This window comes from Pollicipes pollicipes, unplaced genomic scaffold (genome assembly GCF_011947565.3).
Source record: "Pollicipes pollicipes isolate AB1234 unplaced genomic scaffold, Ppol_2.1 Scaffold_3087;HRSCAF=3621_pilon_pilon_pilon, whole genome shotgun sequence".
In the NCBI taxonomy this organism is placed as follows: Eukaryota; Metazoa; Arthropoda; class Thecostraca; order Pollicipedomorpha; family Pollicipedidae; genus Pollicipes; species Pollicipes pollicipes.
This window is the reverse complement of record NW_023596225.1, coordinates 45,832,292-45,901,921: the sequence shown is the minus strand read 5'-3', so window position 1 is coordinate 45,901,921 and position 69,630 is coordinate 45,832,292. Positions and strand designations below refer to the sequence as shown.

General features: G+C 59.3%; 4 protein-coding genes across 6 annotated transcripts in view; 2 read left to right on the top strand and 2 right to left on the bottom strand.

Moving 5' to 3' along the window:
- Positions 1 to 11,956, top strand: part of LOC119090255 (protein naked cuticle homolog 2) — a 17,946-nt gene extending 5,990 nt beyond the window's left edge. The window contains exons 2-9 of the mRNA XM_037213040.1: positions 965 to 1,101; positions 4,277 to 4,429; positions 9,041 to 9,232; positions 9,273 to 9,499; positions 9,868 to 10,032; positions 11,311 to 11,335; positions 11,675 to 11,760; positions 11,875 to 11,956. Of these exons, the coding sequence (XP_037068935.1) occupies positions 965 to 1,101; positions 4,277 to 4,429; positions 9,041 to 9,232; positions 9,273 to 9,499; positions 9,868 to 10,032; positions 11,311 to 11,335; positions 11,675 to 11,760; positions 11,875 to 11,956 (1,067 nt within the window). The remainder of the gene's footprint in view (positions 1 to 964; positions 1,102 to 4,276; positions 4,430 to 9,040; positions 9,233 to 9,272; positions 9,500 to 9,867; positions 10,033 to 11,310; positions 11,336 to 11,674; positions 11,761 to 11,874) is intronic.
- Positions 11,957 to 15,753: 3,797 nt separating this feature from the next.
- LOC119090580 (TGF-beta receptor type-1) lies at positions 15,754 to 47,195 on the bottom strand. Of its 2 annotated transcripts, none has more exons than XM_037213410.1 (10): positions 46,548 to 47,195; positions 43,632 to 43,755; positions 42,280 to 42,431; positions 33,669 to 33,844; positions 30,639 to 30,908; positions 28,715 to 28,823; positions 20,471 to 20,638; positions 19,717 to 19,886; positions 19,159 to 19,395; positions 15,754 to 16,616 (listed from the first exon to the last, which is right to left on the bottom strand). In XM_037213410.1, the coding sequence occupies exons 1-10, from the start codon at positions 46,630 to 46,632 to the stop codon at positions 16,485 to 16,487; spliced, it is 1,623 nt and encodes a 540-aa protein (XP_037069305.1). In that variant the 5' UTR covers positions 46,633 to 47,195; the 3' UTR covers positions 15,754 to 16,484. The 2 variants fall into 2 exon arrangements, with proteins under 2 accessions (XP_037069305.1, XP_037069304.1); XM_037213409.1 differs by lacking the exon at positions 42,280 to 42,431 and adding an exon at positions 41,889 to 42,043.
- A 702-nt stretch (positions 47,196 to 47,897) lies between these two features.
- On the top strand, positions 47,898 to 57,203 carry simj (transcriptional repressor p66-beta simjang). Of its 2 annotated transcripts, none has more exons than XM_037212118.1 (2): positions 47,898 to 48,050; positions 54,129 to 57,203. In XM_037212118.1, the coding sequence occupies exon 2, from the start codon at positions 54,260 to 54,262 to the stop codon at positions 56,165 to 56,167; it is 1,908 nt and encodes a 635-aa protein (XP_037068013.1). In that variant the 5' UTR covers positions 47,898 to 48,050; positions 54,129 to 54,259; the 3' UTR covers positions 56,168 to 57,203. The 2 variants fall into 2 exon arrangements, with proteins under 2 accessions (XP_037068013.1, XP_037068012.1); XM_037212117.1 differs by having other exon boundaries at positions 47,898 to 48,186.
- Positions 57,204 to 57,563: 360 nt separating this feature from the next.
- Positions 57,564 to 65,101, bottom strand: LOC119090254 (homeotic protein spalt-major; the record flags this gene model as incomplete). The annotated part of the gene is made up of 7 exons (XM_037213039.1): positions 57,564 to 58,999; positions 59,499 to 59,603; positions 59,978 to 60,134; positions 61,825 to 61,961; positions 62,308 to 62,410; positions 62,612 to 63,883; positions 63,986 to 65,101. Coding segments are annotated over 7 exons (2,898 nt in total), but the record flags the coding sequence as incomplete, so codon positions are not given.
- Positions 65,102 to 69,630: the final 4,529 nt, after the last annotated feature.

The window sequence follows — 69,630 nt, the reverse complement described above, 5'->3', positions numbered from 1 at the left end:
TCCCTTTGTGCGACTGGTGTATTGCGCCATAGCTCAGCCGACCAAGGATACCACGGACGTGATCGCTAGTCCACCGGAGCGGCAGCCTCTGAGGGCTCTGCTCGTACGGCGCCTGCGGACTCCAATTATCTCCATTAGGTTCCCATGTCCGATGGCCAGCGACTTCCCACCCGGGCCAGTTCCGCCTCCCTGACAGCCCAGGGACTCCCCATCACGGCCACATTTCAGCCTCTGGCGTCTCCCGACCCCTATCGCGGCCGCTGTCGTCCCTCCGCGGCGCCAGTCCCGGCTTTCCGGCCGATCCGGCCGCGCCGGCACTAGTCCGCATTCGGCCAAGTTTTTACGGCACGAGATCGGCCGGCGAGGCCTCGCCGCGTGCACGCCGCACGTGACGCCTGCACGGCGGCGCCGCCGGCCGGCGGACGGCCGCCGACCCGGCCGATCGCCGGCCACCGGCGGCGGCGGCTGTGGTCGCCGCAGCGGTACCTGCCGGCGGGTTCTGACCGGCCTGTCGGTGACACGGTGGCCCAGGGACCACATACGGTGCAACGTAGACGGCGTGGGCCGAGGGAAGGGTCGCAGCGTCCCACGCTGTCTCCGCGACCGACGGTGTCGGCGGCTGCTGTTCAAAGGGAGCGGCGCCGGCATTGATCCTTCTGTCGCCTGGCTCAGTGTCGCCCACCATCCGGCATGATATAACCGTGAGATAACCGTAACGGGACGATTCTCCACACTCGGCTCGCCTATGCACTGTATTGAAATTGGGTGCGGTGCGTCATCCTGGCACGGCCGCAGCCCCCCCCCCCCCTGCTCACACGGCTGAGACCGGACCTTCGCCGAGCCCAGCCGCTTGGCGGAGTGCCGCTAAGCTGTTGGGCTTGCCGGCCGCAGCCTGGGATTTGCGCCGGCGGGCGAGCGGCGGGCCTGGCCGCGGTCGGGTGTGAACAGCTGCGGCGTGTTGCAGGCTTCGTCTCGGAGAGCGACTGCGCCCACTCGGCGCTGGCGGGCGGCTCCCGGCGCTCCTCCTACTGCTGCCGCGGCCACCCCTGCGCCAGCTCGACCGACGAAACGCGACTTTACGAATCCGACGATGACGAGGCGGTGAGTATGGTGAGCGGCGCGGCAGAAGCGTGGTGACCTATGGATGGCTTGCGGGCCCTCTCCCGCCCTCTCCCTGTCGGCAGAGGGCACGTGTCCAGCGAAGTCGTGTGGCGGAGCCGAAGGCTTCTGTTGATCATCGCTCCACTATCATAACTTCTCGAACCTGTCATGCTATCTGTCGAATCAATATCTCAAGCTTATCATAAACGTCTTTGTTGTTTGATCGAACATAAAACTGGTTCTTTTGATCTCTGTTTGTGAGTCTGTTCTGGGTCAGCGACGCTTCATACGGGCTTTGTTGTTGTTCTCGGCCATGTGACGTCAGCAGGTTTAACTCGCGCCAGGTGTCAAGGCTAAGAGGCTCCTTGTCAAGAAACACCCGATTCAAACATGGCGGAGAATGAATGAATGGACTGGGCCCATTGATCCTCTGGTGAATCAGCAAGACTGGTGCGCGATGTCCAAGGTCTCTTTCAGTTGCGAAAATATCGACTTTGTTTGTTTTTACTGCATTCATTGATAGATGGACCTGTCATATGGGTGGGCTCCGATCATGCAAGCCGGGCGACTTGGCTGGAAAACCAAAGCAGCCGCCGGTCAGATCTTACACGGAATCCGGCTCTCAGATGTATGTTAGCGCGACTGAAATCCGGTTCCGCTCGTTCGGTACTCCGACTCAAATGACGTAGTCTGATTCCAGTCGCCATGGCTGCTGCCCGACGCATAGCGCTGCCTCCGACTGCGCCACTTATACCCGCGCCACCTTTCGCCGCACCCGTGCGTCCGGCCATCACTACACCGCGATACGCCCAGATTAGAACTCAAACAATGAGCTTGTGACGTAACACTTTCTTGACCGCGTGGATCAAAGCGGCCGCCGACGACCGGCGCACCGCTTCAAAAGCCGACACCGGCGGCAAAAAGTGGCCGGGCCGATGATTCAAAATGGCGGACGTTGCGTTTTTGTGCCTGCCGGCCTGAACCAGTACTTGTTTCGCCGTCCGCGCAGCCAGGCCGCCGGCGCGGGCAGGTGGTGTTCATTAGCTGAACGCGGCGGGGAAGCGGACGGCGCCGCTTTTTGTCAAACAGGTCCTGTCGCATCTTTTTGTCATCAGCGAAACGTCCGCAGCACTTCCCGGGAGACGGTCAGGCGGAGTTGTCAACACCGCCGGAGATCTGCTCGCTGTCAGGCCACTCAGTCTTATTTCGAGAGTTCCCGTGCGGCATGCTGCTGAGTAAGACGCCGGTCCAGCTTACTGTCTTAAACCTGCGAAGACTGCCGCCGCCGCCCTTGCGCACGGGGTAGCAGCCGGAGCTCGGGCCCCCAGCGTTGGACCGAGCGTCACCTCCTCCCTAGCCGCGCGAGCCTTCCCCCGCGCCCGCCCCGGCCGGGCACGTCTGGAACCCATCGGGCCGCCGCCTCAGATCCGACCGGTCGCCAGGAGAGCGCTGGCCCGGCGGCCACACAATAGAGAGCGGGACGGCCGGCGCCGGCCGCGCGCTCTCTCCCCGCTGACGTCAGGCGGCGGCCGCACGCGGCGGCGCCCGGCGCGTCGCTGTTTACTCCGGCGCCGCCATCAGCTGGGCAGGGGAGCGGCGGCCTCACTTCCTGTCGCCCGCTTTGTTGTCGCCGCCGCCAGGGGCCGGTGTAGGCGGCGGCGGTGTGCGGACGGACCGCCGCCCGTCGTCAACCCACTGCCACCGCCGACCAACCGGAGGGTCAGGGTGGCGGCCACCAACTCACAGTTCGGTGGGCACACAGCCGCCCCGCCAGCCGCCGCCGGCGCCGTCCGCGTCCTGCGCAGGCCCCTGCCGGCGGCCGGTGCGTAAGAATGCGCGGCGCGAGCGGCGCCGCGCGGCCGCCGCTCCGCCAGGAATGCCGGTCGTAATGCCGGCTGTAAACGCAGCCATTGCGTCCCGCCGACGGCCGAGTGCGCCGAGAATTACAGGCCGGCTCGGGCCGCGACGCAGCCCGGGGAGGCGCGCCCGGCCTCGTAAATCCGGTCGGCTGCGGCGCCTTTGTTCACGCACTCTCAATGAATAACGAGCCGCGCTGGTCGGAGTGGGTGCGGCGCGTTTGTAGCGCCGCGCCGCTTCAGCCGTCGTCGCTATCTGCGATCTGCACGTCTGGCGGTGCCGGGCTGCGGCGGCCGGCGCCGGGCGCGGCGGCGGCCTCGGCTGCTGGCCTTGCCGTCGCCCCAGATGTCTGGCGGCTGGTGCGCGGCCGGCCGACGTCGGCCGAGCTTCCGCGGCCAGCCCCCGCCCCCAATTAGCGGCAATTTGCGCAGTGGCGACTCACAAAAGGCGCAGCGCCTGTTTTTGCTGTGCATCGTGCTGCGAGCGTGCGTCCGCCCGGCTGCGGGTGCCACGAGCAGGAGGAACGATCACGGACCCGGTCCCGCTCCCTGGGGCCGCGATCCCAGGTCCCGGTCCGCCTGGGACGGCGGACCGGGACCTGGGACGGCAGCGGGACCCACCGGTTGTGGGCAGCAGCCGCCCGCAGTCGGCCGCAGCGGTGTTTACCGGCCGTCACTGCGGCGGCTCCCCCGGGGCGCCTCCCCCGCTCCGGCGTTCAGTGCCGCACCCCGGGGACCCACCGCCGACACACTCGCTCACGCCCGGCCGCGCAGTGATGCCCGGGCCCCGAGGGACCCTCGTGCGCCGCGCGCACCCTCGCCCGGGCCGCTGCAGGAGCGGTCGCTGAGCCGCCGGGCCGGCCCGGGTCGGGTTTTTCTCACGAGGCGCCGGCCGCGGCGGGCGGGCTGCTGACACGGCCGCCGTCTGGTCCGCAATCCAGCGCCGGTCGCGGCCTCGTCACATCCAGGCCGCCGGCCACCGCCGCCCCGAATAAATGCATACGCCAGTGGCGTTTCACCGACGGCGGCTTCCGTATTTAGGCGCGGTTTCGACCCCGGGCGATGGCGCGCCGGTTGGCTTACATGCAACAGCGGCGGCGCGCCGTACGGCGGGCGTGATGGTCGATTTCGCCGAAGCGGAGTGTTTAGCGGCGAACGCCGCGGTATCAGCTGACCCTGGACTCAAGCGCCGCTCACTGCAGAAGTTTGTGAGGCTGGGGCGTCGCTCGCGACAGCCGGCGGCGGCACGGCTGCGGCGGCGCCCAGCCGTGTCTGGGGCGGCGCCGCCAACCAGCCTGACGCTTCGTGTCTGCCGGCAGGACGCGTGCAGCGTGGCCTCGGGTGACACGCCTCGCCGCGGCGACCCTCCGGCGACCCCGCCGGGCCCGGCCAGCCCCGGCCGCGCCCCGCCCAGGGACGAGTTCAACTTCACCCTGTACGACTTCGACGGTCACGGCAAGGTCACAAAAGACGTGAGTAACGGCGGACAGGCCCGGCTCCTCGGCTGTGTTCACCGCGCTTAGCGAGCAGAATATCAATGTGCATGTCCCCTAATGCTGCTGCTGAGTGGTGTGTCTCAGGTCGTTATTTGTAGGGCTGGGATCTCTAGCGCACCGTCCGCAGCCGATGCAACGCTTCTCGACATCTCCATGCGCTCGTGCACGCCTGTATGCATTTTGCGTCGTAATGAATCAGCGCAAGCCATGAATGGATGAACGGTTGAGCGAATGAATGACTGCACGAATGAATGACGTTCAATATCATGCCGTCGGTACACTGTAATGACGACTGCTTCTGCGCGCGGACGCTGGTCCGGGTCACCAGCAGTGCGCGGGCGTGAGCTGTAGGCGGCGCCCGCGAGACGTCGCGGAGGTCACCGGGGCGTGTCCTGGGCGGCATCCGCGCGATCCTGGCGGCGCGGGGAGGCAGGCTCGCAGCGCGGCACGCGTGGGAAGGGTTTGGGCGTCCGCCGAACGGCCGAGGTCAGCGTCCGCGCTGGTGTTCGGCGGTGCCGCCGCTGGGTTGGGCGGCGGAGCCCGCGGGGCGCCGGCGGCAGCGTCCGGGTCCGGGTAGCCAGCGTGCGGCGGCGTCACGGAGCTGGCCCAGAAGCGAACCCCCAGCTCGCCCGCCATTCATTGCAGCGGAGTGCAGGCTGTGGTTTGCGATTCACTGAAGCGTCTCGAACTGCAGTCATGTGCACGTGCCGTTGGCGGGCGTCCAAGCCTCGGCGATGGACCGGCTGATCGGCTCAGTGCGCGGTCTGGCACGGGCCTCTCTCACGACCCTGCCCGCGGGGCACTCGAGCGACCAGCCGGCGCGCCCGGCGCCATTGGCCTTGTCGGTTGGGCGGCGGCGTGGCCATCGCCGCACGAGCGTCCCTCCCCTCCCGTCTGCCGCCCCCCAGCGGCCTTCCCCGCAGCCCGGCGGGTGGAATGCCGCAGCCGGGTTATGCGTGACGGGGCTGCGCTTTTACCGCGGCTGTAATTAATGGTGGGAGCCTCTGAACGACCTGCACGTACGAGGCTTCCTGCACTGAAGCCGCGCTGCGGTCTTGCGAGTCATTGCGTCCATGCCGAAACAATGCGGAGTATGCAGCGGACAGATTGTTGTGAGCCTGCGCTCATTTCTCTTGGGCATGCCTGTCGGAACCGCAGCGAAGTTGATCACCGAAGGGATGGATCAGGAACGCTGCGACAGGCGAGTCTGCCTTGGTCGCGTCGGTGCCCCATTATTTTCCTGCCGGGTCATGGCAGGAATCCCTTTCATCGTGCCGGCCGTACCATGGCCCAGATACCTCGTCCATGCATGGCGCTGCCTCTGCAGTCTGCGGCGCGGCTCGACCGGCGCCGGCTCCGGTCCCTCGGTCCAGCCCACCCACACGCTTTGTCACCCGGCAGTCTCTGCCCCCCCCCCCCGCGGCTCAGATTGGCGTCGTCCGGCCGGCGGCGGCGCCTCTGATGTGGCTGACAAAGGTCAGAGGGTGCGCGATCCCCGGCCGGCGGCGCGGACCCGCTTTTGCGCATCAGAAGCGCTTGGACGAGCGTAGCGGACGCCGGCCGCGGCGCAGCGCGACTGTCTCAAGTTCCCGGAGTCGGCGAGCGCGTTCGTCGGTACCCCGAAACTTGGAGCCGAACCGCAACGAAAGATAACGAGATGCCGGCCCGCGAGCGGTTAGCACTTTTTCTACGGAACGACAGTCAGTCGCAAGAGGTCTCGAACGGACTGGTTCTGTGCGGCCGATGTTTTTCGGGCCCATGCGTGCAGGGACTTGACGAGGCGCGATATTTGCGAGCCAGCTCGCCGGCTGGCGGGTGTTTGTACAGCCGCCGCTGTCAGGTCGGCGCGAACGGACGGCGCTGATGAGTATTGCGGGAGGTCGGGCGGCCGGACGGAGCCACACTGGCCGGAGGGGTGCTGAAAAAACGGTCTGTTTCGTCACTGGGGAGCACTGAACGACTCAGGACGAATCTGCTCCATTCATTTTGCAGGCTGCTCAACGTAGCACGCTCATTTGTCACTTCTTAAAAAGAGTTATCCTGAATCTCTTGAATGGATGGATTTCTAGGATCGGAGCTCCCGCTGAGCAGCGCTGTTTCGCAAACCCTGACCCTGTCCGTCCGGTCAGGAAATTCCACGTCAACGGCAGAATTTAGTGGCAAAAGCCTAATGTGCCTCAATGTTGGGCACGGTCCGCCCTGCTGTGTGACGTCACATGACCTTTAGGGCGGCCGCTGCCAACGACTGCAGGTCATTTCACTCAAGGGCAAATGGTGAGCCCTTAAAGTGACTCGAACAAACGACGCCACGGGTGGGCGGATCGGAAGGTAGACGCTCCAGCTAGCTGAGCTATCGGTACGAACAAACCCGTTGGAAGACGACGTCATTCCAAACCGCGGAGTCAGCATTTCCACTGTTTAGTTTAAAGGAAGTGTTCCACATTTGTATGGGGTTTTAGACTGAAATAGCCATCTTGAAGATCATTCGGTGCAGTTGACAGCTCTGCCCTTCTTTAGACCTAAGCCCATCTAGTTTCTGAGCCCGCGAAGATGTGCACACTGGGTCGGGGAGACTATTTCAAGGTCAATCAAGCATCCATGACGTCATAATAATGACATTCCAATCCTGCGATTCCTTTTGCCATGCAACGATCCAGGCCAAGACAAATGTAATTGTTGAGCCGTTCGTATCTAGCGTACGTGAGCACGATTTCCAGATATAATGAGTGTCAACTGGATGTCATTCAATGTTGTGCAAGGCACGATAACGTGATCAAACAATGACGCATGAAGGAGCATTTTTACTAAATAGAGGAATTGTGTCGCGCAAGCGGTCCTTTTCACTTTAAAGTATGCCAATAGGTATATGCCAGCTTATTTCGTCATATTCGATGCTTGCTTCAGTATCTTCAAATGTGGAATATTTCGTTTAAACTTCCTCCCACACAGCCGCACGGCTCCAGCTCATTCTCTCAGACCGCAGGACCCGTGCGTGCGTGAGCGCCGCCTCTCGTGTGGTTCGTGTCTGACGCAAGGCGGCGCCGGGTGTCGTACACAGGCGGCTATCGGCCCGACCAGCGGCGCTATCGCCGCCCCTCGCACGAGGCGTGTTAGTAGAGACGCGCCCGCGAAGGTGTAGGCCGGCGGAAAGGAGCCCACGGCTCCCACCACGACTGGGCCGCTGGGCGGAGCAAGCGCCTGAGCTCCCGCCACGGCTGGACCGCTGGGCGGAGCGCCTGAGCTCCCACCACGGCTGGACCGCTGGGCGCAGCGCCGGAGCTCCGGCTTCCCCGCGCCTGTCAGAGGAGTCAATGTCCGTGTCGGAGATAAACGTTGAGCCCGACACGGGCGCAGTCGCGCGGAAACGTTCGCTGAAGCTGCTTTCCCGAATCGCGTGATTGCAGCCTTGTTAGCGCGGCTCAGCGGTGTTTTTTGGCGGCTCCGTTCGAGCCGTTGGCTATTATGGGGCGCTCGCCGCGGAGAGCCGTCTCTCTGCACCGGCTGGACGGCCGGGACGGCCGGGATGACCAGACCGGACGGTCTGGTCATCGCCCAGGGCATCTGGCCTGGCGTCCCTTACGCGGGGAGGACGAGGGAAGGACCCTGACCATTATCGGGGGAGAATACAGACAAGCTGGGCTGGCAGGGCTGCCCGGAAGAGCGGCTTTCATTGTCGGTGTGATGAGATTCGGTCAATTTTAGCGGAAGCTGGTGTGTCCACTGCCATCCGTGACGCATAAAGTTTCCACTCACGCTGACCGCTGTCCAGCAACGCGCTCCGCGTCGTCGACCTCGTCAGCATGCTGCCGGGTCAGCTGCTTCCGGCCCGGCCTGCGTGCTGTATCTCAGATCTCGACACAGAGGGAGGGGCGGGGCGGCCAGCGTGGGACCTCCGCGCTGTCCTGCCATGGGCCGCGTCCCCTCGCCAGCTGCCCGGCGCCGCGGCTTTGTCGCTCCAACGGCGGACGGTCGGGGGCCGCTCTAGGTTGAAGAAATCCGCAGGAACTCTATGACACCTAGCCTGCAATATTAATGCGACTTAATTACGGGTTAGCCACAAGCGAGGCTCCCGGTTGTTTTCTTCGCGTGCACGTCCTTGTCCAGACGTGTTTCGGCAGCGTTTGAAGCAGCCATGCGGTGTGCTCGTGTCGTTATCTTTGCGTCTTGTACATGCCGCATCGCAACGCGGTCTTTTTCTCTCTCCCGGTCGTTACATAATGCATGCTCTGTTGCATGCACCAACGGCGAGTACATGAAACTGAGGAGATCTCGGCCGATTTTGTCTGACGTCAGCTGGCGCCGTGCTGCGAGCGAGCGGCCTCTCACGTAGATGGCTCTGGCGTGCCTGATCTCGTGCCTTTCCGGCTTCAGCGGGATGTGGGAGCCAGACGGCCTGTCAAGGGGCCGCCACTGGACCATGCCGCCGCCGATGGCGATGGTTCTCCCCGCTTCAGACAACACTAGCACGCCATCGCAAGCCCCAGTGTTCCGCTTCCCGCGGCACGACGTGAATCGCCGTCAATCGTCGTCAATCGCCGTCAATCGTCTCCGGCCTCGTTCTCACCGGAGCCTCCCTTCCGCCCGCAGGACATTGCCGGCCTGGTGAAGGCCATCTACGAGGTGGTCGGGTCGTCGGTGCACGTGCCGCCCAGCGGCAGCAAGACCATCAACGTCAAGCTAACGGTGACGCCGGAGCAGCGGCGCCTGAGCGCCTATGGCCGCGTCGGCCGCCGCCGCGGCGCCGCGCGACCTCAGTATCACGATCCGGAGCGGGGCGGGGTCCGAGCCGGCCGCCGCCGCCGCCGCCGCCCGCTGCAAGGACGACCTTGACCTGAAGGCGCGCCTGGAGGCGCGTCGGCCGCGCTTCAACTCGATGCGCGGCCAGCAGCCGGCCGGCTGGCGCGGCAGGTCCCCGGGCGCCCCAGCCGACGACGAGCCGCAGCGCGGGCGGCGCGAGTTCGCCGTCGACCCCGTCCGCCGCCGCCAGCTGGTCGAGATGCTCCAGCACAGCATGGAGAAGAACAACCTCAAGTTCAACAATCTGAAGTGAGTATACGCGGCAGGAGAGGGTGGAGAGGGGGGGGGGGAAGGTCGCTCCGTCTGCTCAGGAGACGACAAGGTTGTGTAGCTGGTCGGTCATGAAGCGCTTCACGCAGGCTGCAGCGCCGCGCGCCGACTTATTGCTAACTGAATTCACAGGACCCACTCCGATATGCCGCAAGTAGTGCCCACCATCTGTATCGCGTACCCCAGGATGTAGTGCCCACCAGCTGTAACGCCTACCCCCAGGACGTAGTGCCCACCAGCTGTACCGCCTACCCCCAGGACGTAGTGCCCACCAGCCGTACCCCTACCCCCAGGACGTAGTGCCCACCAGCTGTACCGCCTACCCCCCAGGACGTAGTGCCCACCAGCTGTACCGCCTACCCCCAGGACGTAGTGCCCACCAGCTGTACCGCCTACCCCCAGGACGTAGTGCCCACCAGCTGTACCGCCTACCCCCAGGACGTAGTGCCCACCAGCTGTACCGCCTACCCCCAGGACATAGTGCCCACCAGCTGTACCCCTATCCCCAGGACGTAGTGCCCACCAGCTGTACCGCCTACCCCCAGGACGTAGTGCCCACCAGCTGTACCCCTATCCCCAGGACGTAGTGCCCATCAGCTGTGCCCCTATCCCCAGGACGTAGTGCCCACCAGCTGTACCGCCTACTCCCAGGACGTAATGCCCACCAACCGTCCCGCTTACCCCCGGACGGTTTTTTGTTGAACGGGTTCTGGAAACATGCCGTTTGCGGCCGGGCCGCATCGAATCACCTGCCGTTAAACTGGTCTGTTTATTAGGCGGCGCGCTCTGCCGGCGCTTTCTCCCGGGGAGGCCGGAATCCGCAGTATGCCTCCCCGCTGTAAACACGGCAGCGCGCCGGCCGGCGCGCGGTCCCCGGCCGGCGCGGCCCCCTCCCCTCCCGTCCCCATCGCTCCCCTCCCCTCCCCGCGGCTGCGGACGGACCGCCCGCCGTCAGCTACAGTCGAATGCCGCCTTTTGTTAACCCCTTTGATGGTGGCCGCCCGCTGCGCGGCAAGCTGTCCGCCCAGGGCCGGCCGGCGCCAGCAGGGGCGCACTCAGGCGGCGCGCGGGGGAGGAGGGCGGGCTCCAGCGGCGCCCCGGGGCGCGGGCGACCGGCGGCCCGCTGGCAGGGACTGGGACGTGACGGCCGCCGACAGGCTTTGCTTCGCGGCGCGGCGTCTGGCGTGACCCACAAATGCCTGGCGCCGCCGCTGCCGCCCATCTGATAGGGGGCGACCAGGGATGGCGCCGTCCGAGCGGCCCTCCGAAATCTGTGTGAGGTCCGCTTTATGGCCGCCTTGTTTTATAATTCCGGGGTCGACGCCGTTTTGATGTGGCCTCCACGGCCGGCACTTTCCTCTCTGGCGGCGGGCGGGGGTCTGGCGGACGGGTGGCGTCTCGGCGCCTGGTGCCGGCGTCAGACGCGCCGCTGACGGACAGGGAAGCGCGCAGGATTTCCGGCGGGCGACGCTGAAGGGAACCGGGGCGCCGTCTTCTTCGGCGGCGGCGGCGCCAGATAACAAGCGGGGGAGACGGGGCCGGCTGTTGATGGTCCGTGGGGGTTTCACCTGGGGTTCACCAGTTGATGTGCCGGCGAACGAGTCAACGCACGCGGTCTGCGCCTTTCCTGTCCGTGCCTTGGACTAAAAAGTAGCGGCGGGACTGTCAGCCTCAGGGAATCCCATAGCGCCACTGTCACCGGCGCTGCGACTCCAACGCCTCTCCGCCTGGGCCGATCCTCCAACTGTGGGCCTGACTCCGCCTCTAACCACACCTTCCCGCCGTTGCAGGCGGCACAACTCGGACCGGGAACAGGTGCGTCACCGCCACGGCGGCCGCGAGGAGGCGGCGCGGCCCGGCCGGCCGCGCGCCGACCCGGCCGAGGCGCACTACTGCACCGTCGGCGAGCTGCACTGCCCGGCCGCCGCAGCGGCCGACGCCGCCTGCAGCCGCTGCGTGCGCGAGCGCTGGGCGCGCCGGCACGCCGGCTGCCGCGCGCGCCGCTGCCAGCCGCCGGCGCCGGCGCAGCAGGGCGGCTACGAGGACGACTACGAGCTGCTGGCGCGCTGCGCCGAGTTCGCGCTGCGCGGCGCGCAGCAGGAGGGGCGGCCGCGGCCGGTGCGGCCGCGCACCGCCGGCTCGCCGCACCACCAGCTAAAGCACCGCAACCGCGAGCGCGACCACTGCCGCGCCATGCAGCAGGTGCTGAGCTGGCTGGAGCGCGAGCACCCGGCGCCGGAGCCGGCCGGCGGCGAGGAGTGCGGCTGCGAGCCGGCGCCGGCGCCCCAGCAGGCGCCGCCGCAGCAGCCGCCGCCACCACCGCCGCCACCGCCTCCGCCGCCGCCGCGGCCCAGCCAGAAGGTGGAGCACCACCACATGCACGAGCACGTGCACCACCACTACCACCACTTCCCGAAGGATGCCGTCATCTTGTGAGGCCGGCTCGGCCGGGGCCGTGCGCCGGCGCGGCCGCTGCGAACGGACCGACGGCGCGCTCGGACACGAGCCGCTCCCCGCGGCCGGCCGCGCCGCCGCCCGCCATTCTTGCCCGACGGATGCGTGTGTTGATGTTCAGTACAAGTGACTCGATCAAACGCCGGGGACGCGCCGCGGCCGGGCGCACGACGCCGAGCGAGCCGTCTCGCCAGCACCCCTCCCCCGTCTCGCCCCTCCGGTTCGGCAGGTGTTCAGTACAAAGTTCTGCGAGTGTTTTCTCGACTCGGCCTCCAGTCGTGCCCCGATGCTGGGCGCGCTCCGCTTCAGCGCGGGCCGGCCGCGGGCTAGCGACTCTCTTTCTACCTCTTGCCTTGCTCAGACCTGCCGACCTACGTGTGTTTAACTCGTGTAAATAGCGCCAGTGATGAGAGAACGAGTCGTTGCCGGCCCGCCGCCTCACTCCATAATAGGCGATTTCGGGAGGCTCACTTCTGTTAGCCATAGTGGATTCCGTGATTGGTATTATTTATGATATATTTCCATTAATGAGTTAGTTATCTCTATGATGTTTAATGTATACTGTAATGAGGAAATAGATGCGGAACTTGACATAGTCCTAAACTGTTTGTCGCGGCGCCCGAGTGGAGAGATGATAAGGAGTCGTTATGAGGCCCGTGTTTACAAAATGGCGGACTCAGCATTTACAAGGTGCAGTAAAGGCCTGCAAAGTGCAGGGCTGCGTATCTGGACCATAAATCGTGGACTGTTTGCCAGAGCGGTCTTGGAGTGACCCAGTTCGTATTTCAGGTAGACGTTTTTGCCGCGCTGCAGACGAGAAAACATCACAGTCACGGCACTTACATAGTGAACGACGTTCGCGAAATTTTTGAAGGCAATTGTCACAGTATGTTACGCGACACACCGCGAACAGTGTGCTCTGATATGGCATGACGACGCTTTCTAGCAGTCGTTGGAACTCTTCGGGCAGTTTTCAGTGCCTTGAAAGTGCAGTGTTTGCGCCATAGTAAAGGCAATGAATGGGCAATACACCTGTGGCGCCCCCTATTCAAAGCCTGCAGCCATCTGGGGGCAGGTGGTGCACGAGGACACCGCGGTGACGCGGACCCTCACCTTGCAATAACGTTCGACACACCGTTGACAGTCTCCGACTTTTCAAGCATACATATCTTGTATAATTAACCCCAGGCATGCAAAATAGCTCCAGTGAGCCAAAAGCATCGACGCTCGCTAATCCGACCAAAAAGGTGTATAACCGCATCAGCGCTTACGCTTGAAAAAAAGTAAAAAAAGCCCACGGACCGGCAATGGCCGGGCCGACGAGCCCGACAGATTACAGAGCATGTGGAACGCACTGCAGATGCCTGCAGCTGCCAAGAAGGCTCGCACCATAAGACAAGGCGATCGCGTGGTGAGACAGGAACAAGCGTAGAATCAGAGAATAAACCCAATGTAAGGGTGGGCATCTGCTTTCGGTCAAAACCCGATGATAATCTGCTCCACGGCCGGGGTCTGATCTATTCACGGTTGACGGTTGCGGTGCGGTCTGATCTATTACGTACATTCAATTGAAATGTCGCCGTACCAAAATGACCGTTAACAGCTACGACGACACTCGCCTAGCCAGTCTGCCTACGCACTAAAGCGCCCAATGAACATTTTCATAGAAGACAACCACAATCATGGAACCGCGGCACACAAACCAGCCTCCAGAGACAGCCTGATCTCGAGCAATGGGGGGCAAAGGCACCCACGCCATGTACGTCACTGGCTTCCATGGCCTACTTGGCTCGACCCGCTGGGTCATTAGTCCGTGGCGCTGCACTACCGCAACCCCTCACGGCTGGGTCATCAGTCAGCTTCCACACTACCACACTCCCTCACGGCTCAGTCATCAGTCAGCTACCACACTACCGCACTCCCTCACGGCTGAGTCATCAGTCAGTTACCGCACTACCGCACTCCTTCACGGCTCAGTCATCAGTCAGCTTCCACATTACCACACTCCCTCACTGCTGAGTCATCAGTCAGCTTCCACACTACCACACTCCCTCACGGCTCAGTCATCAGTCAGCTGCCACACTACCGCACTCACTCACGGCTCAGTCATCAGTCAGCTACAACACTACCACACTCCTTCACGACTGAGTCATCAGTCAGTTACCACACTCACTTACGACGAAGTCGTCGGTCAGCTACCACACTACCGCACTCCTTTACGGCTTAGTCATCAGTCAGCTACCACACTACCGCACTCCCTCATGGCTGAGTCATCAGTCAGTTACCACACTACCGCACTCCTTCACGGTCCCAATCATCAGTCAGCTACCACACTGCCACACTCCCTCAAGGTTGAGTCATCAATCAGCTACCACACTACCGCACCCCCTCACGGCTCAGTCATCAGTCAGCTACCACACTCCCTCACGGCTGAGTCATCAGTTAGCTACCACACTACCACACTCCCTCACGGCTGAGTCATCAGTCAGCTACCACACTACCACACTCCCTCACGGCTTAGTCATCAGTCAGCTACCACACTACCGCACCCCCTCACGGCTTAGTCATCAGTCAGCTACCACACTCCCTCACGGCTGAGTCATTAGTCAACTACCACACTACCGCACCCCCTCACGGCTGAGTCATCAGTCAGCTACCACACCAGCACACTCCGCCACGGCGCAGTCATCAGTCAGCTACCACACTACCGCACTCACTCACGGCTTGGTCATCAGTCAGCTACCACACTACCGCACTCCCTCACGGCTTAGTCATCAGTCAGCTACCACACCAGCACACTCCGCCACGGCGCAGTCATCAGTCAGCTACCACACCAGCACACTCCGCCACGGCGCCACACACAGAGGGGGCGTCAGGGCGTCCAAGCAGTCATCACCCGACAAAAACACGCGTTGATGCCTGGAAAGACGCGCCTTGGCCGATGCCTGCTCTCGGTGCGGTCGGCCGAAGCAGCGGCGTTGCTCGGCCCACTCACCCCCACCCATCCACACAGGTGCGGTCGGCCGGAAGCAGCGGCGTCGCCCGACCTACCCACCCCCCACCCATCCACACAGGAACGGTCGGCCGGAGCAGCGGCGTCGCCCGACCGACCCACCCTCACCCATCCACAGAGGTGCGGTCGGCCGGAGCAGCGGCGTCGCCCGACCCACTCACCCTCACCCATCCACACACGTCACGTAGGAAATAGGGTGTATTGTAACAAGTACATAGCTGAGGAGACTGGGCGTGGCGAGGCCGACGTGCTACTCCGGAGCACGTCGGCGCCGCCGGCCGCCGCAGCTGCTACACGAGGACAGGCTACCCGGTACAGAGGGCGCGACAGCACCGTCGTCGACAGGCGGCGCTACACACGAGAAGCGCACACGCACACGCACATGGAAAACGCGGCGCCGGTACCTGAGTTTCATTCACGCGATGCCGAGCGCAGCCACCGGCGCCGCCTGGCGCGCCCGGGGCTAATATCAGAGAGGCGGGAGAGCGAGGGCGCGGCCGGTCGACGCCGGCGCGTGCGAGGAGAGGACAGACGGTGGCGCGGCGTTACGCTACACAGCCAGGCGCCGCCAGCCGAGCGGCACGAGACACCGCGCGCGGCCCGGCGGCGTCTACCGGCCCGTCGCGCGCCATCACATTTCAAAGGAGCCTGAGAGGCCGAACGGCGGATCGGCCGCCGGACGCCGGCCGGGGCGGGCCGGACTCTGGACCGGAGCCGGCCACCGGGCGGCTCGGGTCGCCCAGCAGGCCCGCGGCGTCCCCCTCCCCTCCCGTGCCAGCGGTCGTCGCCCCGGCTCCGGCTGCCGAGCCGCCGCCGACGGCCTGCCGGCCGGCTCCGTACTGACCGTGGCCACCCGATCACACGCTTGGTCCGCTCGGCGGCGGCGGCACAGCCGGCCGTCGACGGGTTCAGAACCCGCCCGTCCGGCGTCCGATCGTCCGCCGCCGGCTGACATTAGGGAGGCGGCGCACCTCCGCACGCAGCCCGCGTCATCACGCGCCGGCGCCGGCGCCGGTCCCTCGGCCCGCTAGCGCCGTCAGCTGCCATCACCACAGCAGCTGCAGTAATATACACACGCGCGCCGGCGTCCGTCCACGTGCCGACTACAGCGCGCCGGCGGCGGCGGCGGGGCGTCGTCACAGTCCGAGCGCCGCCACCCGGCCGTCTCGCCGGCGGTGTCTAGTGGCGCACGCCAGCACGCGAGCCCACGTCCGGCTCTCCGGTGGCCGGCGGCGGGCCCGGACACGGCCCAGCCCGACCGTCACGGCGGCGGCGGTGGCGGCAGACCGCCTGTCGTCTCCGCTCATCAGATGACCGGCCGCATCCCGGCGGCACGCACAGCCACGTGCCGACCTCTGCAGGGCGAGCCGCTCGGCGCCAGCTGACGCCGCGGCGGCGCTGGCCCGCCACAGATCACAGCTCCGACAGTCCGAGCGGGCTGTCCACAGTCTGCACACGGGACCGGCAGCCGGCCGGCCGGAGCGACGGCGGGCCGCTCTACAGCACAGCTTTGATGTCGTCCGAGGCGCAGTTGCTGCCCAGCGTCTTCTTGATGCGCAGCACGGTGAGGCGGGCGGCCGAGCTGTGATACCAGCACTCCTTCATCACCCGCGACATGACGCGCAGGGCCTGCCGGCGGGACGGCCAGTTACCCACCAGCTGGGGTGCAAGCCACACACTTGGCGTCTGGGTCGGGACGCCCAATGGCATGGCATTACACGTGCGGTGCGTTGCTACCTCACGGCGGCGCCAGCCCGGCTGTCTGTGGAGCAGGGATCGTTACCGGCCGGCGGCTATGTCATGTGTGGGTCACGCGGTTCATCCCTCTCGCGATGGCGGCGGGCAGCGTCTGGCAGTCTCTTCTGTTACTCGGTGCTGACGCACGATCCGTTGGAAGCGGCCAAGATGCGCGACAGGCATCAGGCGCGCAACCCCGAACCCGAGCACTCGGCACGGCGCCGAAATCGCCTGAGCACGAGGTTCCGCCACGCAGACCAGTGTCCGTCAAGTCACTAAAGGAGGCCCCAGTCAGCCGGAAATAAAATCCGTTCCTGGATGGAGAAACAGCTGCAGACGAATCCAAAACAGCGAACCTGAAATAGTCCCGAAAATGTGTCGCCTTCCTTCCTTTCCAACATACTGCACCCGGCGACTCTAATACTCGACACATGAACTTTATTCCCAAACCTGTCTATTTTTCTCCTAAACTGGCGTTTCTGTGCCAGTTTCAGGTGCGCATCCCTATCAGTCTTTGCTGCACAGGCCACAAGGCGACGCTCGTCAAGTCGCCACCTCACATCCTCCAACAGCTAAGATTTTTGGCAGCATCGTCTGTCATTTACAAACTGCGTGCTCCTGTTACGAAGCGTGTCCGAGTTCCCGTAGCACTCGGCCTTGACCTTCCTGCTCACGCCCCAGACTGACCGGCTACGGGCGGTGTATTCGGCTCAAAACTACCCAGCCAGCCGGTGTAGCAATTACTGTTATCTCCCAGGTCCAAGGACGGTGTGCTCCTCCAAATAGCTGCAGAATAACCGGCCCTACAAGATACCGTTGCCACGACCTTAGCATTGCTGAAGACCAGACGTCACCATTGTCAAACATGCTGTGATCGTCTGGGATGCACACCTCTTCTCCCTTCCCTGGGCACAGTTCCCTACGCTTCGCCTTCAGCCGAGCCCAACAAGCCACTACGCTGCCAGAGACTGTATGCAGCCTGACCAGCGGGGCGGTGGGACTGTTTCGTACCCGCCAGTCACGCGGCCCAACAGTGCGACCCGGTCCAGCAGCCCCACCGTAAAAGGCCAAGGCGGTGCAGTCGGGTTTTTGAGCGCGCGTCGACACCGAGGCCACTTCACGCCCACTAAAAGGTCAAGGGTCACTGCAATCTCTCTCGTGCTAACATGTTTAAGACTTGAGAGGCGATGGCTACAGGGAACGCAGGGCACATTATGACAAAAGATAACAATGAAGTGTGGTACACGTCACATTTAAGCTTGCCAACCCGACATGGATGAGAAAGCTGTCAGAACCCACACGTTACAGACGTGCGAAAGTTATCATTATGATGCTCTTAGAACACTGTTCTTGGGTCCCGGGATAACACGATCAATTTGACGCCGGCGGGCCACTACAGCCGAATACATCGGTTAGGCCATGCAGTTGAAATACCTATATCTCCGAAGGGAATCAGCGATTAAAATAGCTAAGTCTCCACAAATCTCCTTGGAACAAGCAAACCTAACTTCCAAACGGCAGCTGTTGTGCCTACAGTCCCAGCTATAAAACACTACGATATGTCAGAACTGGAATGTCACTACACCAAATACCGATAAATGACGGTTAAGCACTGATAACTCCATTATTTACCAGTGAACTATACCCAGATTTCCCCATAATAATTCGAAAAACTTACAAACACGCTGTAGACAGATTTTCTCAAATAATTTGAAAACAAATCCGACCTTACAGTTTTCGATGGAGGCGATTGATGGATTAATGATCGTTCATATTCCATGCATGTTCCAGCCGCCTTCAAATAAACGTGTGAAAAGCTTGCCTACGTTATTAGATTTGCGTCAACAACAATCACAAGCAAATCCATCACGAGGCCCGGGACAAAGCAAGCCAGAGCATCTCATGCCTCCTTGGCACCAGACGATTTCTGTCAATGATAGAGATCGACGACTTAATGACAGGGGAGCACCTCAGCTCGGAGCTATGCCACTGGTTGGGAATAAACGGCCGCCTCACCTCGGAGCTCTGTCACTGGTTGGGGATGGAGGGCCGGCTCACCTCGAAGCTGTCACTGGTCGGGGATGGAGGACCGGCTCACTTCGGAGCTCTGTCACTGGTTGGGGATGGAGGGCCGCCTCACCTAGGAGCTCTGCCACTGGTTGGGGATGGAGGGCCGCCTCACCTCAAAGCTCTGTCACTGGTTTGGGATGGAAGGCCGCCTCACCTCGGAACTCCGCCACTGGTTGGGGACGGAGAGCCGCCTCACCTCGGAGCTCTGCCACTGGTTGAGGATGGAGGGGCGGCTCACCTCGAAGCTGTCACTGGTTGGGGATGGAGGACCGGCTCGCTTCGGAGCTCTGTCACTGGTTGGGGATGTAGGGGGGACGCCTAACCTAGAACTCTGTCACTGGTTGGGGACGGAGAGCCGCCTCACCTCGGAGCTCTGCCACTGGTTGGGGATGGAGGGCCGCTGGCGGTCGACGCAGACGACGCGTCTCATCTCCTCGAGGCTGGGGTCGGCCGGCACCAGGTCGTGGTAGGGCGGCACGTACTCGCAGGCGCCGCCGGCCGTACAGCGGCGCGCTATCTCCCAGAGCACCAGGCCCAGAGCGTACACGTCGGCGCGCTTGAACGACTCGAACTGGTGCGTGTTGATGCTCTCGTCCAGCACCTGACGAGCAGAGGTCGGGTGAGGTGCGGGTCATAGCAAGGCGGGGAGCACGGCCCGAGGCGGGGGAGCCACCGGCACCTCGTGTTAACACGGCGGCGTCGTAAAACGAGCGGGCGCAACTGACACACGGCGGGAAAAACACAGGCGATACATCTACTTAAACCAGTCTGACCACCTAAAACTATAAAATCACTCCAGCTCTACAAACAGCGACAGCGCGTACTTCACCTCCTCACCGCCCGTCCCACCCTCGACACCGGCAGCACGCCGCTCGCCCCCCCCCCCCCCCCCCCCCGCCACCGCCACAGCCGGCCCACTGACCTCGGGCGCCATGTAGCGCTTGGTGCCGACCCTGCTGTTGGGCGCGATGTCCACCGAGTCGTCGGGCATGTGGCGCACGGCCAGCCCCAGGTCGGCGATGGCACACGTGCCGTTCGAGCGCACCAGGATGTTCTTCGACTTGAGGTCACGGTGCGCGATGGCCGGCTTGCCTGCACGAGACGAGCTGACGTCAGGCGGTGCGGCCCGCAGGGTCCTTCCAGCTGGCTCAGGGCACAGTCGGACGAAACGGACACCATCCGAGCATGGGTTCACACCGCTGTCACACACTCCCAATGGTCAGCAGTAAACAGCAGTAACCACAGTCGATGATTCCTGTGGCCACGGCAGGCCAGCACAGTGACGACTTCGCCACCTGGATGGCGGCAGCCTAACTACGACGGGTACGATGTAGGGACTGACGCAAAGATGGCGCCACTGCATGGCGTAGGTGGCGCCATCCAAAGGCAAAAAAGCCTCATCTGCCCGTTCGAGGCACACAGCTGCTCAAGTCACGCGCGGGGGCCGAGGGGCCGCCTCAACTCGGAGCTCCGTCACTGGGAGATGGTTGGAGATGGCGGGGAGCCACACCACTCCCCCTCCTCCCCGTGGGTCACACACCCTGCATGCGGACGATCCCCCAAACGGCGCTCCTCGCCATCCACACCCGCGCTCGGCGCCGCCGGTCTCCGCGGCGAGCGTCCCGACGTCGGCAGAGCGCCGCCCGGCCCGCCGCCGCGCGGGCGCGCCCACCTACCCTGCGTGCCGACGATCTCCATGTGCAGGTGGGCCAGGCCGGTGACGATGGAGACGGCCAGCCGGTACATGCCGCGCACGTCCACTGTACTCCGCTGCAGGTAGTCAAACAGGCTGCCGTGCCGGTGGTAGTCGGTGATGAGCCACAGCTGCGTCCACGTGCCGTTGTCTGCGGCACACGCGGTGAGCACGGTGAGCACGGCCGGCCGACCAACCAGCACGACCCGGTGGGGCCGGCCGTGTACAGCACGTCTCAAGCAGGCTGTCGCGTTTCCGACACGTTGCGAACGCCGCTGTTACTAAGACGTGCCCGGTGTTGATGTCCATTGATTCAAACATGTATCGGTGCTCCCAAGAACTGCTAGCAGTTTCCACCAGTGGATGGGGCATCTCCGATGGTACGATTATACTGTGATGAGTCCGTGACACGAGTAGCCTGTCCGAATAGTGTCAGCCATCTCACGGCATGTCATGACAAGTGCTTCTTCCCTATGCATCCGGATGTCCTATAGCGGCAGGCAACACGCGGAATCAGACCAACCACGACTTGCAACGCGGACCCTTGAGCGCCTGCACCAGGCGCATCGAATCGAGTTAGCTCAACACAACAACGTCTCCAGACTTGCAGACGGGTTGAAAATGTTCCGCTACAGCAGGTCTGATGGCTACCCAAGAGGAAGATCGCCCCAGTGCAGTCCAAGCGCTTTGGTAACGACATTTGACTAAACATCGACGGGTCACACATAAAAAACTGGCACATCAGCACCAGGGAGCATCCGGACGCAAGAAACACTTGGACAAGTTACCAGGAAGACGAGCCGGCGCCGAGGCCATCCGTTCAGCGCCATGGACAATGATCGGACCGGGACGGGACAGGGAAGCAGCCGCTCGACATTCAACCGACCGGCTCAGCGGCACAGGGTGGCGAGTTCGCGCCGCGGTGTACGCCCTGTTTCGGTTCGCTTCGCTGCACGCGGCGTGGCGCGGCGTGTCACGCGACTATCAGCATCGTCACGGAGTATCGTCACGGAGTGAGCGGAGCACGTTCATCGCAAGCCGTTCACAAAGTGCGCTGATGAGGACGAGAACGAGTTTATCGCGAGCTGCTGATGAGGACGAGGACGCTTCTCGGAGTTCCGGACAACCGCACCGCGCTCGGCCTGCCCAGCTCCACGCCGACCAGCAGGCAGCCTCTCGAGCCACCCAACCGAGCCCCACCGCTCCCCGGAGCCGCCAACAGACCAGGCCGTGTCCCTCCGACGTGTCACGCAGGATAAATACTAACGACCAACATTTAAGCCGTTTTTAATTTCTGGCCCGCAAGAACCTGCAGGTTCGCACGGGCCAAAAATGCTAAATATCAATTTTCTGCAGCATGCAACAATATGTCACGGTTGGGTCACGAGCCGAACTTGGTGGGCTTTCAAGAGTCAAAAATTGAAGCGTGCAAAATGATGTATTTTGCCTTTCCTAGTTTTAAAATCACCCCAAAACCAGAGTGCTGCCAAACACAAATAATCAACAATCATGATGCAAAAATATTTTAACTCTTTAAAGCAGAAGCACCAGTGACAGAAAACCCATGGTAGACACCACACGCCAGTAAAACCAGGTTGCACACATTGCACAGCTTTAAGCAAACATCTCAGGGGAAAAATTCAAGAATAAACAAACTTCAAGACTATACCCTGATGTCATTGAGCAGCAGTTAAGTGGGTTTTTAGTATAAATACAGCTACACACTGCACTTGACTGTTATTGCGAGGGCGTGGTGACCTCAACCTTTCTTGGCTTACATGAAGACCATGCCTCACAACTTACAATGAATATCCATGATTCATGAAATACATGGGAAACTGTGACTCTTTCACTGTCTAGCTTCACTCACTTTTCAATGTAGCCAGCAGTCGCTGTCGTATCAAATGTGCAGCAGTTGTCGAAATGGAAAAAAGTGGTGGGCGTGGAGTCTTGTCTATCTATGAAGAAGATGCAGCTTGCGACCACGATTTTAGGGCACTTACACAATACGATTCTCCCCAACTACGACTGCTACGGTTTTTGGACAATTTTTTCACGACGGCTTTTGTCCTCTCTGCGTTCACTTATTTTCCAACGTTTGTATCCGTATGCGGTTGTGTGAAAAGAAATATATATCGCCGTGTGCCGTACATGAGGCATTCGATACTGATAGTGAGCTGCCGCCCGCAGGCTTTGTAAACCTGTGCAATAGTTCCTGGTTATCATATTGCGACTTTTTCATATACATTTTTCTGCAGCATGCAACATAACGTCACGGTTTTTGATGGCATTGCTGAATACCAATTATGTCGCTGGAGGGGCAAATATTCGTGGACAAAATAGTACTGCTTTGCTCGCTTTCAAGCCGCGTCAGGCGGCACAATGAAGGCTGCGGGCCGGGACGTGGATAGTGGAGAGAACTATGGACCATTCCCAAGGCACCATGTGGCTTTCGTGTGGTGTCGTTGCATGATGCGTCCGCTGAACGACAGACAACGCCGCGCAGGGGATGGTTCCGGTTCTTCAATGATAAGAATGACATTGTGGCAATCATGGCGCAGTTACATGATGATTGAGCTTATGCACCTCGCCATGAGCTGACACTTCCCGCGACTTGAAACATCCGGCATTTCTTGCCTTGTCAGTGCAAAGCTATCAGCTGATGCCTGTAATTTTACACGCAATGGCCTGTGATCTATTGACATGAGGTAGATGGATGAAAACTTTGGGGCATTTTGATGAAGGGTCAATTTAATTTCTGCTCTCTTCCTTCTCATCTGTAGTTAAATCCTGCCATCACAGTGTTTGAGATCTGCTTAAGTGTGTCATAAATTCCGTTATACAGGGGTACTTTGATCGCTGCTCTCTGAGCAACATCAGTGGTGTAGGCCAGACAATGCCATGCATGAGATGACACATGCCATTCTATGCACACTTAAAAGTATAGGTTTAAGATTAAGGCGAATTGATGAAATGCATATTGCAATAAATTAGTTATTCTTCATGGCGGATCAGCATGGTAGAATAGCGGGCTTCTCGCGGGCTGGATCACTGGCTGGGCGGGCGGGCTGGACTGACATTTTGGAAACAGCTGTGTCTCTAAAAGATACCCTCACTCGCAGCCGGACCGGACTCCATCCCCCTCCCCATGACATGAGCACTGAACGGCTCCTTGACCGGTCCGGCAGGGTCGGGCCGGGCCGCGTCTCCCCTCCACGCTTTACGAGCGGGCCCCGGCCGGGCCCCATCCCATGAGCGCGCCACAAACATGGGCCCGAGCTGCAGCTGCGCCGCTGTGACGAGCGCCCTCCCCTCCTCCTCTCTCTGTCCGAGGCCGGACCGAGCCGCCCGCCTGCCGGAAGGCTAGGGGCCCCGGTCAGTGCCGGCACGCCGTGCCGTGTTTACAGGCCGCTGCAGCAGCTGCAGCGCCGCCGCGCCGCGCCGGCATAAACCGGCCGCCAGTAAACAACGGGAAGGGTCGAACGAGCCCGCGGACCGAGTTCGCCGCAGGCCAGCGGCGGCGGCAGGCCATAACAAACCTGGCGCGCGGAGCCCGACCGCACGCGACGCCGCCGGCCGGGCCGTGTTGCCGGGGCGCCAGCCGGCCCAGCGGCCGGCCGCATGCCGGCCCGCCGGGGGCGGGGCGCAGACTTCTGACAGGCGCCGCCGGTCACGCCGAGGCTTCGTGTCGAGACGGAAGGCGGGCGGGCGCCAGACCGCGGCGGCGGCGGCGCCGCGATCGATCGGCATCGGTGCACGCCGGCCCGGCTCCGGCTGGAGCAGGCGGCCCCAGCCGGGCCCGGCCGGCGGCGGTGAGAGGCGCCGCCGGCCCGGCAGCCGAGCGGCCGCGCCGCGCCGCGCCACCCCGCCGGCGCGACGGTGGCAGCGGGGCGGCGGCGGGCCTGTCCGGACCAGCCTCGGGTCGGAGGGCCGGTGTCTGACACACGCGGTGCTCGGCCGCCGCCGCGCGCAACACCCGACCGCATGGCAACGCGCCGCCGGCCGACAGCTGACTGAGCCCAGCAATCTGGGTCGGCCGGCAACTGACTGGGCTCGGCCAGTAGGGCCCACCTCAGGTCAGGGACGAGCGACGCGGCACCGGGCCAGGCGGGGGAGGGGCAGACATGGAGCGGGGCCGTGGCAGCCGTTCGGGCGGCGCGCATTTGTCAGTCAGCGCTCACAGCTGGTCATACCGTCGTGCCACCTTGGCTACCCAGGCTGCCATATGCGTAAGTTATGACAAGCGGTGCTGGATTTATTCGGGATGACACCGATCTGTCAAAACAGTCGGTGCATTGGTACATCCGTCCGACTTGCAAAGACAACCTCGTGGTCAGGGCAATAATCTCCACATCAGCAGCGTGGTTATTATGATATAGGGCACTAGAGCTGGTAAGCTTTTTAAGGCAAGCTGGGACACTTCTTTTCATAGACACAAGCAACGAAAATCGATATCTTCTCAACGGCGCTTCCCACACGCCAATGGGTCGCACCAAGTTTGACATCGCCCCATGCAATGCTATGGGAAACGATCATTTCCAGCACAACCGAAAGCGGCCACGGACGCGGCGTTGGTCGGCGCAATGCCCCTCGAGTGCTCGCCCATACGGGAAAGCCTGACAGCAGCCCAGCCTGCTTCACGAAAGGCTCCTCGGCCAATTGCGGTCCGGAGCCTTGAAAGACAGCCAATCAGAAAGCTTACGAATCCCCGAATTAATCCCGACTCAATCTGGGGATGGCATCCAAAGGGCGCCTCCCACTCCGAACAGGGGCTCCTCCTTCGAGGTTTGGCGCATGTGCGGCAATCAACAGCTGTGACTTTTGACGCCAGCTGGGAGAATGGTATTCCCAGGCCATGTCTTGGGCAGGACGCGCCGGCGGGATCGCGGACTTAGTTTTGTGAGAAATCAACGGTTTGACACCAATAAACAAAGCGACGCGTGCGTTTTCAAACTTTTGTCTCGTGCAACGCAAGTCATGACTCAATGGTTAAAGGTAGGCAAGGTGCGAATACCCTAACCCTGCCTACGAACTCCGCAAGCTCACGAACACCCCATGCAGTTCCCAATGAATAGCACGCGCCCTAGCGGTTCCCAACCGGTATCAATTGCGAACTTCGCCCCGCCTAGTTCTCACATAGGTGTATCGCAGTCACTTGTGGTCAGGCGTTTGCGGGGCCCGCCCTGCGCTGGCGGTCAGCACCCCACGCAGCCGGCGCTGCCGCCCTTCCCGCCGAACGCCGGCTGCACGGACTCGAGCCCGACGCCCGCCACAATCGGCCGCTGCAAGCGTGACTGTCGGCCGGCGAGCACCGCTCCCGGAACCGGCGGCGCCCGGTGCCGCCGGGCAGACCGGGCCGGGCGCCGCAGCTCACTGTCGGCCCGGCGCCGTTCATCTCCAGTGTCAGCGCAATCAATACGACTGCACCGTCCACGACAAGCCGGGCCGGCCGGCCGGACGGACGGACGGCCCGGGGCCGGACCGGACCCGTGCGAGCCGACCGCCGTCTCGGCGGCGGGACGCTGGCCGCCACCGCGCCGGGACCGCGGGCTGACTGCTGACGCCGACCCGAGTCTGGAGCATGGAGTCTGGAGTCTAGTCTGGGGTCTGGAGACTCGAGTCCGGCACCATACCGGGGCCGCCGGACTGACTGCTGATACCGAACGAGTCTGGAGTCTGGAGACTAGAGCCCGGCACCATACCGGGGCCGCCGGCTGACTGCTGATACCGACCGAGTCTGGAGTCTGGAGTCAGGAGACTCGAGTCCGGCCGCTGCGGTGCGACGCCCCGCGCGGCGGCGCGATGACGACAGCGCGGCGTCCGCGGCCCAGACGATACGCTATCGGCGCCGTGTCCAAACCCCTCCCCTCGGCCTTTCACCACCACCCACGAGAACAGTGACGGAGCGCGCTCACCGACGCCCGCCAGCCGGTCGCCCCCTGCTCACGGCCGCAGACAACGCAGACGCCGCCGCAGTTTATGCAAACGTGCAGGACGCACATGCTACCACTACTTTAGTGTCTGCCGAGGGTACACCAAATGCTGCACACTAGCGACTTTCAAAAATGGAGATGGATAAGGTGATGGTTTAGATTAGGTGATTAGATTAGGAAATGACAAGTAAAGGGTTATTCCCGCTCCTATGTCATGTTATGAACAATCGTGAATATTTCCGATCGCTATCTGCAAAACCCATGACACCCAAGTCTTTTCAATAAAGCCGTCTTCACGCCGTTTACCGCATAAGTCTCTTTTGTGACAGCAATGCATACCACTAAGCAGGGCGCAAATATTACTGCTTTACTGTAACTGAGCTTGCGGCTGGAACGGTCTTCTGGCAGCAATAATTAGCGGTTCTGCGTGTGTACGCGCGAGTGCGTGTGCGTCCGCTTACTACGCGCGCGCGTGTATGCCCGTGTGTTTAAATCAAGGCCGCGCAGTTGGGAAGGCAGGGATTCCTCCCGTCCATATCCTGTGAGGTCTTCATAGTTTGCTTCAGAAACATAGGAACATAATTCCTGCACTACAAGGCCAGGGATAAAACCTCAAATGCTCAGGGGAGGTGCGCATTCAAGATCTCGAGATTGGAAAGCTCGGGGTCATAGCCTGATGGTGACGACCAATTCTCTACTCGTTTTTCATTTGATCAGTTTAACATCCAAGACCAATGCCTAAAACGGTTCAGAGAAGTCCACTTGCTTACTTCTTGCAATAAGCTGCAGCTGCAACGATCCCGCCCCGACCACAAGGAGATCGAACTGCACCCGATGACAGGTGGACCTGCAGCTCATCGGCCACCTGTCAGATTTAACCGGCACTCAACCGCATACCCAGCAAGGAGAGCTTCTAAACGGCTTTGCTTCAGAGAAGCGCGATCGCAGCTTTAATAAACACGGCGTCCATATCCACAACGTTGTACGCCGCCGTGTATCTGAGATGATGCACGTCGTGGTGTATGCCGTACACCTTCGCGGATATGATTGCCAGACGCTCGTTATAACCACCAGCACACCTTTGAAAAGGGCAACGGTTCGTAAGTGCTTCCTGCTGGGTGAAACCTGAGCCCCGGTCACATTTGACGGGCGGCGGAGGAGCCTCAGTTCCGACTCGGGCCGAGTGCGCACCGTTCCCTTGGTAGTGGGAACATAATGGTGGCAGCTGCAGCCCGTTGCAAGTGGTAGACAAGGAAATTTGCGAGACAGCGCCACAGACATTGGTCTTGGAGCGGTTGCAATGGAAGGCCCGCGACAAGGACAGTTAAAATGTGTACTTGTTTATCACGAACTCATCGTCATCAGTTTTTTCGTCCCTTGGATGCTGAAAAGGCCCTTTCCCTGCATATCTGAAGTTTTTTTTACCACCTTATATTGTGAGAGATCTGCTGCCGTAGATGTCAAACAAGCCATGAAGACATGCTATGGCATGGCCCTGAGGGGGTCCAACTTTGAAAGTGCAAGAGAATGGTGACACAGGATCCTTATCTAGACCCACAGACACACATACACGCACGCACTTACACCCAAGAACGCACGGATGAGCACAAACGCCATACACACCAATAAGCACTGTCGTCGGACCGCTCCAAACGTAACATGTGTAACAAGGAAGAAGTAGTGTTAGTTTCCTGTCCCGCCTTGGTTTCAAATGAGACTTTAACGCCATTTAGGGTGAAGATGGTTTCCTTGAAGCGGTCGACGCTTCAAGGAGTTTCGAGACACTAACACGAAATATTTACTATTCTTCTCCAAATAAAGTAACGGGAAAGTCCTTGGCTGGCCGTCTTCTAAATAGCTTTTTTAAACCACCCATGTAGCACAGCAGCGTTCCAAAACTCATCCAGTGGGTGTGCAGGACTGCAAATATAAATTTACGCCACCTGACTTCTACTCTCCCACGATCTCCTCACGCACATTTCGGTGGCTGCTGATGCCTTGCCCACTGACCCCCAACCAGCTGGCCTGTCCGGCCGATTCGCCAGGCCCGATGCCCCTAAATGCTGGGCTGGCGGCCGTGTGGCTGGATGCCGATCATGAACGAGGGGAGGAGCAACAGGCGGTGATCACAGAGCCCGGGGTGCGATAACATGAGCCACTGTCTCCATCCCTACCACCCGAGTGGCCGAATATCGCCACACTGCTGCAGCGCTGCACGTGTGTTGCCTCAGACGGGACGCTGCAGACGCTTTGGGCGCCGCTGCCGCAGCCGTGGCGTGCGGTGGCCGACTCACCCTTGTTGTCGGCGGCGATGAATCCCAGAATATTCTCGTGTCGGAGCATCACGGTCTGGTAGATCTCCACCTCGCGGAACCACGAGCGCTCGTCGCGCGTCGAGAATATCTGCCGGCGGCGGGGCGGGGGTCACACCACGCGACGGCGGCACGGGGCGCTCAGACACATATGCCAGGCCGGGGCCGACACTGGGGGAGAGGGGGGGGGGGGGGGCAGATGGCGCGTCAACCACCAGATGGGCCTAGGTAGTGCTAAAGCAGCAGCTCTGAGGCCCGCCGACACTACAACGTAAAACGTCGCATTGCGCCACCACCGCAACATCGCCAACACCGTAAAATGGATGCGTGTCCCAGCACTGGCTCACGCGATGTACCGGACCTTTGCACGCCATCAACATTTCAGCCGAGCCCGACAGCGCCATCCGTGACAAGCGCCTTTCGCAAGCATGGAAACATGGTCGCCTTGTCACGTGCCAGCACTCGATACGTGTCCGCCGCCGTGTCTGCAGTCCTCGAAGGCAAACAAACGATACACTGCAGACAGATCATGACACGGCAGCGGGGGCATAATTCCGAGGAAGTCGGCCGCCCTCGCGCTGGCCGCATCCCGTTCCCATTGATCACGGTCAGCAGACTACAACAACGCAGTTATGGGACGCACCGGCCGCATCGCCGCCCGGATCTGAGGCCACAGAACATCTCGTGCCGGGTGAATTGCACGAGGCGGGCATGGCCGGCCCCATCACGTACACGGCCTTACAGATCACGCCACTCCCATGACCTTTCGCAAAGCAGCCGCGATCGCCATATATGACCACTGGCCGATGGTATGTACGGAGGCGGGAGTGGAGGGAAGGGAACGCCGGTCACAAGCCTGCTAACTATAACTTAGAACGCCGTTAGAATCGCACAGCCGGTGAGCGGTTAGAATCGACTTGGCCAATGCGTCAGCATCACCCCGTATCGCCGTCCCGGGAACCAGCGTCGCTGGGATGATGCAACCCTCCGGAGCGCTACCGCGTGGCAGAGCACCCGTCGCAACACGACCCAAAAGATACCGTCCCGTCCCCCCAGAAGCCAGCAGAGCCGCCTCGCGACCGGCTCGCGACGACGACAGACGCCCGACGTCTCAATGCGCCCTGCCGCCGGCTGTCAGTTCCCTGAGCGGAGCCGGCGACCGGCCGGCCGCGACGGCTCCGTCCGCCTCCGGTTGCAGTGGCCACCGTTGGCCGGCCGCGCCGCTGACCGAGCCGCCGCGCCACGTCCGACCAACAGGTGGCGACCGAGCGGCGCCGGCCGCGCCGGGCTGACGTCACCGGCGCGGCACAGGGGACGGCGGCCCGAGGGGCGGGCACCGCGCCGCCCCGCACGCCCGGTCAGGGCCGGGCACTGGCGCCGAGAGCTGTGCAGCCGGCCAGGGCTGGCCGCCGACGGCCTCAACACCGCGGCCAGGCGTCACGGCTGCACGACACAATCAGTGACGATCAGCGACAACAGTCGCCAGCAACAAGCTTTAAAAACGCTCCTGGCAACCGTGCCTGAGGCGGTTCTGCCCGCAATACCAGAGATCCAACGGCAACTCGCCATCTACCCGGCTGCGTGCCCGATTACAGAATAAGTTCGGAAAGAACGGCCGCCACAACGCAAACGCCGCGCCGCGTCGCACCGACACCGTCGCGCAACGGCGCAATCCACAAATAAATCCGCCTCTTCCGCGGCGCGCAAAGTACACGCGAATCGCCGGGCCGTCTCATAAACCACCGACACAGTCCCGGCCGCCTTATCGATGGGACCGCGGCCGGCCGCCGCCGACTTCGATCGACATCTGCAGGTCGGCGCCCCCGCCGCCGCCGCCGCCGTCCCGGCGCGGCTGCCGGCGGCGGGGCGGAGAGCGCCGCGCGCCCGACGCCGGGTGTCGCCTCACCTTGACGGCCACGTCCTCGCCGTGCCAGCGGCCGCGCCACACGTCGCCGTAGCGTCCCTTGCCGACGCTCTGGTCGAGCGTCACCTGGCGCGCCACCGAGCGCTGCACGAGCAGCGGCAGGCCCGAGCCCGAGCCGGACGTGCTCGCCTCCATCAGCGTCTTGAGGTTGGCGCCGGTGCCGCCCAGCTGGCCGCACTCGGACGCCTCCAGCAGCCGCTCGCCGATGTCGTCGAACGGCGGCCGCTTGGAACGCTTCTTGCGCGTGCAGCACTGCCGGAGGGAGGCCGGGGGTCACGCGGCGGCCGACTGGCGGAGCCCAACGGCCAGCTGAGAGACGCGAGCCGACAGGTGACCACTGACGTCACCGGGCCCGTCCCGCCGGCCCACCTGCCGACGGGACGGCTTTGTGGCGTCACACCGACAGGCTGCAGGTCACTGGCACGGCTGCGGTCACAGCACAGCCGCAGCAAGCGCCGTCGCCTCAGCCAGACTCAGGGAGAGCCGATCCACCAGCAAACGAAGCGTGTTCATACAGACCTCACCCTCCCCTACATCCTGCACGGGAAGAGAGAGAGAGAGAGAGAAGAGGAGGGAGTAGAGAAGAGAGAGACGCGAGGAGACAGAGTAGAGAGAGAGAGAGGCCTCAGCCGAGAGAGAGAGAGAGAGAGAGAGAATAGCGAGAAGAGAGAGAGGAGAGAGAGTGTGAGAGAGAGAGAGAGATGAGAAGAGAGAGAGAGAGAGAGAGATACGAGAGAGAGAGCGACGAGAGAGAGAGGAGAGAGAGAGAGAGAGAGAGAGAGAGAGAGAGAGGAGAGAGAGAGAGAGAGAGAGAGAGAGAGAGAGAGAGAGAGAGAGAGAGAGCGAGCAGCGCAGCAGGTGACACTGAGTCGCCGCGGTCAGCGCACCCGGCCGGCTCCCACCCAGTCCGAGCCGACAAGGAACACACAAGAGCAGCGGACAGCAGACAGGGAGCCGAGCGTACCCCTGAGTCACACCGCTGGAGCTGCCGCGCTCAGCTGCTTACCAGCGAGGCAGCATCGGAGACCAGCTCACCCCTGGGTCACTCACAGACGTGAACAAAGAGACAGACAGGGAAGACAGACCGCAAACACTCCGAGCGCGGCGCACGCTTCGGCTCGTACAGTCACCAGGGGGAGGGGGCCTCACTGCCGAGAGGGCAGCTCCTTCCCCAGCAGGCGGGGACGGCCGTTGGCGGTGCACCGGGACGGCGGCTGAGGCGTCGCCGCCAAGGTGTACGACGCAGTACCCACATGGGCGCGCGCGCGCTGGCCGGTGGCCTCGCGCCGGCAGCCCGGCCGTATCTATATGCCGATGCTATCGCTGGCACGAGGGACTCGGCCGGGCCGGGGCTCTGGGCCTATAAATCCGCCGGCGAGCCCTGCCCGGTTCCGCTGGCCGTATTCGGCGGCGGCAGGCAGAGTCGACCCGGCCTGGCTCGGCCCACGCCAGCTCAGAGGGCTTACACGGCCCGCCCCTGCGCAGAGAGCCACCGCCAGCCGACAGCCCCGACCCGACCCCGACGTCGCGTCCGGGTCTGTGACCTGGCAGCGGTGTGTTGAGCTCACTGACGGCTCGTCGGTGTGTCTCGTCCCCAGCTCCGTGACGCTGTGTCCGTCCCCGGCTCCGTGACGCTGTCTCGTCCCCGGCTCCGTGACGCTGTGTCTCATCCCCGGCTCCGTGACGCTGTGCCCGTCCCCGCCTCCGTGACGCTGTCTCGTCCCCGGCTCCGTGACGCTGTGTCTCGTTCCCGGCTCCGTGACGCTGTGCCCATCCCCGGCTCCGTGACGCTGTGTCTCATCCCCGGCTCCGTGGCGCTGTGTCTCATCCCCGCTCCGTGACGTCGGGCTCATCCCCGGCTCCGTGACGCTGTGTCCCGTCCCCGGCTCCGTGACGCTGTCTCATCCCCGCTCCGTGATGCCGGGTTCAAATACCAGACTGCTAACCATCAGCCCTGGACTCCTGAACACCCGACACCTCGGTCCCGCTGCTCAATGGCAAGTGGAAGCCATTCACTGCTTACAGTGAGCCCACACCACGTGTGACGCAGTTACCTGACTTGTATGTGACGTCACTCCTGAAGCCATTCCTTACCTGGCCGAAAGGCCAAGCAGGTGCGGTAAGCCGCAGTTGCTTCTACGTCAATGCCAGGAAACAGCCAACACATGTCGACACTTATGCGCGTCGAGCAGCCCGCGGCGCCACAGGTTACTGCCTCAATTGAGGGCGTTTAATCATGAAGAACGGGCCCTGACTTTGACTCCTGGCCGTCCGACACCAGGCTTTGACCCTCGAACGCCCGCACGCCTCCGGTCGGACTCCGTCGCCACCTGGCAGCGGACCTCACACCCGGTCCGCCCACCCCGGCCGCCGCCGTGCACCGCGGTACCCCCGTGGCTGGCAGCAGCAGCGGCAGGCCTCCGCGGCCGGCGCCGGCCGTGACCGCCGGACGCCCCGCCGGCCGGCCGCGCCGCACGGTAGCCGGCAGGCCGGCCACGCCATTGCCTATTCATTAGCCGGGCTCGGTCGTCGGGCGCCGTTTGCAACCGAACGGCGTGCGCACAGGCGGACGCGCCCGGACGGCGGTGACGGCGGCGGCGGCGGCCAGTGCCGTGCAGCCGGCCGCAGCGTCGGGCGTCGTGCGCCCCCCCCCCCCCCCCCCCCGCCGCATGTAGCCACATCGCCGCCACGGAGAACAGCAGGATTGGTGGGAAAGGCGACAGCGCGGCGCCCGCGCCGAGGTGGCGTGGATCCGGGCAGTTACGGCCATTGCGCGGCGGCGATTCGCTGACGTGTGGCGCGGCGGCGCCCCTGATTTTCTCATGCGCTCCGCCTCGGATTTCACGACGGAGCCGCCGAACTGCACAGACCGCCGGCCCGGCCACGGACACCGGCCGGCCGCGCCGCCACACGGCCGCACGGCTCGCCCGTACGCGGCCCGGGACCCCGGCGAGCGTCACGTCCGCGGCACGTCCCCAGCACACGCCGCGGCTGGGCGGCGACGACACCGACCTCGATGCAGCCGGAGGGGCCGCGCCCCTGGAGGTCGCCGCCGGAGCGCGGGGCCGTCATCTTCATGTAGGTCCAGATGACGACCAGCAGCAGCAGGATGACGAACACCACCGGCAGCGTGATGCGCAGGAACAGGATCCGGCTGCGGTCCAGCCAGCCCGACAGCGGCGGCGGCTCTGCCGGCAGGCGTCGGCGGCGCGGTCAGGTCACGCGCCGGTCACGGGTCCGGGATACGCTGGCCAGCTCACACGCGGAGCACGGCTGGGGTCAGGCGCGGGTCAGGTCACGCGCAAGTCAGGCTGGAAGCAGGTCAGGCTAGACACGTGTCAAATCAAACGTAGGTCCGGTCAAATGCAGGTCAAATCAGACACAGGTCAAAGCAGACGTGGATCAGGTCAGATGTAAGTCAGGTCAGATGCACGTCAAATCACCTGCTGGTATTATCAGATACGGATCAGGTCAGACGCAGGCCAGGTCAGACACGGGTAAGGTCATAATAAAATCAGGCCATAAGGAGGTCAGGTCAGACGCAGCGTGTCTGACCTGACCTGCGTCACATCAGGTCAGGCACAGATAAGGTCCGAAACGTGTCAGGTCATACGGAGATCAGATCAGATGCAAGTCAGGTCTGGCGCGGGTCACCCGATCCGGTCAGACACGGGTCATTGGGGTCAGGTCAGAATCTGCTGACCGGCAATCACTAGCGAGACAGAGCAAGGCACCGGTGGCCGTCTCACATCAGACGGCCAGATGTCATCACACAATTAGGCGCTCGGCAGCGTGGGGACGGGGGAGAAGGAGTCAGTACAGGCGGGGCCCTAGCGCAACACACTGCGATGCATTCAATGCGTTACAAGCAAGCACACGCTAGGCACCACGAGCAGACGGCGTGGCGTTCCAGCCACCGCACACGTGGGTATGCCGCTCTCCAATTCGTCGGAATCGAGGTAATAACAGGACCACCTGCCGCGCCAGAACGTTAAGCCCCCGAAGATCCGTCGCGGCATCCGAGTCTGTCTGACCGCCGCCGCCGCGGCGCTGCGGTCCCGTCTGGGTACGGGACGGCGCCGCCGGTGAGCCGCGGAGGGCGCGGCCTGATCGCCGGCGCAGTCCGGCCGCCGCGTCTGACCGCAGCACGGACGGCCGCGCCCCTGGCCTCAGGCGGCCGGACGCCCGGACGGAGGCCGCCTCCGGGGGCCGGCGCTGGCAGCCGGCGCCGGCCGTGCAGCGAGCATAAACAGCAGCCGAGCGCCGCCCACACGTGCGCCCCGTGACGTCAGCCGTGTTTCGGGAGCGAGCCCAGCCCAGCCCAGCCCGGCCCGGCCAGCTCAGGCCAGCCACAGCCACAGAGGCCGCCGCCAGAAGCGCACGGCTCGCCGGCTCGCAATCGCTAACAAGCGGGGCACATGCGGCATGCCAGGGCAGCGGTGTGCGGGGGCCCAGTCTGCCCGGCGGCGGCGGCCCTGTAGCCGCCACGCGGACCGGACCGGGTCGGGCCGGGGCGCGGCGCGGTGCCGAGCAGACGGGCGGCGGCTGCGGCGGCGCAGGAAGCGGCCCATACAGCCGGGCCGTTAGCGGCGGCGGCGGCGGCGCTGCCCCCGGCCACGCCGGCCGGCGCGCCGCGCGGCCGCACTGCCAAGGACGGCGGCAGCCCGACCCGCCGGCCGCCGCCGCCGCCGCGCGGACCGGGGTGCAGGCGGCAGCCGAGGAGAACCGCGCGACACCGCCCCCGGTCACGGGCGCCCGATGGGCCGGTCTCGCCGCGTTACCGCCGCGCCAGGCCAGCGCTCGCCCAGGGCGTCCGTGCGGCTGTGCACCACGAATACATAGGCTTTATTGGCTTTTAGCCCATTGGCTTATAGTTTATGGGGGCAGGCTCATAACAATTTCACATAAAGCAATTGTGCCGAAGAGATGGGGAGCGGCGAGAAAATAAACCGTGCATCCGCCCCGGCTCTGAGTAGGGGGGGCAGCACGCCTTGCTTCACCATTAACGACTGATGACTTGATCACTGTCCTTGATCCCACGGCACGTCTGGATCTAAGGCTCGCCCGCGGCACCTGGACACGAACTAGACTGACGTCCTCGGCGAGCATCGACTAGTTAGCCTCCGTCGAACAAAGGCCGCGCACAACCGCAGACCAGTTGTGCATCTCCTGCCAGCCTTCCTTCCAAGTGGCATACTGTGCAGCGAGGACGTGCGAAACTTCAAACGAACATAGCTCGGACGTATTGCATCAGCAGCACGCTAATCCAATTGCGGAAAACGCGACCGCATCGCGTTGCTCTGTCTGGCACGACAGCCGTAAGCTGTGTTAATCGGTTTGGTCTGCCCATTCCGCGGAGAGCCTGGCTCCTGAGCATCAAAGCCTGCGCGACGCGCGTGTCCTCAACGCCAGCGTCGAGTCCGGTTCGGGTTCGATTCGTCCGGGCTCGACTCCGGGAAAAGGCAGCACTTTCGCAGAACCAGCCCGGCATCCGGAGGGTCACGACCAACACAAACAATGTGATGTGTGAACTTCAGAAGCCGCTGAACGACTTCGCCCAGCGCCTGAAACAGAATTAGATTCCAAACGGCGGCGCCCGACGACTGGCGCAAGCCGTGCGTTTAGCGAACCTCAGCCCAGCGCTGACCTGGCTCCCAACGCCGTCCTCCACAGAGCGCACGGCCGCGATGCGCATTCAGTACGTGGGAACTGCGTCTGCGCGCTCGCAGTGACAAGTCTGCGGTCAAAGCCCAGCCGCTAGGCGGCAGAGCAGCCACAACAGAGAGCACAGATCGGCCTGGCCACCGCCCCCCGACGGAGCCATCAGGTCGTGGGCGACGGCGTGACGCGCGGCGCCCGCGCTATTGTGCCGGAGGAAATGGAGCCCGTGAGTGATGACGACAATGTGCAGTCTATCTGCTTCGGACATCATCACAAACAGCTGGCGGTCATGAGCGTGCCCTGGAAATGAGGCTGTGCAGTTCTGGTGCGACGCGGCCGGCCGCTGCCGACAGCTGGGTGAAGCTTCGAACAGCGGTTGACCGGACGCGGTCTTGCACAGAGCCCGGCTCAGGCGGGATCGGACCAATCGGATCATGTCAAGCGGTCTTGGATCGGAGCGGATCGAGTACGGCGGCAGCAGACTCACATAAGCATGTTTACACTCCGACAGCGACCCTTGCTGGATGAGCGAACGCCGCAGCTAAAACCAAATCCTTTCGCCTTGAAGTCACCCAATACAGGGAATTAAGCCATTCAACTGGGGTTCTCACCCAAAACAATCACTTCCGAGGAGGCCAACGAAGCGCCAACGAAGAGGCCATTTCTGGAACATTCCAGCCGGTGCCATCAAACCCGACCGCGCGTGCCGGAAAGCCATCGGTGGTCGGCCCGGAACACCCGGCCGGCCATTATCAGCCCGCTCAGCGTGAGAGAGTGGGCGGCCGGCGCAGCGGCGGCGCCAGCCGGGTCGCCGGGCGGCGCGCTCCGTCTGGCGGCCGCCGCGTCTGACCGGCCGGCGAGGCGACGCAACGGGCCGGCGGCCGCTGCGGCCGCGGGCGCCCACACGTGACGACAGACCGCGGCACAGCGGCCGCCGACCGACACCCGCCCAAACCGCAGACGCCGCCGGTCGCGGGTACAGACAGACACGTGCGGTCACGGCCGGCCACCGCCGAATTCGCCTGCAGACACGGCCGGCCACAGGTGATATCACGTCCAGACGCGGCCCGGCCACGATTGATTCCAAGTCCAAACGTGGTCCGGCGACGGCTGACATCACGTCCAGACGCGGCCCGGCCACGGCTGATATCACATCCAGACACGGCCGGCCACAGCTGATATCACGTCCAGACACGGCCGGCCACAGCTGATAGCACGTCCAGACACGGCCCGGCCACGGCTGACGTCATGTCCAGACGCGGCCCGGCCACGGCTGATATCACGTCCAAGCGCTGCCCGGCCACGGCTGATATCACATCCAGACGCGGCCCGGCCACGGCTGATATCACGTCCATACGCGGCCCGGCCACGGCTGATATCACGTCCAGACGCGGCCCGACCAACACTCATGCCACGTCCAGACGTGGTCCGGCCACGGCTGACGTCACGTCCAGACGCGGCCCGGCCACGGCTGATATCACGTCCAGATGCAACCCGGTCACGGCTGATAATGGCTATACACGTTGCTGATATTGCCTAGACACGGCCCGATCCTAGCTGATATCACGCCCAGATGCAGCCCGGCCAGGCCACAGAGTACGGACGAAACATACCATGGCTACAGACACAACACACTGCTCCCAGATAACAGCCAGCTACAGGCACAATCACGTGATAGCGCACCCGACAGATACGACCAGAAAGGGCCATGGCTGGGCATAAACGCTGCCGGCAGGGTGGACCGCGGCCGCAGACGAACGCGCGTACCCGACGGACGCCTTCCACAAGGGATACAAACATACGCACACACATAAACACACAAACCTGGAGCCGCGACCGTCGAAGGCCACAAATGTACATAGCCTACTGACACGACCCGCCATGGCTATACGCACACGCTAAGCCTATACAATAGAAAGATGGCCAGGATTACAAGGCCTGAGGTTCCACTCCCGGCACAGGAAATCTACGCCAGCCATATTATCTTTGAAAATGTGGCGGAGCTAATGGCCTTTGGACAGACTGGCAGCTCAACATTTTGGCTTTTGCAAGTTGGTATTTCAGGGAACATGCTTGGGACATATCGAGTCCTTTAATTGCTCACATTTAATGCTAGACTTAAAGTCCTGTCTGTAAACACAGTTTTCAACTACTTTTTAACACCACGTTCGGCCACACATTGAATGGACGGTTAGATGGCACATCGAGAATCAAACCATTTGCTCACGGTGTGATATAAGCTTCCAAGGATTTTCCTAGTCGATGAACTTGGAGGCGTCGAAATCAAACGGAGTGGTACATATTTCCATGCGGTTTTAAACTGACAGTCATTTTGAAAACCACTTAATGCAGTTCAAAATATTTCCCTCTGTAAGCGCTCACAACCCTGCCCTCTGGTTTTTGGGCCTGATGCGTACTAAGTTGAGCAACTTTTTCGTGTAGACTATTCCTAGGTCAGCCAAGGCACACATAAACCACGACTTATGACAAGTGCATAATACAGAAAATCGGACAATCGTCGAATTATGACGGAAACAAGACCGGAAATGGAAAAAGCTGAGAATAGCGTCACAACCAAACATGTGAATGTGAGTAAAAATATAAAATCACGGAAAACATACAAGAACTCCACGAGAAAAGGCCAGACAACGAGTACATGACGATATCCGGTTCCGAAAACACACATCAGAAACACCCCGCCACCTCTTCGCAAGTTGAAGGACTTTCAGTGAGTCAGCCCGCCCGCCACAGTGGCAATTCTGACACGGGTTAGTCTGGCTGCGACTCACCGCCATTTAGTCGTTCCATGACGTAATGAAACGATGAAGTATCGAACGACACATTTACTTAATACTGAAATTTTGTTGCCTAAAGCCGTCTTGCTTTTTGTTGTCTAGAACACCCAGAGGGAAACCAATGGTTACAAAAACATTTCATCATACTTGATGTTTAGCTTAACACGCGGTCGGGTAGCCAATTTATCCCCCGGAAGTTTTTCCAAAATGAGTTCCGAAGACTGCAGACAATTGCATACCGAATATTTTTTTCATTAAATATTGGATATACCTTGCAGGGTCGCTGCCCTATGACGGTTCAAGTGAGATCGTTGCTATCAGCGAAGGCCATTTATCGGGAATCGCTCGATCTGATGCGACAACAGAGTGTTAGATGAAACCATTCATACCTGACAACAGATTCAATTTACCTAGGTTCAGGCACAAAGGTCAGACCGAGGTCAAAATTAATCTACTTTTTGCTCTACATCGTGCTTGAACGGCCGGTTTTTGATGTTCATTTCGAATTCATTAACAACAGGTGCCGCAACCGCTACGTTCCATGGATTCTTTTCAGGTCAGATTAAATCACAAACAGCAGCATTCTCGTAGTTTTTCGTCGCCTTGACCTCCTTAAGGTCAAATAACGCCGCCAACTGTAGATGAATACCAATGACCTTTGGCTCAGAATAGGTACCTACCTAGGTTCAGGACGCTTGCATAAGGTCGAGGGCACTTGGATATCAACCAGGGATTTGACATTGACATTACTTTGACCCCAAGGTCATGACCTAAAAACCTCAAATTTTGACATCATTGAGTTACACAAAAGGCCAACGCGCCCTGTGAATTTGGTGTCCCTGAATATCTAAGCTTCCGAGATCTCAGGGGGTCAAATTGACCCCCACCTCATCCAACGGTGTTAAAGCGGTCACCCGTGCGCGTGTTAACATACTCAAATGCGGGATATTCCTTTTCATGACAGTGTCCCTCCTTTGAGCAGGGAAGAGTTCAGAACAGGAATATCGGGAGATTGTTGGTACTTCAATTTTTTTAACCGATCTGTCAGGTTGACGTCCCAGTGATCTAAAACCCCGTTCATGGGGACCCATTCATCTCCATCCTAGGACAGGGGCCTCGAAAGCTCCACCATATCTCGAAAAATAAACAACCTAGTCACGCGGAGATCGACAATGGAAAGCTCTCGTCAAACTGCGTTAGAAAGACGCGGACGAGACCGCATCGCGGAATCCCGAAAACAGCTAAATTGGCCCAATTCGATGAGACTGTCACCCACCGCGACTGCCCGTGTTTGCATCGCGCCATTTACGTGCCTGATGGGCCATAGGCTATCAGTGATCTGATCAGGCGCCGATCTGAGTATCTAGCGGCACGCCAGGACCACCCATGACGAAACTGTACTGCAGACGAGCGCTAAAAAAACACCCTCGCTTAGAGTGCGTGAAAAGGGCATCTCCCACTGAGCCGAAGCGGCGTGGAATCGCCTCTCTGCTGCCCCGCGCCATTGCAAAAATTCAAATGAGTTCAAGGGCAGAGCAATGTCTTTCATCAGAGAACTTACCTAAATTGACCAGCTGGCCATGACGTGCAGGTGCTGATTTTGCCAAAAGTCGCCCATGTTTTATAACAGCAAATGTGTATTGCTGGCGTTGCGTCTCATTTGCATGTGTTGCGCGTTCTGATTTATCTAGGTAGTATGTACTGACGCGGGGTTAGAATAGCCACTCGCTGGATTTCGCCAAGGTCCGCAATAACAATAATAACGTGTCTGAACATTGGTGTCGGAGAACTGTGACAGGTGTGACAGCTTAATATCTTCGCAAAATCTGTAAAAATGATGAAAACTCAGGCGATCAAAATTTCGGCACCGAACTCTGCTTCGTTCAGAAGACATTTTGGAAAACCCTTGGACTATGGGGGCTCTGAGGCTTTTCCCTGAGGGCGAAGGTTAAACATTGGCTGTAATGATTGCAGTTCCTTACTTGCTATTGTTAATTTTACTGGGGGCAGTACCAAATGGAGAAAAATAAATCGGGAATACCCGTTGTCTTTCTTGTCCATGTTACGGTAGACGGACCCAGGCTATCTAATAAAAAGGACAATTTCCTACAGCGGTGGAGCGGCCGCAGCACGGCCAGCGACTGGCATGGCACACACGGCCTCACGGTCAGCCGGCGAGCACTTTGCCACCGCGCTCCGGCGTCCACGAATGGCGACAACCGAGTAGCGTCCCGTCACCGTCTGCCATCGACCACCTCCGGTGCACGGCTGCACCTCAAGACGAACGCTACGAACTGGCGCACTTGCAGACGCGACGTGTGAGCTCCCCGGCCAGGATTGGGGCAGTTCTACTGCTGCGGTCGACCCGTGCGGGGTTCGTGAGACGGATGTGTCGGAAGTTGATCCGTTTACGCTGTGTGTGCCCACACGGAGCGAATAAGGAGTACGCTGGTCTCGAGTTTCATTCTATTGAACTGGTGACGCTCAGATTCCTTGGTCGCAGGCCGGCAGCCAGCGGGACGCATGGCCAGCCAGCCAGCCAGCCAGCCAGCCAGCCAGCCAGCCAGCCAGCCAGCCAACCAGTCAGACAGTCAGACAGTCAACAGACAGACAGACATAGAATGTGAGGGCGGGCGCGTTCCCTTCGACGGTGCGCCAGCCCGTGCTCGTCCAGCGGCGCGAGGCGGCGATCCGGCAGTGTGCACGTGCCAGCCCGAGACGAAAAGAGAGAAAGACAGCGTGCGGCGCCGCGTGCGCTGGGCGGGGCGCTACCCACCTGGCAGCGGCGACACGTCCAGCTGCGGCCCCAGGCGAACGTTGCAGTGGTCGCTGTCACTGCAGCACGCGCTCGCGTACGTCCTATTGTTAGCGCTGATGCCGTGGCACACCAGCGGGTTGTCCGGCGGCGATAACAACTGCCGGGGCAGGCACCTAGCGGCACGGGCGGCGTTAATGGTGGCAGCGGTCGCCGGCAGGCGGCGGTAGCGTCGCGGCGTCCTGGTCCGCAGGGGCGCGCGGCCGGCGCAGCCAGCGCGGGCGGCCCGCTGGGTTAGTGTTAGTGACAGACGGACAGACAGGGAGACAGCGGGGCGGGCAGGGGCGGAGGCGGTGTCGCGCGGTTAGGCGGGGCGGCACGGCACGCGCGGCCCGCGGAGCGGCCGACTCACCTGGGCCGGCCGACGGCAGGGTGAGCCGCAGGCGCGAGTTACAGAAGTCGGCGCCGCGGCAGCACTCGATGGCGTTCAGCGCCGTGCCCAACTCCGAGTTGCGGCACCAGAGCGGGTTATCAACCGGGATCAGCTGGTCCTGATCAAGACATCTACCGACAGCCGCCCGACACATTGTCAGCGGCTCGGCCAGCTGGGGGATGGCGCCCGCCGACGGCCGGCGGCGCGTTTCCAGCCACCGCCGCCACCGTCGCACGGCGAAACGCGCCGCTCGTGGCCGGACAGACGGCGCTGTACCGGCGACGTAAGCTTAATTAATTTGGCCCGGCCGCTCGTCGCTATGGCGGGACGCCGCAGGGCGGCCAGGTGCAGGCGCCAGTGACTGCGCGCGGGGGCAGGTGCAGGCCGGCGGCGGGCGGTGTGTCACCGGCTCACGAGAGCCCGGGACTGCCCTGGTCACACGCCCCGTGCGCACCGGTCTAGACACGACTGAAGCTGCCACACACTGGGCCGTATCCGACAGTCGGCATCCGCGTACCCATCGGGAAGGGCAAGGCCGATGGCGCCAACAACATCGAGGCTCGGGTGGCGACTCAGAGGCGGGAGCGGACCGTCCACCACCTGGGAGCGCGCGCGCGCGATCTCGTCCATCGCCGCCGCGCCACCGGGCACATTCAGAGAGGAGGCGAGCGAAAGAGACAGTTCCGGGATGAGCTGATGCTCCGGCCGCAACACAGCGGCGGAGATAGAGAGCATTCTCAGAGTCAGACCATCACCATTAGCATATTACTCGATGGAGGAGAGTCAGGGCGTTAATCGAGACTGCCAGAGCGACAGTTGGAGACAACGTCTACAGAGACGACGGCGGATATCCTTCCGGCACACACGGCGCCGGCCGAAACAGGAGCGCAGTCGCCGCCAGCACACACGACACAGGATGCTGCACCCTTGATGCTTAAGGTAGTGTTGGACTGTTTCTGTGTAACTAGAAGTCAAGCAATACAATGACTATTTATAAATCAGTTGTAAAGACATGCACGCTTCTTGCCGCGTTTCAGGGGCGCTTTACACTACACTGATATCGGAGGTCACAGAACATAATGAAGTTTACCAGGAGAGGCAATATGTGAGACAGAGCACAATGGAGACCGTATAGGCAAACGTTAAAACGTTTTCCAAAATCATTCCCTGAACAGCAAATATAATCTGCTGTGTCCTGAACAAAATGCACATGATCATATTGAATTTATCGCAAAAGCACTTCATGCCTCATGGCCTACATGTACATACACCCCATGTGCCACAGACCAGACAGCACAAGGGCTTCTCTCCACATCAGCCCAGAGACTTACTTATACTGAGTGATGATGTGCTTTGAGTGAACATCCGTCTTTTGCACAGACGTGAAGCACACGCCGTCTGTCTCACAGGTATTGTTCTGTCCCGGACAGTTACCACTGCACTCACAGAGCAGGCCTGGCGGATACAGATAGATTAGAGCCGAATCAGCTGGAATCAACCATCGCCAGACCTTTGCATCAACAGGAGACGGCCAACTATCAACATCAAGTGTTAAATCTCACTACACGCAGTGGTTTTCAAACACCTGTCGGCTCGGCATTGTTTCATGCCTCATTTTCCTGACGAACGCAGGGGTGTGGATGTCTATTTAGTTCAAGAGGACGAAAGTGCTTCCCCCAGCTTGGGCTCCAGCCCCCAACCTTGAGAACTGCGTGGGCCAAATCTGAAGAAGAACCTGTTTGCTGGCATATTTTGGGGTTAGGCTGAGCCATTTTTCTTTGTTGACCCCCCCCCCCCCCCTACCCATTGTGAAACTACGTCCCCGTACGAGCATACGTGGTCGGACTCGCCAAGCAGACAACACTTGTTTTTAAGGTCTAGAGTGAATATGTTTCAATCGTACGGTATTCTTGACAATTGAGCCATAGGTTATTTCAAGGGCAGTGTTCCCGAAAAGTATGCTGCGTACGTCGTAAACCCACATATATACTGTGATGTGTCGGTAATATTTTCGCCCTCCCAGCGTTGTATTTGCTCAACGCCAATGTTGTTGGTACATGAGGTGCATCTCCTAAAGGAAGCACAGCTCGTGCAGACACGCACCAGCTGACGAAGTCACGGCCAAGCGACCTAGGTCCGTCCTTCACTGCATGATGCTGATGACGTCACCTGCAAACCTTTCCAATTTGTTGCATTTCTACACGATAAGCTGCCCCATGTGCTAAAGCGGACGTGACGCGTTTTTCGGCCCGTAAAAAAAAAAAATGTTGCGGGCCTGAATGTAGGCGGGCGGGGACCAATCTCGGACAACGCGTTTACCGGGTGGAAAACGTGGGCCGTCGCACTGGAAAAGGATGGGGATATTCGGATTGGAGCTGAATGGAATATATATATATATATATATATATATATATATATATGTATATATATATATATGTATATATATATATATATATATATATATATATGTATATATATATAGATCAAGATCATTTAACGCGCTCACATGAACATATTTCACGCTGGCGGAAAGGTCGGGATCGGACAGGGGTCCTCGACGTTTTGGAACCGACGACTACAGGTCCGGCTGGAAGGCTGAGGGGCTTGTAGGGTTCCATGTGGGTCGCACTCAGGGTCCGGCCCGTAGGACCGTGTCCTCAGATGTCACTTGGAGGGTCTTTTGCACCTATTGAAAACCCCTTGGATAATGCAGACCTCTACTGCTGTCAGAGACTACAAACACCAAACGAGTGTCTCCGAGTCCGGCTGTGCCCAGGGGGGCCCCTTTCCCGAACAGAAACAAGACCCCAGCTTGCGGTCTGTGTTGGTCGGGATTCCTCAGACAATGTGAGGCCGGTTGTTGGTCAGCACACACAGTGACCAACAGCGGGCCTTGTGTTGACAAGTACCTCTGAGTCAGCTTGAGAGAGCCCAAAAGGTGTGGGGGGGGGGGGGGGCGGGCATAGGAAAAAGGGGTTTGAATGGCCCATGGGACAAAGGCCCCCCAGATCAAAGGCCCTACTGGAATCCAGAAGAGTCCAATGGGCTAGCTGCAGCCCCCATCATGGACTCATGATCATAAGACTGTGACCTCAAATGCCAGTCAGGACTCTTACACTGATAGAAGAGCCCTGTGTGATAGAAGAACCCCATCAGGCCAGTCAGGGCCTTTAGTATGGAAAAGCACCCCTACCCCACTTCAGATAATAGCACAATTTAGCTGAATTGCAGTATCTGTGACAATTGTTGGGCCACCTACATTGAAGGCTCCCAGATAACATATGTTCCCCCTGACACAAGCCAGTTCCATTCAGTCTAGTCTGGTCTGGACACTGGTTATCATATGATTGCTCCAGCACCAGTCTGAGCTGTCCTTTACAGCCAGTTAGATTCATCTAAAAAATGCAGCACCCCTTAATTCTGCTCTAATTCTACCAGGCTCAGTATTCCACCAGCATACAAATATATTGATGTGGCTAGAGTGGGATTCTGCCTCCCCTAAAGTTTTTGTATTTTGCATATCTCCAGCCATAGCTATCAACAATTTCATCTACATGTGAAGGTGGTCTTATCTGTGACTTCATGAACCCCTGGAGTATCTCATGAATCCCAAACACTATTAACAGTTTACCAGGTTTGAAAATGCAGCAACTTGGAAGGCAGGGCACATGTGCTTATGTTCTTGTTTAGATGAGAGACACAAGCTTCAGCCTCCAATGTCAGATCTAAGTCTCCCAGCCTTGACATAACAGGGGGGCCAAATCTAGAAAGACACCAATTTGAATGCAAATTCTAGGATAACTATGCTTCTGGCTTGGTACTTCACCATACTTAGTGAACTGGATATCCTTTATCATATGATAGTCATTATATTACTTGGGTACTTATAAACTTCATCATCAAATTTCACCATCAGCTGGCATGTATATATATGATCTACACTTCCCTGACCTTAAGAAGACCCACTGCATTCATCTGCAATGCTGTTGTTCAGAAAACAAAACAAAATTTATTCCTGATATTGCCAGCACAACATAAGCAGGCTTATGATATAACCAGTACAACTTGCTGACACAATATTCTAGGTCTTGGAATAACATATCATCCAATATTCAAGAACATTGTATCACTGAAACCCATTTTTTTGGGAAGCATTAAAGGAGGTGACACCTCCTTGGAGCACCAAAATACATAGCACTACCACAGCTTACTACAACACAAACACTGAGAAGCATAGCTTGACTTACCTTCCACCTGTCTGCTAGTGATCAGCAGTCCTCCAGTGATGAGCACGCCAATGTGAAAAATCTCCATGACCCTTTGAATGGCCATCCTTTGAAGACTTAAAAGCTCTTGAAAGACTTCAACATGCAGCCTTTCCTACTATTCCTTGACACCAGAACAGCAATCTCTCCTTTCAATGAGCCAAAAATTTGCCTCTGATTTGTGTCACACTGGCTTGCATCAGTCTTGTATCTTGCATGCAGCATGAGCATCTCAAGCCTCAAGTTTACCTAGTGAATTTTCGTGTCACCAAAAACGGTGCAGGGAATTGGACAAATGTTGTCCTTTGTTTACATCTCCATGTCATGGAAATATCATTCCATCACAAATAAGTCATCGTTTTCCCTGCAACCACAAGGCACCTGGAAAAAAACCTCAGGACCTGAATACTTTTCGACGTTTTCCAAGACCCAGGTCGCAAAACTGAAATAGCGGGGAAAATTCTTCTAGAAATGCGACGAATTTTCGTGGTCACTCACTGAGCAGCTGTGAACAATTGAAGGTCTCTTGCCACCTACCGCGGACGAGCGCTCAGCGCACTTATCTAGCACCTCCGCGGACGACCGACACGCAGGGCGACACAACAGCGTCCCAAACCGCCCAAACACAGCGAGTTTATGTTTGACGTCAAGTGCGCATGATTCGCAATCAAAACAGAACATGTTTGCAGCCCTTTACCTTGGTATAACCACGTGACATTGAGAAAAATTAGAGTATTTATGCGGATATTTCAAGTCGTTTTAATCATAAATAATTATTAAAGAATATTTTTTTTAAATACATCTTTTTTTAGATAATTTTGAGAACAGAATAGCTCTAAATATTCAAAACTTTTACTATAAGACAAAAGTCACGTGATACAAGAACAGCACTTAGTGTAGTCATGCGCTCAGACATATTCATACTCTTGCTGTCTGCTTCTGAAGAATATAGTCCTATGGCCTTGAAAGGGGTCATAAAACTTCATTATACATGAAATGACGCTCCACAGCATGCTGAAGCACTGTCATCTCTTTTTCTTCAACTTGAATTGAATGAGGTGCACTTTTTAATGTTTAAAGCTGTGGAAATTTGCAATTTTAGCTCAATACCTTTGCACCCGGATAGTGCCGATTCCAAACATTCGCGTCCAATAACGTAAGACATTATTGTATTTCAATAAATTGTTCTGCTTAATTCATTAATATAACAGCGTAAATACCGAATTATCATATTTATCAGAATGCAATAAATTTCAAAAAACATACATAAACCTCTCAAAGCACTGAACACCACACGTAATCCGCTCATCCCTAAATAGCGGTAGTTTTTGCGGCGTCGAAAGCCCCTGATTTTGGACGGAAAGGTCGTTGTTCGTGTGTGACTGGGTTCATGCAACCATTGATGACGTGTGGATTTTGCAAATTACGGCTCAGGTGTTGTGCGTTAGGTTGATCAGTGGTGTGTGGTTACATTTTGGACAAAAGGTAACTAAGCTGTCTGCCCGGCGGTGGCAAGACATGTGTCTTGGTGTAAGGTTGTGGATCGCCGCAAATTGATGAAGACGTGGAAGCTATGTGTTTCAAATAGTACTCATTGAAAAAAGCTGAACATAGTTGCTAGGTAAGGACCATTTTAGTATGTTTTGATGTCTTTGTTTGCTCACTGCTTGCTGAACATGTTTGGCAGGCTAAATCCCTCAATGTAATTGGAGTGTGGAGGATCTACAGTCAGCAAAAACAGCAAGCTCTTCTGTGGCTGATGTTCATCTCTCTTCACTGTTTCTCATTGATTTCAGGCATGCCATATGACCTGGGAGTACAGCTCTTCATTCCTAACACTGCTTCAGCCTTAACTTGCAAGCACACACATCTGGCTTTAAAACAAGACTTAAGGCAAATGTTTGACTGTTCTGCTCATTTGTGTAAATCCACTTGTTTTTGCACAATGATTTTAGCTAGAATAGAGCTGTTGAGGGTTTTTTCCTGAAATAAATCTTGCTACATCACAATGCCCTGAAACATTGCCTGCCTGTGCAGTGTTCCAAAATGTGTTGTCTTGGTTTTAGATTCTGCAAGGGAGTGGTGTACTTATGTCATACACTCTATTTGCATGGCATTGTCTGGTGCTGGCACTACTTTTCAAAACATATAAATCTTTATAAGATGACCATCTAAGACTCCTTAAGGCCATAGTATACCATCCAGTGTCAGAAAGCATTATCATTGAATCACTTTACTCCTGCAAATAAAACAATTAAGATCTCACACTGCTTCCTAGCTTGCCACACTATCCAAAAATTGTGTGATGATTGGTAAGCCAGGCATTTGGACTTTCAAAGAGGCATGATGAGGTGAAGCCTCCTGTTATGGTAGCAAGAAAAACAGGGTTACTGGTAGGGGTAGGTGGAGGCAGGCTGAGCTGGGAGAGAGTGGGGAGGGAAGCTGAGCAGTGGAGAAGTGACCCAAGCTACCCTTGAAATATGCCAAAAAACAGGCTTCTCCCCAGGCTTAGCCCACTTTCTGCCTAAAGTTAGGGAGGGAACAGTTGCAGTAGAGTTGCAAGGGGATTAGTTCCTTGCATGTGGTATATTTAGTTAATGATATGGTATGTCTAGGTATATTTGATCATGGTATATTGAGGTGAAATCTTAATATTTGTCTTGGTATCCATCATGATGCCTGCTTGATGTATTTTTTGGGAACACTGATGTTTTTTTCTAAAAGCATCACCAATCTATGTTATCTCCCCTGACATTGTGATGCACATATCACATTATACTACCACTTTTGCATAGCACACTCTAAACTAAATCTGAAGACAGACAGCAATACAGCATCAATTCATCTGTCTTGGCAACATGCCCTGTTCTTATTTTCAATTGAAAACATTAATTGCTATCTACTGATACGCAGATTTGAGCATGGTCACATCTATCAAGCTTACATGCATAGTGTTGTACTTACACGTGATTACTTATTGCTGGTTGATCAGTTCATATCTGTGATTAGTACCCAGCTGCACCTGATTTTATCAAAACAAACTGCATACAGGAGCATAGTCCCAAAATGAGGCAGGACTGAATAATGAGACATGACTGGACATGCCCCCAAAATATGCCAGCAAACAGGTTTCTATCCAGATTTGGTCCACTTTATTCCCAATGTCCATGGCTGGAGCCCAAGTTGGAGGGGGGGAGAGGGGGTGACGGAAACTACAAACTTATTCCAACTGATTGAAATTACACTCTGTTTGGATCACAAGTAGTGGTCATGGGTGCAGGTTCTGGTGCTAATATATGTCCTGCCTGTGACAGGTATGCTATATTTTTCCATCATGCTGCTGCACTATTTCTGTGCTGTTGGCAGTTATGTTGATAACAGAGTTAACACTGTGACTGAAATATGGCAATGTAGTTGGTAAAATGGGGAGTGTCATGGCTTTCTCATTTTCTAACTGTTGCTGCTGGTTTCAGCCAGTGGAACCAGAAAGTGTCAGAAACTAGCTCAGCCAGCCAAAATGTTAATCCTGAGCCAGCCCCTGTCAAAGCCCTGGTGAAGGATGACACCATCATGCCAGATGTGCACAGTAGTGTGATCCAGGTGCAGGCTCAGCCTCGACCAACATTTAGGTGTCTTCCAAGTGATGTTTTAATGAATCAAGTGCAATGTTGGGAAGGAAATCAAACATGTTTTATATAGCGTTTAATGTCCAATGGTTTCTTGTATTCATCAGAAGGTGCTTTCCATAAAACTGTGGTTTTATGTGTCTTGTCATGAAAACCCAGAATTAAAGCATCATGTTTTTTCCCAGGTCTAAATTACTGTGGTACTGTCAGCAGGTGCAATTGTGCTTGCCAGCTTCCACTTGCTTGCCTTGATCTTGAATGCTTCCCATGTTGGAACCAGAAGGAAGCATCCTCACATGCTGAACTTGCACTGTGCCTACCTTTGCATTCAGGGCATATTACATCAGTGTTATGATATTCAGCCACTTGGGTGGCATGCACATCAATATTTGTCATGTTGCTACACCTGGGCTTGTGGCTTGCTGCCTATTGCCCCTCTCCTTGTTCAAAATTGGCCAATCAGCATTGAGCTAGGCAGCTGTTAACCCTGTATTGAAGCACCTTGGGGTGAGAAATGGTCTGTGCAGGTCAGGCATCTGGGTTCAGGGTCAAAGAGTAACAGATTAGCACCAGCAAATTGTATGTGGGCTGCTGGAGAGTGAGATTCTGGTAACATGAATTTGTGTTGAAGTCCTGCACACCCTTCATATTATCAAGGGAATGTCTGTGTTGAGGTTTGCTGTGCAAAGCAAAGTAGCAAATGTGTGTCATTTGGGCTTTATGATGCACTCAGCTGCTGAGGCTATATGGCATATAAAATAGCAAAATAGCAAATTGGTAGTTATGAGCTGTCATTATTTGCGGTTGGGTAGCAGTTAGAACATGTGGCGAGCACATGTGCCATCCAAAGGGAAAAGGTCTAACTGCTATGCTAACTAATGGCTCTTAGGCCTTGGGCTCTTAGGCCTTGGACAGGAGAGATGAGGATTAAAATCTAGGTTATCAAATTTGTATTTGACTTGACTCAACACCTAAGAAAATATTCCGCACTTTCATGGTGTGAGCACTGAGTGGTTTGATGGGCAACTTTTGGATACCAGATTCATAGTGATTTTCCACATCATTTACCAGGTATCTGTGCAGCCATTTCATTCATGCTTGCTTTCAGACATAGTTTTTGCATTGATAGGAAGCCTATTTTGTATTTGATGGGAAGCCTAAGGTATTGTATTGTGTGGTGAAGGTGAAGCACTGACTGAATAATGAATGTAATCTGCATTCATATGAAGAGGTTTTGTTATGATATTGGTCAGCTGAGAATTTGTTGAGATGTTAAGTACACCCAAATACACAAGCCTAATCATATTGTTGGGGTACACACTGTATTTGGTGACCAAGCAAAATAAGATGTTCTTTAACTGACTGGCAATGTCTTTGAATTTGGATGGAATGCTTTGTTGTAAATACCCTTGACAAACAGACTGAAGCACATGTTAGGTGATACAGAATCCCATGCAAAGCAAGACAATCAGCCAAACCTGATCTTAATGAATGTTACAACTGATCTAGTGGTGTGTAATTTTAGTGCACAAAGAAGATAAATATAAAGATTTACAATGACAGCTAGAAATGAGCATCAGCCAGCCACCATTCAGCAACATGCATGCTTATTTCCTCTCCCCTCCCCTGATTTTGCACTACTACCTGTATGTTGTGATTTGTTGAACTTGGGACCTATTATAGGTAAAGAGATGGGGACCACATAAGCATCTCCCAAACACATCCCTTCCCATCCTTATGTGCTGTGCACCCTTTTCCATTCATACACCCTGCCTGCCTTCCTTTTCCCTGCTCTTCCTAGTTATTCTCTGATGTCTGCCATGGTGATGGATACATTAATAGTCACTAGTGTTGGTAAATGTCTGATTGGGGATGCCAATGAAATTCCAGCTTTTTTATTGACAAATCAAAGAGTTCAATTTGGAAATGGACAGCCAAGGGACCTTTTGCAGCAGCTGCAGCTGCAGCTGATTCCATTTTGTTGTGTTGCATGTTGGTGGGTATCTGAACTAATTTGATGCTGCCCTTGGTCAACAAAATTTGATTCAGGAACATTGAAAATTGTTGATAAAGCTCACTAGAAAAGCTTGTCTTGAATCATGAGGAAGTTTCTATAGTCAGGTGTGTGATGTTAATGTCTTCAGGAGAGCCTGTGATGCTCATTTCTTGATTAGTTATGATTCAGTGCAACTCACCACCTGACCAAACTGTCATCATCAATCTTAGCAGACATCAGTGAAAATTTGGATGTTTTCATGAAGTCCTGAGAAAAACATTTCTCACCCATGATTACTTGCTTTCTTTTCATTGCATTTAAGTGGGGTAATGCAGACATGAGAAGCATCTGATTTCATTAGCATATATGGCAGTTATGTTATATGGCAAAAAATTCATTGTTCTCTGACAATCTCATGTTTTAAACTTTTTTGTGCAAAAGACAGGTGGTGCGTCCCTGTACTTTGGATTGGACCTTGGACAAGAATTTCTGGAATTTGGCACCTGTGGTCCTGACATATGGTACATAACTATGAATGGGATCACAGACAGGGATTACCAAAATTAAACTACATCAGCTCCGCATGAATGCCTCAGCTAGTTTATTGCTGTATTGCATATTATGTAAGATGTGTTGTGTTTGTATCACCTTGGTTTGAGTTGTGGGGCAAGTTGTTTGCCATGTTTTGGGTGGAGGAATTTGGTTCACTTAAGTTTGTTGATTGTCATGTTGAAGTGTGACTCAGGATTATTTTACAATGCCCAAATTATGTATGTAGCTGGTTATACACAGATGGTGGTTTGCTGTCAGCATAAGCATGTCCACATTCACATTTTGATGTCTTACTTTTCTGATATGATTTGTAATTGTGTAGCATGAAGTGTGTCCACATGGTGTGCAATCTCTTGGAGTGATGCAGCTAAGTGATTATCCACAAGTTTGTTTAGTCTGAAGTGCTGGGTGTAGTTATAGTAGTTTTTTTAGCAGTCATACTGAATGGTCAAGAAAAATGGCAATGGTAGCTGAATTTATTGCTTAAAAGTGATTCCTAAGCTATAACAACAAAGGCAAGCAACAGGCTGCAGCAAGCATGCAGCAAGGCCATTTTTCAGATCAACTTATTATTTGGGCTGTTGTCTTTTACTTGTGTGTTAGTGTCTGCACAATGGTTCATCCAGCTAGGTCTATGGTCATTGCCTAGTGCCATTGAGAGGAACTGGACAGTGTATGGCTTTTAGCCATTTATGTGTCAGAGCACAACTTCATGCTTAACAACAACACCTGAGGATTGCTGGAAAAGTGCCTGACCAAAATTATGTGTAGTTAATAACACATCAGATGAGGACAGTGGTCCAAGCACTATTCTATTGGTTTTACTTATAGCTTGTCTCAGTACTGTAACTGTAACAAGCTCCTATATTTATGTGTGCAACCTGTGATTTGAAGCAGTATCACTGATTTTCAACTTGCAGTAACAGAGCAGGCATTGTAGCCCATGCAACTGGCAATGGAATAGTTCTTGTGTCTTGTGACAGGTGCAATGCTCCCTCACATCTGACTATCTGAATAGCCCTTGGTGTCAGGCCATTCTTGCAGGCATACAATTCCATACCATATATCTAATGTGACCTTGTCTTCTTGCTATTATCACTCATCTGTCAAATGAGAAGTGAGTTATGGGTGCCATATGACCAGGGAAGTCAGCTCTCGATACAGCCCAAATTGCTGTCGTCATCATCACATTGTCTGGCCATCATAGGCATTTGCCATCACCTATGGTATTTTGACCAAATCATTAATGCCCCCACCATATCAAAGCTCCTGCCCATCAGTTATGTGCTTACATTGGTATGTAATGCAGTGCATAACTGAAGCACACCAGGTATGTCCCTCAGTTATGTACCTAAGCATACTCTGCTCACTGCCACCCTCTGTCTGCAGGTCTGCCTGTGGCCTGAGCCGGCGCTGCGCACGCCAGCCAATCGTGAGCCCCGCGCGCCCTGCGCCGACGGCGGCGCGCGTCAGCGACACAGTCGGACCAGGGGCGGCGCGGCGCCCGCTCGGCCGCCGCCATGGACCTCAGCGTGAAGCGGGACCCGGCGTCGAAGGTGGGCGAGGCCATCATGGACCTGTCGAGCCGAGGCATCACCGTCACACGCATGGGGGAAGGCGCCGGCAAGCGGTCGGCGCCCGAGGAGGGCCGCGGCGGCCGTCGCTCGCTGCGGCCGCGCACCGAGAAGAACTATACAGAGGCCACCGAACTGGTGGTGGTCGAGGAGGAGACGGACGACGACAGCGACGTGGAGAAGCCGCTGCCGCCCATCAAGGAGCTGTCGCCGTCCGAGCTAGCCGAGAAGATGGAGCTGATCCGGAAGTTCCGCGAGGAGCTGCGCAACGAGGAGAGCAAGCTGGTGCTGCTCAAGCGGGTGCGCCAGGTGCAGGCTAAGGAGAACGTGTCGGTGGCGCCGCCGGTCAAGCCGCCGGCCGCCGCCAAGGCGGCCAAGGTGTCGACGGCTGGCTTCACGCCGCCGCCCAGCGTCACCATGTCGGTGAAGAGCTCGTCGGGCTCGCGCGGTGGCGGCGGCGGCCGCGGCGGCTCGGGCACCAGCTCGGTGTCGGTGATCCCGACGGGTCGCGCCAGCGGCGGCGGCGGCGCGCACACCACGCTCTCCAGCCTGATGGCGGCGCAGCACGGCCTGCTGAAGACAGGCGCCAGCTCGCCGCACGGCCAGTACGGCGCCGCCTACGGCTCGTACCCGCTGACGGCCGAGGTGGACATCCGACGCGATTCGCCGGTGCTGTCGCGCCAGCCGGAGCCGGCGCACCACCGGCCGGCCGAGCAGACGCCCGAGCAGCGCCAGCAGGTGGCCAAGCTGGCGCTGCGCAAGCAGCTGGAGAAGACGCTGCTGCAGATCCCGCCGCCCAAGCCACCGCCGCCCGAGATGGGCTTCATCCCGTGCGGCACCAACACGCCGTTCGTGTACCTACTCGGCCTGGAGAAGGTGGTGGACTTCATCAAGTCGGAGAACCCCGACACGTCCAGCTGGGAGAACTTCAGCTGCAGTCAGTGCCGACGCGACTTCACCACCGTGTGGAAGTGGGAGCGAAACCGGACCGGCCGCGTCACGTGCGAGGACTGCGTCACCAGCAACATCAAGAAGAAGCTGAAGGCGGAGCACACCAGCCGCCTGAAGACGGCCTTTGTCAAGGCGCTGCAGCAGGAGCAGGAGATTGAGCAGCAGCTGGCCAAGATGGCGGCCGCCTCGCCGTCGGCGCCCGCCTCCACGCCGCTGCCGCCCACTCCCGAGACTACCATCACGCCCATCCCGGCCAAGCGCGACTCTCATCACTCAAGCCGCGACGCTCACCACGGCGCCCGCGACGCTCACCATGGCGCCCGCGACGCTCACCACAGCGCCCGCGACGCTCACCACAGCGCCCGCGACGCTCACCATGGCGCCCGCGATGCGCACCACGGCGCGCGCGAGGCGCACCACTCGTCGCGCAGCTCGCCGCACACGGCGCGCGACGCGTACCACGCGCGCGAGGCACACCAGCCGCGCGAGGCGCACCATTCGCGCAGCTCGTCCACCGCCAGCAAGCTGGCCGCCGCCGAGGTCGAGTATATGAAGAAGCTTGCCGATCCCAAGTACGCCTCGGCGTTGATGAACCCGATGATGATGGCCGCCGCCGCCATGAACCAGTCGGCGGCGCTGGCTGCGCAGCAGCAGATGCTGCGGCTGCCGGGCGCGCATGGCCAGGCGGCGCTGCAGCACATGCTCGGCCAGTTCAACCCGCTCATGTACTCGTACCAGCTGGCGATGGCGCAGGCAGCCCAGGCGGGCGGTGCCACCGGCGGCGGCGGCAGCGCCGCCAAGACCAGCCAGGCCCTGGCCGACATGCAGCGCCAGTACCTGCTGGACATGCTGCCGTCGCAGGCGCTGCCGCCCGGCTGGGGCGGCACCTCCGGCAAGAAGTAGCCGCCGGCGCGGCGCGGCGCAGCGCGGTGGCGGGCCGGTGCGGCCAGGTACAAAGGACGCTGTCCCGGGGCGGACAGAGCACGACGGTGCAGCTGCGGCCGGCTGACAGGTCGGCACGGACGGCAAGGGCGGCGGTGTGCAGGGCGGACGATCGGCGGCGGCCTTTGGAGCCCTCCGGTGCGCTGGTGGGGGTGACGGAGTGCCGTCCGGGCTCTGCGGCCGCGAGCGGCACTGACAGGCCGCCAGGGCTACGGCCTGTCCGGTCACCGGTGTTCTTTGTGATCAAAAGTGTCGCCGTCAGGCTCGCGCGCGGCTGTCAGGCCGCTACTTGCCCCGCCTGAGGGCGTCTGTCCGGTCACGAGTGCTGCCGTCGGGTCACGCACAGTTATCCCGGTCGGGTCACGGGCGCGTGTCTCGGTGCGGCCGGATCATCTTCGTTGGATCCCACCAGAGGTCTTCAATTGGCCGACCCCCGCCGGACAGAGTTGTGCTGCAGTTGTGTTCTGTTGGTTTTCCGCGTTGCCGCCAGGGGGTGGGTCGGGGTCCTACTGGAAGAGAGCGCGTTTTTGTTGCGCGAATCATGGTTCGGCGTATCTCATTTATGGCCCACGAAAACCTGCGTTGTTGCGGGGCTGAATTGTGTCTCATTTCCAGGCCCCTCAGTTTGCTGCTCTTGCGCGTGATGTGTTTAAAGGCCATGGGTCGACTGACGTCAGCGCGCTCCGTGAAAGGGTCCAATGCCGGCCAAGTATTTATGACGTGTATCGTTGGAGGAAGCTTTTACAAGTAACGACGGGCGTGGGTCGGTTATGTCGGCGTTCTCCAGTTTGTAGCCGGTTTTTCTAAACACGTGGGACAACGCGTAGTCGGGTGAGCTCTCGTGTTCGCCCCGTCAGCCGCCGCCGGACCGCCATCGGCACGCGTTGCTCATTTTCGCGGCGCGTCGGTCGTGGCGCGCGCGCGGCCTTCGTGGCGCACTGCACCGCCGACCTGTACCTGTCCTCAACACCTGTGAAATAAACGGCGTCTGTCCTCGGCTGGTGTCTCCTGGCGACGGGATCCGGCGGAGGGGTGTCCAGCTCGGGCGTGACGACAGGGTGCAAGAAGGCGAAGTGAAGGGGTGCAAAGATGAACGAGTTATACCCTACCGGAGGTCAGGAGATTTACGCAAGGTATTTTTTTACTGTCGCGTATCGCCCCGTTGACTTGGAGGCCTCAAACATTCACTGCGGTAGCCTGATGTATGGGCGTAAAATGACCAGTGAAGTCGACGCGCTCGAAAACACCTATGCACAGCAAGCAGCCCGATGTCAAACGCTTTTGCTCGATGGTATTAAGCTGCGTCAAGCGAGCTCTCGGCGTGTAGAGCCCCTGCGGGTTACAAACGCGAGCAAAATCGTATTGTTGTGGTCATATTTATTAAAAAACATTTCACTACAGCACATTGAAAAGGTGATTTAATCCAGAAATGTGGCATGGTTCGCAAGATATTTACACGGGATAGGGCAGGAGGCGACTCAGTTTGGTATCGGCCAGAAGTGGCAACACAAGCGAAACACACTCCACCTTTGGAACAAATTGCATGACGTCATGCGGTCTCCACAGTGCTGCCAACTTCGGCGCGTGCAGGAATGCCCAACGCAGCCTGGCCTCGCAGTGAGCATGGTCGACTTCCCGGCTTACAGCGAATCTGCCGCGAGCGATGGAATGATTGGATGCCAGATCTTCTGTCTATATATCACAGAACATAACACCAGCTTTGGCGGCTTCAGTAAAGAAGTGGGCTGAGGACATACGGGGGGAAAGCACGAGTTTCTGTCGCTGGTTTCAGGTCAACACTGCTTTTTCATTGTCATTTTTTGGTGAAATGTGACGGGATGGACATCTGATGCGATTTCAATACGGTCCGACTGAATCCGTCCGGACTGCCAGCCGCAGTAAACAGCTGATTTACGAGTGCCTCAGTTCTGGGTAAACAGCAGCTGAACAACCAACATCGACTCCGTACACAAGCAATAACAACATATTTTTGCCCAAAATATCTAACTGAACGGCCGAACAATGAGTTTTCATTGTGTTGTGTATCCTGTTAAGCGTTGCTAGAGATGATCTTCGCTGCTAGGTACTTTCGAGGTTCTCTCAGCGCTCCAGCCGCGCCTGCGGACAGCCAATCCTGACACAGGTGCTCAAATAAATACACGGGTGAACGCTAGCTACAAATAAGCGATATCGCTCTTATAATACAGGTAACAACAACAACTGGCAACAACATGACACCCAAAACGGCCAGGGAGACGTGATAACGGCACCGTTCGTCGAGGCTGCCCAGGAACGTGTCGCGTATATACACCGAGTTCGAATCGCACCCTGACCAACACCACGCGCGCGCCCGCCTCCCCGCAGCCGCAGCCGCGCCGCCGCTCGCGAAGCAAACATAGCCTAAAGCACTTTGTTTTCCAGATAAATATAGGCGGCGCTGCCGTCGCGTCGCGGCGCAGCGGCCGCGTCGGCCACGTTTGCGTAGTTCACGACATGGCCGCCAGGCGCAGGCGTCGCCCGACGGACGCCCGCGAACACGTGGTACACTTGCACGCCCCGCCTCCGCCCTCGGTCCGCCGCCCGCGATCAGCTGTCGGCTCAGCCGTCGAGGCCCGTCAGCTGCCCTCTCTCACGACTAGTACAGGTAGGAACGATGGCTGCCGCACCGGGCGACGAGCGGACCGCGACGTCTCCGAGAGGCAGCGGGTGACGTCACTCGGACTCCATTCTGGAGTGATATGTGTGGTGGCAGCCGGCCGGCCGCCAGACGATGCCGGTGTGAACCTCAGGGCGCTGGGGAGAGAGTGGAGAGTCGTGAGAAGTGATCGCGCGTCAGTAGTGCACCAGGCCGGAACCAGGCACGGATGCGGAGAGGGGCTACAACCAGGGGCATAGTTCCGCAAAACGAGTTGCGGGGGGGGGGGGCTTGGCAGTGAAAAGTGAAGCCACCTGCCGAAAAATTCCGCTAACAAGTAGTTGAAGGTAAAGCTGGAACCCACTCCCAACTGAATAGGAAATCACACACCCTGTCAACAGCAGTTCCGTTGCCGATTGCATGTATCAATTTACTCTCTGGTACGGCTGCTATTTACGAGTGTATATCAATGTTTTAGTACACCAAGTGCACGCATACGTATGAGCACACGATAAACTCTGCCAGCCTTATGTAAGGCTTATTCAAACTCAGCATAAATGAGCTCCCTAGTCTAAAAAGTTTTCCAGAGACTTCTGCCTTTAAACTGGTGCACGGACTGTCCTTCACAGCACTCAAACAAAGGGCCGCAATACTAACCATTGCTAACCGCCTGAGGTTGCAGGGCAAAGTTGATGGGCCTAGAGGTCAGCGCCGATAGGTCATCCCCCAGGACCGGCGGTGACCCCCAGCGTTCGCGGTCATCTGCCGGAGCGTGCGGTTGGTAAAACGCCCGAAAATGACGTACTGCCGCGCGGTCGAGGGTGTGTTGCATCACAGTTCAGTCCCAAGGCTGCATACATCAAAGCGCGGTCAGATAGCAGACACCGAAAGAGGCAGTTTAACGTCACTTGCTGGATTATTTCATCGAGAAGACACGTGTACTAATCTGTAAACCATGCCCAACAAGTCCGAAAACTATGCTTTTTGGCGTTATCCGCGCTGGCATTTTCATCCCACCTTCCTCCCCACTTCCGCATCAAGCCAACTCCCGCCTGCTACTGCCACATCTCCGCCGTCCGACCGAGCAGTGCACGGCGCGGGCTGACGGCCGCCGAGGAGGCCGCCGCCGCTCGCACCTGGCGTCCGGGGAGGGGGTGGCTCGGTGCTCCCGTTGGACGGGGCTGGGGGAGCGTCGGGACTCGGGGGACGCGTCGCCTCGCCGTCGGAACAGGTCTCGACCGGCGAGCCCGTCTCCTTCGGCTTGTGCGTCATCAGGTGCTGCTTCATGTTTCCCTGCGAAGTGCGTGACGGAGGTTAGACGGTAGGAACGCACACGAGTGAGCGCTGGGAAGCTCTGGTGAAAGGTAGTGCATTGATGGTTACATTTGTACTCGGTAGATGTCGGTAAATGACTGAACACCCTCGTGTACCAAGAGCTCGTTTTTGCAGTTCCGGACGTCCCAGGAAATGAAGTATGCTGAAGGGGTCCATCCAGCGCCGTACGAGGACATCACAAACTTCTGGTGTTGAAGTGTTTGTGTCTGCTATCATATTTACTGAAATGAACCAATCAAAGCCAGAAAATGACTTGGGTGCCAGCTGCGTGGAACAACTTTAAATGCAGTCGTAAAACTTGCCCCGTCGCGTGATGGGCCGAATAATACATTTACCGTACAGTTCTTAGCCAAAGTTCAGCGAACTTACGCTATAAAATGAACCTTCTAAACTTTGCACATATATAAAAGAAAACTTTCCGCGTGAAAATCACAATGGACGACGTTCCTCCGATAATAACATCCCGTTTGATAATGATTTGTTGTGAAAACTCCACTTCCGTTCTCGGCGGGCCGAGATGGAATTTTGACTTCAAGACATAAAACTGCATTAAACATGAACGGGGGGGGGGGGGAGTCTGAACGGGGATAACACTCGCGCCAACTAATCTGCTGGAATGGTATTAAATTAAGCCGAAGATAAGCAGCCACAAAGTGGAGAGACCGCAGAGACCACGGACGCACAAGAGTCGCTGCTCTGCAGCACGTCAGCGAGTACTGGCTGTGACATGTCAACTAATTAAGCGCAGTGTGTCACGCCTCCGCAGCCAATTACACACAAACAGCGGTATGTCACTCCTGCGAGTCATTCGTTCTTACTCCTGCGCGTAAACTGCAGTCTGCAGTGAGATGCTTCCTCCAAGGTAGACCGCAGACATCAGAGTACCCGTCTCTAGCAGAAATATATCTGACGTGTCTGGCGGCGTCTGGCGCACACTTGCGCCAGATTACGCTGCACAGTTATCAACTTCGACTCCGACTCATCGCGCTGGGGTCTGCTTCCTACGTCGGCTCAGGGCAGCACGGAATAGTTTCGGGTAGACTTCTGACCAAATTGACTGCTACCTAAATTTTGGGGGATACGAATGACATTTTGAGTTAAGTTCCTTGATGTAACGGCATAGCACTAGTGTTGATTTTCTGAGATGTTGGGGATGGAAATGCTTCCGTAATTAACAGTCAAGTTGAACCCATGGTGGTAACCCAGTGAGAAGTCATGCATGACAAGTCCGCCCCAATGAACAAAACTCGACCGGTTCGTGGCACCCGAGCCCTCCCTGCGTAGAACTCAGGAATATGGGAGCTTTGCTAACATATGCAGGCGTTAGATCTGTCTGTACATCACGTTGAATGTCTGCACGTCATCACATCTGCACACCATGTCATGATGTTGTACTGCGCACTTTCCTCCTTTACTGCCGCTTAATGGCCTATGCCTATGCCTATGGCCCAATGACAGCGAGGATAAAGCGATATCGCCGTCAGAAATCAACTCAAAACACCGTCAAGTCAGGGAGAATTTGCAATGCATGCCTATCTGATGACGTCAGCGACAGTTTGAATTCATCATGCACGCCTGATCACCGCTCCTTCCCCCCCCCCCCCCCCCCCGCCACGGACCCTGTGCACAGGCCGCCGCCGCCACCCACCTTTGTACTGAAGCCTTTGCCGCAGCGGGGACATTTGTAGGGCCGTTCCTTTGTGTGGCTGCGATAATGAATGTCCAAGGCTGATTGGCAGGCGAAAACCTTGAAGCACAGATTGCATGTTGTATTACCGCGCATCACTGGAACACACCGGCAAGGAGAGCGTCACTGGCCTGTCCTGCACCGCAGCTAATCGGCAGACGCGGCATCGGCACGGCGGCCGGACAGCGCGCCGGCTCTCCCGGACATTCCGCCGCGGCGGTAAGCAACGCTGAGGCTGCGACAGCAACACCCGGCAGCGGCTAAGCGCTGATCATGGTCACCTGATTTCGGTGGTTAATTGACACCACGTCACGCCGCCAGTCGGCAGCCTCAACGACCTGGTTGTACACAACAGCAACGGCGGGCGGCACGTCGGTGGACACGAGCAAGCGCCGCTCCACCGAGCAGCGCCGACCAATCGGCGCCGGCCTCCGCTCTGCTCACCTGGGTAGCCGACGCCGGGGAAGCGGGCGTCCAGCCCGAACTGGCCGCAGCCGAACATCGGCGACGGCGGAAACGGCCCGGGGAAGCCGCCGAGCGGCAGCCGCAGCAGCGGGCCGCCGGCCGGCACGCGCGCCGCCGGCGCCGCCGCCGGCGTCGGCGCCGGCGCGCCGCTCGAGCGCGGCGTGAGGTCGAGCGGCTGCGCTCCCGAGTCCTCCGGGCTGAAGGCGCCGGGCGAGCGGCGCGGCGAGCCTGAGCCGGCCGGGCTGGCCGGCTCGAGCGGCCCCGGCGAGCCGCCGCTGCCGGCCGCCGCCGAGTCGAGCGAGTCGTCGCCGGACACGTCCGAGCGCTGTCCGTTGGCGGCGGCCGCCTCCTCCTTGGTGCGGTTGCCGTTTTCGTCGCGGCGCCCGCCGAGCGACGGCGGCCGCTTGTGCAGCGGCAGCGGGAAGCCGGCCGGGAAGCCGGGGAAGCCGGGCAGGTGGCTGGGCGGCAGCGGGAAGCCGCCGGGGAACATGGCGCCGGGTGGGAAGCCGGGCCCGAGCGGCAGCAGCGGCTCCAGCACCTCGCCGGCCGCGATCTGCTCCGGCGTCATCTCGGTCGGCTCGCCCGTGTGCAGCTTGATGTGCTGCTGCAGGATCAGGCCGTTGTGGAAGCGCTTGTGGCAGACGGGGCACTGGTGTGACATGCGCACCGGCGGCTTGGAGCGATGTACGCCCATGTGTGTCTTGAGGTTGCCCTTGGTGGTGAAGGCGCGACTGCAGATCTTGCACTTGAATGGCCTCTCACCAGTGTGCGTGCGGTAATGCATCTGCAGGGCCGATTTACAGGAGAGCACGCGCTGGCATATGACGCACTGGTTCGGGTCGGTGATCTTGTTCTCAATGTTGTCCACCAGCTGCTGCAGCTTGGACGTCTCCGAGGTCTTCTGCACCTCGATCAGCGCCTCCCACGAGTTGTCGTTGACGCCCGGCTTGGGCAGCAGGTTGGTGTAGATGTTGGGGTGCTTGCTGGGGTCCACGTCGGGCGGCAGGCTCAGGATCGGGTTGAACGAGCTGGAGTGGAACGGGAACGGCGACTGCGGCAGCGTGGTCATCGGGAACGAGAACGGAAACGACGGCAGCATGCGCTGGCTGAGCGAGGCGAAGGCGGCTGAGCGCGGCGGCGGCGGCGGCGGCGGCGGCGAGCCGGTCTTGGAGAGATTCTGCGGTCGTTCGGCTGGCGAGTCGCGGTCCGGCTCCTCGCCGTCCGACTTGGCCGCGTCGCGCGACTCGCTCAGCCGGCTATCTCGGCTGCGCTCTTCCGCCTCGCCGTCCGGCCTCGGCGCCTCGTCCGCCGGCTCGCACTTGACGTCCGCCGGCTCGTCGGCGCGCAGCCGCTTGGGCTCGTCCAGCGCCGGCTCGTCCTCAACCGGGCGCTTGGCGAGCGGCGGCAGCAGGCGGCGTAGCGACTCGAACTCGCGCAGCCGGTCGTCCAGCGTGGCCTCATCGCCGCTGGGCCGGCGCTCGCGCGGCTTGGTCAGGCTCAGTGGCTCGTCAGCCGCCTCCCTCCAGTCGGCCGACTCGCCCGCCGCCGGCGGTAGTGGCAGCGGCAGCGGCGGCGGCGGTGGCGGTGGCGGTGGCGGCGGCGGAGGAGGAAGAGGAGGCGGGTGCTTCGCGCGCTCGCCCGCCGCCTTGCCTCGCTCCCCGCCCGCCTTGCCTCGCTCGCCGCCGGCCTTCGGCTCCGTCTCGTCGTTAAGGGCGCGCGAGTAGAGCGGAGGCGGCCCCAGCAGCGGCGAGCCGAAGTGGGGCGGCGGCACCGGCGGCTGCGGCGTCTCCGGCAGCTCGCCCAGTTGCGCCAGCAGCGGCGGGTAGTACTTGTCCAGATGCTCGGGCACCATGTTGATGTTCATCTTGACGTGCGGAAAGCGCGCGCTGTGCCGCTGGAAGTGTACTTTGAGGTTGCCCTTGGTGGTGAAGCGGTTGCCGCAGATGTTGCATTTGTAGGGCCGCTCGCCGGTGTGCGAGCGGATGTGGATCTGCAGCGCCGAGTCGCTGCCGAACACCTTGCCGCAGTAGCGACAGCGGTGCTTGAAGAACGGCGTGTCCTTGCGATCGCCGGTGAAAACGCTCGGTGCCTTGGTGTGCCGATACATCTCGTCCACCATGTTGTTGGCGAGCAGGCCCTGGCTGGCGTTGTTCAGCACCTGCTGCGTCGTCTTTTGCAGCATCTGCAGCGAGTTGCCCTCCGACATGGGTGCATCGTCCGTCGGCTGTATCACCGCCGACGCCAGCGACGACGCCAGCGGCGGCACCGGCGGTGGCGGTGGCGGCGCGCCGGCTGTGTCGGCGGCGTCGGCGCCGGCCGGCGGCGGGCTGGGCCGGGGCGAGGCGCGGCCGTCGGCCGCCGCTGGACTCTCGGCGCGCGGCGAACACTCGTCACCACCGTCACGCGTCTCCTCCTGCTTGGTGATGCGCAGCTGCGCCTGCAGCTGCTGGATCAGGTTCATCTGGAACACCTGCTGCTGCTGCAGCGTGAACAGCGTCGACTGCAGCATGGCCAGCTCCTGGAGCGCCTTCGGGTTGTGTGTGTTGTTGGCCACGGCCGAGGCGGTGAGCTGCGCCACGGCCAGTCCGGTCGTCTGAAGCGACTCGAACGACGGCGAGCCGGCCTTCAGCGCCTGCAGCAGACTCGGCAGCGAGGCCGGCGAGCCGGTCAGCGAAGCCAGCGAGCTTAGCGAGCTGGCCAGGCTCGCCTGCAGCACGCCCAGTTTGGACTCCTCGGTGAGGAGGCGCGCGCGCGGGCTCTCGCGGCTGGCGGCGCTGCCGGCCGGCGAGGCGACAGAGCCGTCCAGCTCGTCCGGCTCCGAGCCGCGCGCGCGCTCCTCCAGCGGCGAGCGGCGCCCGTCCGCCTCGCACTCAGCGTCAGAACCTGCCGGCGAGCGGGGTCAGAGGTCAGAGGCGCGGCCCGACGAGGAGGGGCGGGGAGGAGGGGACCAGGCGAAGACGAGGCTGCGACAGGCCGGTGACGAGGACGCCGTGGCGGCCAGAGGCTGACGACCGGTCACCACGGCACCAAAACAACATCAGAGAGGCAACAGGACATCGTGCGGTCCTTCATTCTGACACAATGGCACTTCACAAACGGGTATGTGAGAACATAAGAAAGGAGCTCGGCTCAGGCCAGGTCGGCTCATGTCAGCCAATGACGGGCGCTGGTGGGCCACATCACGCTCGTTGTCCATCGGCCAGCCGACCTCCAGCGGGGCAACCGCCATCTGATCCGGATTCATCTCGAATCAGATGATCCGGGATCAGCGGCGCCGGTGCGCGGCGTTGATCCCGGATCAGACGCGCGCCGCCTCCACCGCGCCGCCTTCGCACTGTGCCGACATTACCGGCGCCCATTACACGCCACAATTGCGCTGAAAACGGGGATTATTTCTGGGAGGAGATTATGACTCGGCCGGCGCGCCCGCATTTATGAGTGGCTGCGCGCGCTGAAAGGCCGATGCGCAGCCTGGTGTGAACGCCCGGCCCCGATCGCATAACTATATACATATGTGCACGTGAGCGGCGCCGGCCGTGTTCAGAGGCGGCGTCGCAGGCCGCGCGGAAAGCGCGCGCGATTTACGCGCCACGCCGAGCGGTGAGGAGGCCGACGCGATGCGCGCGGGCTGGGGGCACGGCTGGACGCGGGGCGGGTGGCGTGGAGATTTCAGCAGGGTGGTGCTGGCAGCGGGGTGGTGTCAGCAGCGGAGTGGTGCTGGCAGCGGGATGGTGCTGACAGCAGGGTGGTACGGGCAGCGGGGTGGGGATTGCAGCAGGATGGTGCTGGCACCGGGGCGGTGCTGGCAGCGGGGTGGTGCTGCCAGCGGGGTGGTACTTGCAGCGGGGTGGTGCTGGCAGCGGGGTGGTGCTGGCCACACCGAGCGCTGCTAATAGGCCGATGCTCTGTATAAGCCGCCAGTTAGACGGCTGGACGGATCGGCACAGACACTGGACACTGCAGCGCAACAGAGAGGCAGACGGACGCAGAAGTACAGACAGACTGACAGCGAGACGGAGAGGAGGACAGAGGGACGGGCAGAGCGCGCCGGTGAAGAATCGCTCTGGCAGCCGGACGGTAAGCGGAGCAGGGATGAGCTCTGCGCCGCGTTTGTCTCAGGTGCGCCGCCACCACCCACCGTCATTTGTCTCCCCTCAGCCGGAACGCCAAATGCCGGCCATGTTTTTGGCGCGCGCAACAGCAAATCTAGACAAACAGCGGCGGCCATAAACATGTTTAAACACTCATAAGCTTGCACCTTCGGTTTGACGGTCGGTTTCGATCGCTGTTTGCTTGTCTTGCTATTCTTAGCGCGGCGGCGAGTTTGCGCGCGGCGCGCCCCGGGTGGCGAGAGCAGCGCCTGTTACGCCTGTGGCGCCGGCGACAGACGCCCCGACAGGTCAGCCCGTGACGTCACAGACCGCTGACGGATGCCCGGCGGGCGTTCCGGCGCGGCGGCGGCGAGAGCGGCGCATTGTGCCGGCGCGCGGCGCGACGCACCCCTTCCGCCGGCGGTGTGCGCGCGCCGTGAACGCCGCCTTGACGAGCCGGACGGGGCGTGATCGAGGGGGCCCGTTTGCGCGCCTCTCGGGTCAGCGGAGAAGGCCGCGGGCGGGGCAGGGGCGGGTGGGGGCGGCCCGGCCGGCGGGGCAGGGCGCCCCCTCACGGGTGCGCCGGCGCGGTCCTCAGAAGCCTCCTCCAATGAGCCCGCCGGACACGTCCGCCAGCGCGTCCTCCTGGCTGATCAACGACACGTCTTCACTGCAGATGGCCGAACGTGTCGTTCATTAGCCGGCTAGCCACATGCACTTGGACTGGTGACGATATCGGCCCGGCCATCTCCGCCGCGCCGCCTCACATGTCGCCGCCGTCGCCGGCCCGCCCACCCGCGCGCGCGCACACGTGTGCGCCGTGGGAGCCCGGCCGCGGCGTGACCCGGCCGGCGTGACCCAGCCGGCGTGACCCGGCCGGCGCCGGTCGGCGACCCGCCGCCACCGCCCCCCGGCCGTCGGCGGCGGCCGAGGCCCATATGACGGCGCAGCGCGCGGCCGTCAGCCAGGCATTGATTGGTGACGGCCGGGGCGGCCGGCCTGCGCTGCGCCGATAAAATATGGACTCGTTTGCAGGCTGCAGCGGCGGCGCGGCCATCGTGGCGCCGCCAGCGCTGCTCACCATTGGTGCAGCCGGCCGGCCTGCATGCCTGATCAGGGCGGCGGGGGCGCGGCGCGCGCGACGCGGCCGCAACTCCGCCCCCTCCGGTCCGGCGGCGTGCACGCGACGCGCACGCCGCCGCCGTCGCCGCTAACGCGCTCGAATGGCCGCTCAGGACGGCGGCAGTTATATTTTACGGCCCGCTGGCCGGCGCCGGCGATGGATGGCGTTAGCCGGCGTCGGCCGGCTCAGCGGAACGAGAGTCAGTCATCTGCGGCGAGCACCGGCGGACACGGCACGGTACGGCACGGCACGGCGCGGCACGGCACGGCGCGGCACGGCACGGCACGCCGCCACCCAAGACGCTAGCACGAGATCGCGTCTCGTTGCGGGGCAGCCGGCGACGACGCCAAGCGCCGCTTCCATAGCACGGGAGCTCCTGCCGTCTCCTCTCCGTTCAGTGAGGTCCTCGGAAGAGCAGGAGTTATCTCGGCATCCGCTCACGATGCGGAAGGCGGTTCGCGACGCCGTCTTCGCTGCCGGAGGCTCGGTGACAGCTCTTCCCGAGCGGAGCCCGCCGCGCCGTGCGGGCCGCGCCCTGTCAATTTTCCACCCAATTGGAGCATTTCCATATGAAAGGGCGCCCTGTTCGGAAATGTCATATGCTTTTGGGCGCACAAAGCGGGCCGGCGGACGACAACCCTTTGGATAATCCAGCCGCCGGCCGCCACTGTATCGCGATCATGTTTTGTGTCGCGATGGGGCCGCGCACTGGCTGAGGGGCGGCGGGGAGGGGCGCGAGCGCCCCCGGGAGCCGCACAGATGGAGCAGCTTAAAACGGCGCACCGGGCCGCCCGAGAATGAACTATGAAATCTAAACTAAATACTCAAATTAAATCATGCTACAGTGACAGCGTTAAGCCGCGCTGCTGGGCCCGGGGACATCTGGCCCGAGCAGCCGCTGAAAAGAGACGCGCGCAGGCGCTGAGGGCGCCGCTCCGGCTTTCAGGCGCCGCCCGCCTCTCTGTCCGTCCGATTTCCCGCGCCGGTCCGCGCACGTTGTGGTCGCAGCCCGGCGGCGAGCTTAACTCTCCCGTCCGGCTGTCGTTGCAGTGCTCTCTCCCTCTCTCTCCCTCTCTCGCTTCACCGGGCGCCGGTTCGAGCCCTGCAGCCGCCAGCTGACCGTCCGGCCGCCGTGGGGGTGGAGGTGGAGGGGGGGGGGGGGGGGGAGGAGGGACGGAGAGACCTCCCGCCTCCAGCGCAGCCGGCTTGGCCCGGCCGGGCTCGTCGGTGATGCCGTGACCCCAGCCGGGCCGCGGCGTCTTTGATGCTACATCAAATGCCGCTCTCCAAAGCGCTGGCGAGGGGAACATTGTTTGCGAACAAGCAACACGTGAGCGCTGCCAAGCGGCCAGTGCGTCATATACCTCATATTCGGGTGCGGGCTGACGGGCTAACAATGGGCGGTGGGGGCGGGGGGCGGGGGCCGCAGAGAGATCTGATGCCATGCCAAACGAAAATCGGCCAACCAAAACGGAAGAACACAGACGTCTGAAGCAATCAGAGAGCAGCGAGCTGAGGTGTAGACATTCCGGGTCAGCTGAAATGTCAGAGGCAATCTATTCTCATGCCGTCGGCTCGCTTTGCTCTACTGCAGAGCCTTAGACCAAAGGCGCATCCGCTTTTCAAGAGAGGGGGTTAATGCAGCGCTTTTGTGCGCGAGGAAGACTTCTCTCGGCTTATCATACCTCGGTGGCGAATTATGCAAATGTCGTCAGAAGGACAACTTTGCAGTAGAAATGAAAATAAATAGCAATTCGAATGTGTCACCAACATTTGCACAGCTGCTGTATGGCCGAGAAATTCAATGTGGGGTCCTTTGAAGGCCTAGCTTTACATAAATAACAATGGCTGAACATACAAATACGTATAAGTCAAAGCAACTGGAAGTGTGTTTCCTTTACAGTCATGGAGCTCACCGTATTGAGCAGGAATTTAAACGTTGCTTTGTTCGACACAGCGATACTAAAACCACATGCATCCTGACAAGGCTGAACAGCTGAAACTTGTCCAGATGTTACATCATTCCCCCATGAGATGTTCGGCTAAACTGAAACCAGCATGAGTAATAGGTCTTCCTAGCACTGAGAT

What these genes read in the sequence shown, in the direction of transcription:
- LOC119090580 (XM_037213409.1), bottom strand. Translation starts at nt 46,632, where the DNA reads ATGGCCATTCAAAGGGTCATGGAGATTTTTCACATTGGCGTGCTCATC. An exon ending in GCGAGGACGTGGCCGTCAAG is followed by an intron (nt 28,824 to 30,638) that starts GTGAGGCGACAC and finishes CGCCGCCGGCAG; the next exon opens with ATATTCTCGACGCGCGACGA. An exon ending in GGAGATCGTCGGCACGCAGG is followed by an intron (nt 19,887 to 20,470) that starts GTAGGTGGGCGC and finishes CGTCTCGTGCAG; the next exon opens with GCAAGCCGGCCATCGCGCAC.
- simj (XM_037212118.1), top strand. Translation starts at nt 54,260, where the DNA reads ATGGACCTCAGCGTGAAGCGGGACCCGGCGTCGAAGGTGGGCGAGGCC.